The sequence below is a fragment of the Psittacula echo genome (genome assembly GCF_963264785.1).
Source record: "Psittacula echo genome assembly, chromosome: 23".
Classification (NCBI taxonomy): Eukaryota; Metazoa; Chordata; class Aves; order Psittaciformes; family Psittacidae; genus Psittacula; species Psittacula echo.
In genome coordinates this window covers 6,222,668-6,284,497 of record NC_137748.1, presented here as the reverse complement: position 1 = coordinate 6,284,497, position 61,830 = coordinate 6,222,668, and the positions used below count along the sequence as shown (strand labels likewise).

The 61,830-nt window shown below is 50.5% G+C and overlaps 4 protein-coding genes across 4 annotated transcripts; 2 read left to right on the top strand and 2 right to left on the bottom strand.

Annotated features, from left to right (window-relative positions):
• Positions 1-9,144: 9,144 nt before the first annotated feature.
• On the bottom strand, positions 9,145-10,477 carry GJC1 (gap junction protein gamma 1; the record flags this gene model as incomplete). Its single annotated transcript, XM_080633346.1, has 1 exon — positions 9,145-10,477. The coding sequence occupies one exon, from the start codon at positions 10,475-10,477 to the stop codon at positions 9,296-9,298; it is 1,182 nt and encodes a 393-aa protein (XP_080489472.1). The 3' UTR covers positions 9,145-9,295.
• A 21,214-nt stretch (positions 10,478-31,691) lies between these two features.
• EFTUD2 (elongation factor Tu GTP binding domain containing 2) lies at positions 31,692-54,349 on the bottom strand. The gene is made up of 28 exons (XM_080633588.1): positions 54,148-54,349; positions 53,847-53,952; positions 53,028-53,193; positions 52,453-52,531; positions 50,259-50,334; positions 49,461-49,526; positions 49,179-49,214; positions 48,259-48,349; positions 47,112-47,194; positions 46,454-46,620; positions 45,239-45,363; positions 43,554-43,617; positions 43,114-43,204; positions 42,629-42,764; positions 41,937-42,064; positions 40,790-40,983; positions 40,133-40,244; positions 39,779-39,919; positions 39,258-39,359; positions 38,624-38,706; positions 37,373-37,459; positions 36,973-37,099; positions 36,434-36,521; positions 35,827-35,945; positions 35,280-35,374; positions 34,293-34,446; positions 33,349-33,456; positions 31,692-32,323 (listed from the first exon to the last, which is right to left on the bottom strand). The coding sequence occupies exons 2-28, from the start codon at positions 53,949-53,951 to the stop codon at positions 32,228-32,230; spliced, it is 2,919 nt and encodes a 972-aa protein (XP_080489714.1). The 5' UTR covers position 53,952; positions 54,148-54,349; the 3' UTR covers positions 31,692-32,227.
• A 142-nt stretch (positions 54,350-54,491) lies between these two features.
• On the top strand, positions 54,492-58,024 carry DNAAF19 (dynein axonemal assembly factor 19). The gene is made up of 3 exons (XM_080633576.1): positions 54,492-54,917; positions 55,448-55,580; positions 57,541-58,024. Exons 1-3 carry the CDS (start codon positions 54,775-54,777, stop codon positions 58,012-58,014), a joined length of 750 nt encoding a protein of 249 aa, XP_080489702.1. The 5' UTR covers positions 54,492-54,774; the 3' UTR covers positions 58,015-58,024.
• An 861-nt stretch (positions 58,025-58,885) lies between these two features.
• On the top strand, positions 58,886-60,124 carry FAM187A (family with sequence similarity 187 member A; the record flags this gene model as incomplete). Its single annotated transcript, XM_080633495.1, has 1 exon — positions 58,886-60,124. One exon carries the CDS (start codon positions 58,886-58,888, stop codon positions 60,122-60,124), a length of 1,239 nt encoding a protein of 412 aa, XP_080489621.1.
• Positions 60,125-61,830: the final 1,706 nt, after the last annotated feature.

The following is a 61,830-nucleotide window of genomic DNA, read 5'->3' as shown; positions in this document are numbered from 1 at the left end:
TCCCCCTAGTCCCAGTGGGATACATTCCCATATAACACAGCAGACCTGAAAGGAACTGCAGGAGCAACAGCTTGGGCAGGCCTGCAGGGTGCATCTGTCCATCACTTAACAAAGATCAGTTCCAAGACCCTTATTTACCCCTCTTTTTGCTGCAGACGGAGTGGATCCTGCCAACCTCAACCGCCAGCAATGAAAATCAATCCCTCATTATTAGCAAAACCAAAGAAAGAAGAAAGCAGTTCTCGCATAGCCGCCTCGCTGTGTGTGCGCTGCACAGCGGGAAGCCCTTGAACCTGAAATATCTCCACTCCTTTGGCTGTCGAAGCTGATGATGGACCATCTGGCTGTGATTTTCCAACTGGAATCAAAGGAGGCTCTTTGCTTGGGGCAGGGGGGGCACAAGAAGAAGATCCTCAAGGCCCCCCCCGGGGAACATGGTGGCAGCAGAGGCCGCAGCATGGGGGCTGCCACATGAGGGGCAGCCTGGGTAAGCGGAGGGAGGCTCTGAGGTTCCATCTTGCCCATAAGCACTGCACAACAGGAAGCTCGCTTGGGAGAGAAGCCCACAGGATGGAGGTGCCTGAAGAAGCTTTCTGGGGAGAGAGGGATTTTTGCTAGCCCAGAAGGCAGCCACCAGCCTGAAAACGTGACTCAAGGCTTTGGGGGGCCTTAACCTCAGCCTTGCCACCACCAGCTCCAGCAGGAAGAGTGCAAATGTCCTGGGGAAAAGGAAGGAAACCCAATCCTTTGAGTCTGTTATGACTAAGACTGGACAAATCAATTCCCAAATGCCCTTTCAGAAGCAACCTCCTGCCGCCAGGACACTGCCTGCGTTCCCTGGTAGGTCTTTTCCAACCCAAAGCCTGTGTCATCCCTTGTTGCTGCTTTTTATGAGCAGTCCCTGAACGCCTGAGTTCCCATTCCTGCCGCCAGCAGCTTTAACCCCCAAGCAGCTGAGGCAGAGGCAAACCCAACGCCTGCTCACCCCTGGGACTGCCCGTGCAGGATTGGTGCAGGCTGTGTCACAGCTCAGCAGTTCAAATCCAGGGCAGCAGAGCTGAACTGAGAAGCCCCAGTGGGCCCATTTCACCTTGTCAGTGCAGTCAGAGCCGAGGCAGCCGCGGAGGCTCCCGTTCCATCACTGCAGCACAGGGGACCCGCTGCCCCTGCTGGGACCGCAAGCATGACGTGAAGCCCTCCTGAGCTTCTGCTAAACTACAGGAGCTGGCGATCAGAGCCTGCAGAGTGAACCCGGCATCTGACAAAGAAAAGGTGCTGTTTTCCTGGTTTTCCTAAGTTTTTCTTCCTAGTTCTTCTGAAGAATTTAGATTCAAAGCTACGAAACAGCAATTTATCAAATTAGCTTTGAAGTCTCTCAAGATCTCAGCTCTCCTCTCCGGGAGATCTGCAATACCATGGCACTCCAGGTCAGAACACTTTATGTAACTATCTCCTTACCCCTACACCAGCTACTATTGGTTTTATCTCCTTTCTTAACAGCTCTCTTCTCTTTCCTTACTGCACATCACAATGCGCATGCAAACAGGAAATGCATAAAGGCCTAACATTGCAGGGAATCAGAACTGACTTTGTCATTATCTAACAGCGCTGCTGCAACCAGCCAGTCAGCAAGACAAGGCAATAGGTGATAAAGAACCAGATTTTGGAGCCACCAGTTACACCAGTTTCACTTCACAGCCTGGTGGCATCTTCCTGAGCTCATTCCCTTTAGCCCAGTAATGAACTGCCCTTCTCCCAGTACACAGGGGAGAAATCCTGAGGGACAGAGCGATCTAATAGATGTGCTGACAAAGGAAACTTCAGGGCAGCTTGAGTCTTCGTGGAAACAGTGTTCTGGGTGACCCAGGTGTAAAGCTTTCCCACTTCCCTCTGTCTCCCTAGCTAATTCTAACACTAAGCTGTTTTTTTACCCACAGAGCGCTGTGGTTGCCAGCCTGCCCTGAAGCATCTCAGGGCTTTCATAACGCATGCAGCAGCAAAGACTTCCCTCAGATGGGACTGCCAGAGGGCCACAAAGGTGCTGCGAGGGCTGGAGCAGCTCTGCTCTGGAGCCAGGCTGAGAGAGCTGGGCTGGGGCAGCCTGGACAAGAGAAGGCTCCTGAAGGGGAGACCTTAGAGCAGCTCCAGTGCCTAAAGGGGCTACAGGAAACCTGGAGAGGGGCTTTGGACAAGGGCCTGTAGGGACAGGCCAAGGGGAATGGCTTTAACCTGCCAGAGGGGAGACTGAGATGAGCTCTTAGGCAGAAGCTCTTCCCTGTGAGGGTGCTGAGGCACTGGCACAGGGTGCCCAGAGAAGCTGTGGCTGCCCCACTCCTGGCAGTGTTCAAGGCCAGGTTGGACACAGGGGATTGGAGCAAGCTGCTCTAGTGGAAGGTGAACTGGAAAGCAGTTCTGCTCTTGGAGGGGGAATACTGCATACCAGGTCATGCCAGGCCCTTAGCATTGAGAACAGCCGTTCCTATCTCCAGTCCTTCACAGAACACCTCCCACTTCCAGGCTCCTGCACATTCCATTGGAGCATTCGGTATTTGAGGGGGGAAAAAAAAGAGATAAAACCATAAAAATGTCAAAAATTTAAACCAAGTTATTCTGATCTCTTGGTCTGCAGATCAGGTTCACCCTGGCAATGCCCTATGAGAATGCCCTATGAGTCCAGGTTCACACTGGCAATGCCCTATTCTGCCTCCTGCGTTCCTACCATCCCATCACCTACAGCACTGCTCTTGTGTAACTCACCTGGCCTGTGAGAATAACCCATCTTACCTGGCCAAGTTCGCTACACGGCACCGTAACAAGGCAGTGACTGACGTCCACAACATTTACACTCAACAACTCTGAATCATGCACCTCATCACAAAACGGACCAGATGGATCCAGCCCTGATTTGCAGAGACCCTCACTGCACATTTCCACAGTGGCATGTGTTGGTGTGAACAAAGTTAGCTCTTTTCTCACGGACAGTATGGAAAATACACTCCCAGGGGCATCTCCATGTTAATCTCTCATACCAGGGGCACTCCAGCAACAAGCCCTTAAGTGCAGCATGCAGCTGATGCGATCAAAGTGACTTCTCAAAGACCTTTTCAAACGTTCACAACTTCCTTACCAACTGTGGTTGACAAATCAGCCACATTCTGTGCTTCATGCTTTGCATGTCACATAAACGGCTCTGGCTGGGCTGGAGGGTCAGTCACCCTCAGCTCATTTCAGAGGGCTGCACCTCTTATGGAGGCTACAAAACTTATAGAACATCCAACGTACCCACAAATAGGCACCAGCCTCCAAACAAGGCACGAACTTCTCTTTGTAACTTCCTATTTTCACAGTGTTTTTCACCACAGTGGGTTCTGGTGTAATTTCAGTTAATACAAACACTCCCAAGGATCTCTACGCTGCATTAAGTCTCTTTTTCTGTATATGACATGAGAATACACACTCACTATTGTAACACCATCCACTCAATACCGTAATACCAGCTTCAGAGGAATGGACAAGAAATATTGCTATCAGCAGTATGAAGTGAGAGAGAAATTCTGATTCAGAGCTTAGAGCCATCATCACACTTCAATTCAGGTATTGTGGAACGTGAAGATGAAAAAATCCCCTTCCCTGCGCAAGAAGTCAGGGGCCATAAGAGCCAGGTAGCTCCAGAACTACGGATAAACACCTGCATCCCGACATCTGTTAATATCAATGTGTTACCAAAACCATTTTCCACATGGAACAGGCTTTTCAACAGGTTTTCTGAGAGTGGATTTTGAGGTGATTTCAGGTTTATGGAAAAAAAGATAAAAAATTCCTGGCAAACAACTCATAAATGGGAATATTGATTTCCTAAGGATAAAAAGCACCCAGGTGAAAAAGGAAAAGTAACTCCCTCAAGTCACAGCATGTCCTTGAGTAAGGGCAAGATGAAAGCAGAGAAGTTGGCACAATGCTTTCCAATCCTCACAGCAAAGCTGACATACACCACTGCTTTCTTCCCAACAGCAGAAATTCCATTCAACACCAGACTGGGATCCCACCATCCAACTGATCACCAAGACTAACCTGGCAGGTCTGCTCACTCCAGGCTGCAGCCATTCCTGAAGGAAAGTGGCTTTGCAGCTCCTGCTGCTCAGCCAGGCTTTGTGTCCACACAGAGGAAACCCAGGCCAAGAGGCAGCAGAAGTCACAAACTCTGTCCCAGACACCTCTGTTCTGCTCGTGGGGAAGCAGCAGGCTCAGGTCCACAATCTGGCAACAGGTCCCTTGCCAAAGAGTAACCAGAACATCCTGTTCCATAGAAAAAGAAAAGCGAGGACAGCAAAATCTGAACTGTATAGAAACCTCCCCACACCACCAATGAGCATGGCTCAGATGTTTGAAATCCCCCTTGTAAGGCATTTTTCCTCAGCCATCAACATGGAATTTACACAATAATGTCACGCTGCACAAAACAAAATGTCATTTTCCAAGCAATGATGAAGTGATATTTGAAGTCTCCTCTGATACAGAGAAAATGAATGGCAAGGCCTGAAGGGGCAGAAAGAAGCCCCTGAGCTCCTTTCCACGCTGCTGTTGAAAGGTGGATTACACCATTAACAGCAAACCCTGATGTACATCATGCAATCACGCAATTAGATCCATCTTTCAGGAACTGTTTCATGGTAAGTGCACAAGGTGCAGAGCAGAGTACATCCCATTCACAGGAATTAGGCACGCCACAAACACCCCAAGAGCAACCAGGCAATAAACAGATCCTTTGGAAAGTGACCTTGGAGCTGGGAAGTTATGTGCCCAGTATCAAGAAATCATCAGGAAGAGTGTAGTTGAGAGAAGATTGTAGCTAACTACAGGAAGGAAAATGGAATGCTGACAGTATGAAACACCTAATCTATGCTTCCAACAGAAAAATGACTGCAGAGAGGATCCAATTTATACTTTCAACTCCAGGTTGCATTATCCTCGCTTTATAGCTGAGGAAAAGGTGGATCTATCAGCTGGCCTGCCCAGCGACACAGAGGATTAATTGGGATCACATCAAGGCTCATGGTGCTGTTGGAAAGGGCCTCAAGCACCCAGTGCAGCCACATGGGGCTGGCAGATGTGGCACGGGACCCCTGGGAGATGGGCAGCAGCTGGAGGCCACACACAAGACCCAGGGGGTTCTCAGATACATCTGCACGGAGCAAGTGAAGCAGGCCTGGGGTGACTGCACACAATCCTAGCTTTGACCTCTGGGTGCCTGTCTCTGAGCACAAGCTCAAATCCAGCCATCACATGATGGTTTCTATTAGATGATTCCCCAAGAAACATACCACAAGAAAAGAGCTGCAACAGCACCCTTTCTTTTTTAGTTATAGCTAAATGCCTGAAGCGTTTCAGAATTTCTTGCTGCAAATTCACTGTTAAATGAAGGCTTCTGCACTTTAAAACACTTAAGCACATGCTTAGCTGGATGCCTGTAGCTGGCTGCATTGACTCATGCAGAGATAATCACATGCTTAAAGATAAGGTGAGGTTAAGTGTCCTTCTGGAGCAGCAGAGGCACACAGAGCACGCCCCCAGGTCCCACTGCACCTCCTCCGTTATCCATGCACTTGAAGCCGTGCTGGATGGCTCATGCTGGCATTACCCTGCCTGAGCAGGGAGCTGGCAACTGTGTCTGGGCTGCTCCCTGCTCCATGAGTGTTTCCCAGGAAGCTGCAGGATGCTCAAGTAACCTGACAGTGACAAAACACAGAGTTATTAGTGCTGGATCCCCCCTTGGTTGCCACAACTGGTTTCTTACCCTTACAGCCCCAGACACAAGGAGCTCTGTGACACAGGCAGCGCAGTCCTCCTCTATATGGCTGCTTTTAACTCTGAACAAAGCGCTTTTCATCTCAAGCCTCCCACCCCACCAAATCCATCTCACTTCAGCCTTCTCGCAGCTGAAACCATGCAGTGCCTCCCTCAGACACACTCCCACTTTCGAGGGCAATGTGCAGCCAGGGCAAGGCATGGGACACTGACAAAAGCCCTTTTCTGTGCCGGCAACACAGCCGGGCATTCAGCTGGCAGTTAGGATCGGAGCAGGGCAGCCAGCTCCGTATGTTCTTTCGCAAACTGCAGCTAAATTAGGGCAGCTAATGCTGCACAGTTCACTGGACAGGATCAGCATGCTCAGTCATATGCACAAGCCCAGATTTCCATGTTTTCTAAGACCTTTTCAAGGTCTGACTTCCAAAGTTTACAGATTTGTCGTCTTCTGCGTGCGAGTGCTGTTGTCACTGAAGCGCCGTTCACATGCAGCGTGGCTCAGTTATGTTCTGACTGACTCCATTATGCTAAACAAGGTCAAATACAGAAAAACTCCAAGTCGTGGCTCTAAGACAAACCATTAAAAGAACCCTCGCTCTCCTTCACATATCCAGACCATATTCTAGGGCTGGAAAAAAGAAGCCATCTCACTCAGACTGGAGGAATCCACTGGATTTAATAGATCAGTTTTTCCAAACTGCATCCAAAACCAGAGAATGACAACACAAACCCAAGTTAAGTTCAGGATTTCTTCTCCCAAAGTGTCTTCCGAATGTTTCTTTCGGAATGGCCTACATTAAGCCAAAGCAAAAGAGCATTTTAAAGTAATGCAGGTATCGTTTCTTCAAAAGGAAAAATGAAGCCTGATACTTTGAAACTGAATACAGTCATGGACATGAACAGTTAGAGCTGGAACAGACATCCTCTACTAAGAACAAACACTCAGTTTCAAAGAAAATGTGCACTTTATACACAATTCAAATGAAAACAAAACCCCAGTAACAGAAACAGCTCCATTACTTTGCATTTTCAGAACGAATTCAGTGCTGGGGTTGGAATATTCTACCCACTTTGCTCATTAAGGGGAGTATTTACTGGTGGCGACAGAAGCTCACAGGACTGACCCAAGGCGGCAGCTTGAAGCAGGGAATAGTCTGGATCATGAATTGGGGAAGAAGCTGTCACAAACCTGTTTTATTGGAAGCCATTGATAAGAAACAGCTGCAGTTTGTGTAAAGAGCAGCAAGCGGAAAGGATTTTCACTTCTTGCCACTGAACTGGTGAAAGGCTGCTCTGAAACCACCACAAGCAACAGCCTGCTCTTGGGAAGCTGAAAAGAACCACCCCAGTGTCTGGGATAATGAGCGGATTGTAGCCACCATCCCTGTTTATCTCCAGGCTCCAAACGTCTTTCCCAAGTGCTTTCAGACAACATGTTTTCCAGCCAGCTTCTCCATCACACTCAGAGCTTTCTGCTGGCAAAGCCTCTCCGCCCATCTTCAGGCTGTGTGCTTCTCTTCAGACTCATTAACTAGAGGAGCACTATTAACAAACCCCACACTGCCGGTTCCTGCTCACAAGCCCACTTCTGCTGTTCCAAACTGCTGTGTACTTCCTGTGTTACCTACTTCTGCTTCCAGACATCACCTTGAAACTTCACTGCATAAAACTTGGAGGTTTCTCCTTTCCTGGAGCAGTGGCCAGCAGTTAAAGCCAAACGAAAAGGCAGAAAGGACGCTCACTTCCCAACATCTCTGCCGGAGATGAACTGGGGAGGCTCCCACTGACCCACGCTCAGAGCTGGGTTCTTCGCCTGGGCTGCCTGGTGTCCCAGAGTGAAAACAGCAAAATCAAGTCAGCAAAACACCTATTGTCAGCAAGTGCTTGGGTAGAGGACAACTGCAAGCATGTGCTCATATCCCCTTAGCTTAAATTGACCATGAAGCCTATGCTTAGATGTTTTATGGGACAGGAATGGAGTGTGGGTTCACCTGTGTCCACAGAGCCTTCCTTGTCAATCCTGTCCCTGGCCCGGCTGTAACGAGGGCACTAAGGACTGAGGGAGCCTCGAAACAGAACAGTCCTGCTTCAGACAGCCCCCAAAATATATTCAAATGCATGAAAACCTAACAAAAGCCCAGCGTGGAGCGAGGTCCTGAATACATTATAAATAGTAGCAAAAAGCATACACATTTATCAGCATCTCCCAACCATTAATGCATGTCCTTGCCAAAAAGACAGCCCCAAAGGCAGTACATTCCGCATTCTCCTTTTCTAATTCTAAATTCAAGATTAATGCCAAAACCTCCAAATGCCAAATCTGACTGGTCTCTCAAGCAGAAATCTGAATTCTACGGGTTGCTCTGTCTGAACTGAATTCCTTGGACACAATGGAAGGCAGAGGGGTCTGGGATAAGGCAGTATCATTGATATTCGGAAAAGGCTTTGTAAAAACTCTTCCAGACAGCTCATGTGGCCTGGCTGGGGCAGAGGAAGGTTTTTTCTCCAGGGAATGCACAGAGAAACAAACTCACCCTGACTCCATCTTAGCAGATTACTTTGGAAAAGACAGAAATCTTATCCAAAAGGTATGGTAACAACTCCATGCCCTTGGGGAGCAGTTGTCTGTAACAACAGACCTCAAACCTGCCTCTATCCATAGATATCACAGAACTACATGGAATCACTGAATCCAGTCATTTCTATGTACTTTTTGGGGAGATGTTTTGCAGGAGTTGGAAGTCTCTCTTCCCTCCTGGTGCAGGAAGCTCGCAGGGAGGTTTGAGCCCTCTCTGCGTGAGGGTTGGCACTGGTACTTGAATGCAAGGACTCACACACACATCTATTCCTGGGAAACCAGCCCTGGAGCACACAGTAGCTGTAAGTATGACATTTCCATTTCCTAAGTAGCACATCATTTGGGTAAAAGACAAGAGTCAAGAGCACCATTAAGAGATGTTTTCCCAATCTCCCTGCTGCACCCATGGGCTGCCTGGGTAAGTGGAGACTCTGCTGGGCTGTCTGCATGTTCAAGGCACTTCTGGAACGCAGCATAGTTAAAGTTTTAGGTTTAAAACAAGGAAGAACAATGACGAAAACTGTGGACCACAGTAATAAAACTAGCAAAATGCTACCAGCTACCCATTGCTTGCTCCTTGGCTATATAAAAAAGTGTAACATCAGAGATCCAGTGTACAAGTACAAAAAATTGTGCATAATAAATGTACTATAATACTGTACGTACAGCATAAACCGTTCACTGAGAATTATTTAAATATAAGTATTTGCCTCCTGACTTGGAAGACAGAAGAATAAAGTTCTATAATCCTAGAATATGCATTTAACCCCTTTGTGAGAGGTTGAATCACGAGCCAACGGCATCCCTGAAATTAAACACAGTCAAATAGTTACTTAATGGAAGCCATTATTCAAGGAGTTGCTGGTTATGATAAACAAGGAGAAAAACCACAGTATCTAAACTCAGCCAGCATTAAATCCAGACAGAGCTCTTCCCATCTCCTGACTTGCTACTGGCACTGCTTTTGTTTGAGCCCGCTTTGGATTTCTTTTCTCTGGAACTGCTGGGGTTGTTTTGGTTGTTGTAAGCCTGGATCGCGAGGTCCAGGCGCTCCTGAGCCACTTTGATTTCCCTCTGCAGGTTTTCCAGGTCAGCAGGGATGTTTTCTTCATTGCTTCCATACTGCTGTTCCTGAGCTATGTTGGCTTTGTTCTGTTTGTAGGCCATTTTGGCATTGGTCAGTTCAGTGTATTGCATTTGCTCTGGCTTGACTGCAATGTTATAGCCAGGAGGAGCAGACGGCGTATTCCAAGTAAAAGGGTAGTTATAGGTACCAGAGTCTTCCAGCTCTTTCCTCTTGTTGTTCAATGTGTCCCGTATTGTGCCAAATCCCAAATGGAGCATCTCCCAGACATTCAAAAGTAAACACATGCAGCTCACCCCGTACATTATTAGCAGGAAAATGGTCTTTTCGGTTGGCCTGGAAATGAAGCAATCAATCTTGTGTGGGCATGGCGTCCTGCTGCACACAAACACAGGGCTCACCTCGAAGCCATACAGGAAATACTGACCCACCAGGAAGCCAATTTCAAACGTGGTCCTCGCCAGCAGTTGCAGGACATAAATTCTCATGAGCCCATCCTCCCGGATGCGCCGCCTGCCATCGTGCTTGGCTTTGCCCGGCACCTGCTGCTCTTTATTCTCCCGTTCACTTTCCAGCTCCATTTCTGGGTACATCATGGGGTCCTCCTCGTGGTCCTCCTCAGTTTCCTCTAAGCCACGGTGTTGTTTCCAGCGCATAGAAAAGCTTTTGCTTCTGACTCTTCTGTCAGCTTCGCTGTGTTCCACCATCCGGGCGATCTTATGAATTGCATAGCCCAAGTACATGACAGATGGAGTGGCAACAAGGATGATCTGGAAGACCCAAAACCTCACGTGTGAAAGAGGAGCAAAAGCATCATAACAAACGTTCTCGCAGCCAGGCTGCTCCGTGTTGCACACAAACTTGCTCTGCTCATCGTAATAAATGGATTCTCCTCCCACAGCAGTCAGGACAATCCGAAATACAATCAGCACTGACAGCCAGATTTTGCCAACAAAGGTTGAGTGATTGTGGATCTCCTCTAACAGACGGGTCAGAAAACTCCAACTCATGGTGGTCAAGTAATTTTATCTAAAAAACAAATACCCCCCCCCAAATATTTAGAAGTTTACCAGCTTGAGCCTAAAGAGTGCAAACATTCAACCAAGAGAGGCAGAACCCCCTAGAGCTGTGCAACCACCGCGTCTGGAGCATCACCTGTTATCGGGAACCTCCAGCTGCCAGAATCTGCTTGAAGATCCTACGCCTCCTCCACAGGCTTTTGAGAAGTCTGCTATCAAAAAAAAAGGAGCAGTTAACTGCCATTTCACAAAGCAAATGGGCTCCCAAAGCTAATCCCCAGCTGAAGAAAAGTCAAATGCTAATAAAAACATTTACACTTAAGGCTGAAGTCTCCAAAACACAGCGAATGGGAAGTTAAGCTCTGAAACTCTCTGGGTCCTGTTGGCTCTGTCTCACTGCTAACAGAAGGATTTATTCTAATTGCAGGAAGTGGCCAAGCCTTGTCAGAGCCTGGGCTAATGATCTCAGCCTCAAGCACAGCCCACGGAGAGAAACTGTCCTCTCCACGGGGCAATGTCAAGCTGTCTTGAGACAGAAATGGATGGCCCAGCCCAAACCTGAGACATGCAACTGCTGTTATCTTTGCTTTAAGCCAAGACAACCTGAGTGATCCAAGCAGTGCTACCCTGCAGGCCTTGCCTAGACAAGGGCCTAACCTAAGGAACATCACATGCTGTAGTGGAAGGTGTCCCTGCCCATGGCAAGGGGTTGGAACTGGATGAGCTTTAAAGTCCCTTTTAACCCAAGGCACTTCATGATTCTATGATCTAACTTCTAACCTGCTGCTGGAACTGTTCTATGGATTTGGGTTAAGTCCCTTAGGAAGGCTAAAAATCACCCTCCCAGGGCCAGAAAAGACTTTTGTATGTATTTTCTTATGGCTTTTGGGAGAGTAGAAGGAAAACCCAGTTAAAAACATTATCTGTCAAAACTTTCTGAACAGATGCTAGACAGAAATCAATAGAAATCTGCAATCCTGACACTAAAAAAACGATCAGTGGAAACTCAGGGCTGGCAACACCACCATGTAACAATGAACAAAACCTAGTAATGTTACAGGCCCAACTGGAGCTTTAAAGAGTGAAACTGGTGAAATACTGAGTCCAGGAAGAACTGTTTGACCTTGCAGCACAGGATATAAGACATCTTTCAGTCACAGACTGGTTTGGGCTGGAAAGGACCTTAAAGCTCATCCAGCTCCAACCCCTGCCACGGGCAGGGATCCCTTCCACTACAGCAGCTTGCTCCAAGCCCCTGTGTCCAACCTGGCCTTGAGCACTGCCAGGGATGGGGCAGCCACAGCTTCTCTGGGCACCCTGTGCCAGTGCCCAGAAAAGAGTATTTGCAACTCTTCAACTTCTTCCATATAACTACAGAGTTGTTCAGAGGCACAATAATGCAATCAATCCAGAATTGAAGGATCTAAATGTGATCGCCCTGCTGGTGAAATTCAATGTTTTGCTGAAAAGGCAACAGCACAAACATCACGCGGATGGGCTGTGAGGGACATCTGATTTATTACTCCATGACAGCGCGAGAAAAAATAGCACATGAGAGTATTAAAAAAGACCGTATTAAGTGTATCAAGCGTAACAAAGGTCTTGACAAATGATTCCCACATCAGAATCAAGATCAACTGCCCATAACTTCAGCAAGTTCTTGCAAAGGCCAAGAACAGGCCTGGCAAATCAGCTGCAGCTTCCCCAGCCTGCAGCAGGACATGGCTGCTGCCAGAAGCTGCAGATGGCATGTTTGCAGGCTGACAGACAGAGGTGGGAGTTACCAGTGATGCAGGAAAACACAGGTAGCTCAAAAGGCTGAATCCACTGAAACAGAACTACGGCTTTAAGCAAGCTCAATGCAGACATGCAGCTAAGGGAAAGAACAGCAGTCTTTTCTTTACAGGCCAGAGCAGTTCCTCGCGCCACTAGTTAATAGGGAAGGGAGTGAGGGTCCCCATGGATGAGCATCTCAACGAGAGCTGGTGATGCAGCAGAGATGATGGATGCAACCCTTGGCTGTGTCACATGCAAACAAGAGCAAGGAGGGTGATCTTACCTCCTGGTTAGCAAGACAGCGCTCAATGCCTGCGTCTGCATCCTTCAGAAGTTGCTTAAACATCAGAGAGTGAGTATTCCAGCCTCAAAACCAGCTGAAGAACAGGGAAGATGCCTGGAAGTGAGAGATTTAGTTTAATTTATTTAGCTGGGAAACATGGGAAGAAAATGATGACCAGTGAATCAATTTATCTGGTGGCTGTCAGTTGGGCATGCATCAATCCAGGTTTACAGCCATAGCTCTTCTCTCTACACAACCATTATGCCATAGACAGAACTGGATGAAATAACACTTTTCTAACAGGAAAAAAGACCAGAGGGTTCCATCCCTGCACAGCACCTTACTGCAAGTGGCTTCACGCTCTGAACCCCGTTTCAGAAAGACCCCAAGTGCAGCTCTGCAGCCCTGAGTTCTGCACTAGTGGGATGAAAGACTGTGCTTCACTCACACATTTCCCAGCACACACTCAGATTAGGAGTCAAAACGGGTGGTAGAGTCAGGGGTACTCTGTGTGGCCAAAGAGTGTTCAAATCACTGAACAGAAAATGCAAGAGAGCCCCACATCTGCAACAGAGGTAAGAGCCACAACACTCCCATTCACACCAACCTGCAGTGCCACAGTTCCAATACCAGAAAGGACACTGAATCTTTACTTTTAGATGAGCGTCTACCTCAGTATCTCATAAATTCTCTTGAGGTCTTTATCAGCTCTTCACAGTGTGTTTTCTACCTGCAGAGCACATCTGTGGCTGGCTCATATTGTTCACCAGCTATGAAGAGGGAGACTGTGGTCACAGCTCGGCTCCCTCGGCTGTGGCACCCACTGGAGGGCCCTGCTTCGAGAGAAAGACTGGGATCCATGTCCTGGATTCCACCCGTTATATAAATGAGCAGCATCACAAACCTGCACATGACACTGACCCCACACACTTGTACATTTGGGTTAACCACAGCCTTCAGATGCAGACGGCGGCGTTATCAGATGCGTGTTTAATAACCAAGACATCTGCTTATTCCAGAGCGGTGGCTGCGGAGATGGGAAGTGGAAGAGCTCAGATTCTCTTCAACAAGAAAGTGTCACTTGTTCTAAATATAGCTTTAGACCGGAGCAGAGCTGCTGCCACAAATATGGGAGAAGCCACCAGCAGCAAAGAACCTCCTTGTCTTTAAGGAAACAGTTTAGCTCAAGCAAAATGACCTGTCATTAAAGCCTTCTCTTACTGGAAACGTTTAAGCCATCTAAACTGAATGGAATACGAAAGCAAGAATTTTCTTAGGGCATTTGAAATGCTGGTATCCTTCACTCATGAGATCAGCCAGCATTGGAGGCTGCATGCTTCTGCCTTCACAACACAAGAACTGCAGGACCCAGCTATATTGCAGTAACCTTCACCTAACATACACTTGATGCCTCCTGGATTCGCTGTTCTGGCAACATTTAACTCAATAATTTTCCATTGTTTGAAATCAGTCTATGGACACTGACACATACGTGAAAAAGGCAAAATGTCAGCAATTTCAGCTCATTTAAGCCATGCCAGAAAGCGCATTTGAGAGAGACTTTCATTCCTTGTCTTTGTCAGAAGCTCATTCCTGCCCTTCCAGCGGCGGAGGCTCCATGGAGCCGGCAGGACATACCACGCCAAGAACATGACACTCCTCTGACAGCAAGCTGGCTCCTGCGAGGGAGAAAGTTCTGCACACTGAGATCTAGACAGAATAAAGAGGAATCTGGAGCAGGTACATGTTAAAAAAGAAAGAAAAACCCATCAGGTTTACTAAGATTCACTGCAGGAAATTGCTGGAGTTATTTTAACACAGCTATGGCTCACACACAGACAGCGATCGGCCTCTTGCGTTTGCAGCTTTCCCTCTCCAGCCCATGGGTGGCTTTCAAAATCGATTTAAACATGGGATTAATTTCATCTCCTTTCAGCTTTCTCACCTGAGATATTCTCATCCGTGATGGCCTCCCACCAGTCAGGGAGGACAGCAGGGAGCGTGCTGATGTTTGCATTAGCATAAGGCAGTCCTGCAAGGAGCAGGGAGTCGGTCTCAGTGATTCATATGGGTCCCTTCCAACTCAAGATCTTCCATGGTGCTATGATGTTTCTGTGATATGAGGTCTCATTTCATGTCATTCCATCATGAACAGCCAGTGGGACTGAGTGCACCCTCAGCAAGTCTGTGGATGACACCAAGCTGAGGGGCTACCGATAAACTGAAGGTAATAGGTGTTGTCCAGAGGGATCTTGACAGGTTCAAGGAGAGGGCCCATGTGAAACTCCTGAAGTTCAGTAAGTCCAAGGGCAAGGGTCTGCACCAGGGCTGGCCAATTCCAAACACCAACACAGATTGAGGGGTGGGGGGGTGGGGGGCTGGGTGGATGGGTGAGTGGATGGATGGGTGGAGAGCAGCCCGGCAGAGGAAGACTGGGGCGTACTGGAGGCTGAAGAACCGGCAGTGTGCACTCCCAGTGCAGAGAGCCACTTGTGTCCCGGGCTGCATCAAACGCTGCGTGGTCCTCGGCACAAGGCAGACCTGGCACCGTTGGAGTGGGTCCAGAGGAGGCCATGGAGATGCTGCGAGGGCTGGAGCCAGGCTCTGGAGCCAGGCTGAGAGAGCTGGGCTGGGTCAGCCTGGAGAAGAGAAGGCTCCTGAAGGGGAGACCTTACAGCGGTCTTTCAATTCATATACAAGTGGCTTATAAGTAAAATGGGGCCTTTTTATCAGGGCTTCTAGCGACAGGACAAGAGGCAGCAGATTTTAACTGACAGCGGGCAGGTTTAGACAGGACATCAGGAAGAAACATTTTACCATGCAGGTGCTGAGGCGCTGGCACAGGATGCCCAGAGAAGCTGTGGCTGCCCCATCCCTGGCAGTGCTCAAGGCCAGGTTGGACACAGGGGCTTGGAGCAAGCTGCTCCAGTGGAAGGTGTCCCTGCCCATGGCAGGGGTTGGAGCTGGATGAGCTTTGAGGTCCCTTTCAACCCAAACCATCCTGACCCTGGCTGAAGGACTCTGCACCTGACCTCTCCACCATGGCTGACAGTGCTGCCCTAGCCCAGCTCACCATCCCCTCTTAGCTGGAGACACCCACCCTGGCTGAGTCCACACCAGGGTATGGGCTTCAGCTCACAAGCACGTGTTCCCTGGGATGGAGGCAAGGTGCAGCGCAGGAACATGAAGCACGGCTCCTGGGGAATCAGGGAGCTGCAGCTCCAGGGTCTCTCTTTCACCAGCCCCTCCTCAGGCAAGGTTTGTCTTAAACAGCTTATTTTGTAGCCAAAGGCAGTTGTTGAGGGGAATATATTTACAAGAAGACATTTTTCCCTTAAAAAGATGCTCTCCCATGTCATGCTAATGAAATTTGATTAATTTGTTAATATTTGCTTTGTTCCGAAGCCATTCAAAAAGACATGAAAAACTGCAAGAATAAATGCATGGCAATTCTGTTGCTAGTCAAAAGAGGTTTCATGATCCATGAAAGTAAAATTGGTCCCACAGGCTAATTACAATAGGAGTTGCATGAGGATGAATGAATAACTTGCATTACTCACATCTCATTTAAACTGAAATCTAAGAAAGGGCAGGATTTACCAGTTTTCTGAGGAAACATGGGAATTACACATGTGAGAGGTGCCAATGCCAACCTCAGGGAGCTCAACATAGCCAAGTGCAAGGTCCTGCCCCTGAGTCGGGGCAACCCCAGACACAGCCACAGGTTGGGCAGAGAAGAGATTCAGAGCAGCCTGAGGAGAAGGACTTGGGGGTGTTGGTCGATGAGAAACTGAACATGAGCTGCTTCAGTGTGTGCTTGAGGCCAGAACCCCACACGTGCTGGGCTGCATCAAAAGGAGCATAACCAGCAGGTTGAAGGAGATGATCCTGCCCCTGTGCTCTCATGAGACCCCACTTCCAGCACTGGGTGCAGTTCTGGTGTCCTCAACATCAGGACATGGAGCTGTTGGAGCAAGTCCAGAGGAGGCCACAAGGATGAGCAGGGGCTAGAACACCTCCCATATGGAGACAGGCTGAGAACACTGGGGCTGTTCAGCCTGGAGAAGAGAAGCTGTGTGGAGACCTCACAGCAGCTTCCAGTGTCTGAAGGGGGCCTACAAATATGCTGGAGAGGGACTCTTCATTAGGGACTGTAGTGATAGGACAAGGGGTGATGGGGTCAAACTGAAAACAGGGGAAGTTCAAGCTGGAGATAAGGAAGAAGCTCTTCCCTGTGAGGGTGCTGAGGCGCTGGCGCAGGGTGCCCAGAGAAGCTGTGGCTGCCCCATCCCTGGCAGTGTTCAAGGCCAGGTTGGACACAGGGGCTTGGCGCAAGCTGCTCTAGTGGAAGGTGTCCCTGCCTGTGGCAGGGGTTGGAACTGAATGAACTTTGAGGTCCCTTCAACCCAAACCAGTCTGGGATTCTATGATTACACGACTTCCTTTCTTTATTAACCTGTAAAACAAGTAAGACTTTGCTGTTCAAGAAAGCAGAAAGTCATGGCCAGACCCAGTACTAGCAAGGTAGCAGCACACCACAAATCCCACTGAATGTTGTGCCAATGCCACCTGCCTTCCCAACTGGACCAGCAGTTCCAGCACCCATTCTCCTAAGGGACATGAGGGGAAGGATGTGGGGATCTTCCTGGGATAAGATAATTCATTGCTATACCCTTCCATCTTTAGTGAGGGAAGTGGGTTCAATCACCACCAACTTTATTCACAGAATCATAGAATCACAGAATCATAGAACAGTTTGGGTTGAAAGAACCTTAAGATCATCTAGTTCCAACGCCCCTGCCGTGGACAGGGACACCTCACACTAAACCAGGTCACCCAAGACCCCGTCCAACCTTACCTTGAACACTGACAGGGATGGAGCATTCACAACTTCCTTGGGCAACCTCGGCCAGTGCCTCAGCACCCTCACAGTAAAGAACTTCTTCCTTATATCCAGCCTGAACTTCCCCTGTTTCAGTGTGAACCCATCACCCCTTGTCCTATCACTATAGTCCCTAATGTGTTTATAGCACTATACAGATGAAAAAGAATAAGAAAACTGTATTCAATTTCAGTTTTAATCTATATTATAGAATATTTGGGAATGAAGAGGCTGTTTTTTCAAGTAAACACTCTCATCTGGCAAGCCTCTCATGGCAATGAGCAGAGAATGGCTTTGAAAAAGCCACAAAGCATCAATGTCAATTTAGAATGTCAATTTAGAAACCATTTCTGAACAGTGCCTTCAAATCCTAGGCATCCTGACAAGGTTCTGCTGATCACACACCAATCCCCCCGAGTCTAAAACACCCCTTTCTGAATGATGAGACCACAGATCCCATGCAGGATATAAACAGAACACTAAAATATGGGTAAGAGGTAGAGATATAATAAGATTCTTGTGCTGTCAAAAAAATAAAGATGTCAACTACATCTCCATTGGAAAATCAACATCCATCCACCCACCCAAGCATTCAGCTTAGAGAGAAACTGGAACGTGCAGATAAGACATGAACCTCCAGTAGCCCCGGCATGCCCTCTAGGTAATGCCAACATGAAGCCAAGCGACACTTTTAGCAACGCTCCCCCGCAGTGACACAATTCAAACAGAATCACAGCGTGGTTTGTGCTTCCCAAACCCAGCTTTTACTTCACCTACAGCAACCACACTCCTCCAGGAAGCATCATCTCCAGGGCACACACCCCAGAGCATGTGAGATCCTGGCTCTGGAGAAGCAGTGTCCATTGGGCAGCCTGTGCTGCAGCACAAGGACATGATGAGCTGCAAGCTTGACTCGAGCCCATGTGAGAGCAGAACCTGTGCTGTCACCAGGCTTCAGCATAACAGAGGCTTGGCTGTAGAGTCTCTGCTAGCCATTTTGGAGACCCATTTTGGGGTCTGTGTCAGCCTGAATCCCTTTATCCATGCTCAGCATTCAGTATCCCTTCTGAACGATGAGACTGAGGTGTACCAGCTCAGCAATTGGTATGGTGAGCTCTCAAATTTGGCATTTCTGTAGTGATTCAGGCTGGAGTTGTCAGATGCCCAGCAAACCTGAGCAGGCTGCTCTTCAGATCTGTCCTACAGGCTTGAGGTATCAAGAAGCTGAAGAAGCCTCAGATGATGCTTGCGTTCTGGTGATGTGAAATGTAATAATGGTGAAAAGAAAGCGGTGAGCAGATCACAGGGTGAACCACAGTGCGTGACAATCCTTGCCACAAAACACTCCATCCTCAGGGCAACAAGCTACAGCCAGACTGACACGGCATTCTGCCGAACCTTGCTCATACCAGCACAGTGCTGGGACTGAACCTTGTAGTGCAGGCAACCCCTCTCCCTTCACAACACAGCTGCAGGGTTAGGAATAACCCAACAAGTGAAGAGCTGCCACACTGGAGCTCAAAACCAACCCTGCTGGAACTCTCCAGCGCATACCCATTTTCCTCTCACTCAGCTCTTAAGCTGGAATGCTTCTGAGCAGCTCCTATATGAATCGGCCTCTTGCAGCACTGGCAACCCAGGCCCTGCCCTGCTCCTGACCTCAGTGTTGCTGCACTTGTTCCTCACTAAGTAGAAGCCAGTCACATACAGCAAAGCTTTCACCTGTGTTCTCAGTTGTTTTAACAAATATGGGCAATGGAAGGATAAAGATGATAAAAATGCAGTGGGGATGATGACAAAAGGCCTGTGCAAAGTGCCCAACAGCAATGGATGTGTGACGGACAGCGAGGCTGGGGCTACTGCACACACCTGCCAATGAATCCCACACATCCACCAATGAATCCCACACATCCAGCTCGTGTCAGGCGCTCTCACCAGCGTGTGGAGGGAAAGGAACTGCAGGACAGGGTCCTGCTTCAGCCGGAGACCTGCCGGGGAAGAGCAGAGCCCAGGCAGAGCAACAGGGCTTGTGCACTCAGAGGAAAGGGAGCATGATGCCCTGCCTGAGAGTTCAGCCCTAGGAATGGGCACTTCCAGCCCGAGACCCAGAGCACGTCGCAAGGAAGGAAGGAAAAAATCATGGTTTTCAGAGCCAAAAGGTGTCTGGTGCAAACCGAAGAACACGCAAATACTGTTGTGTGTTCCATCCACAGGGAAGCCACTGAAGGACACATGCTGATGGAGATAACAGCCTTTGCATGGGGCTTAGAGGATCCGAGCCCTTACCTGGGTGCCCACCTCCCTCTTGCAGCAAGCTCTGTGTATCTTCACTCACATACTGTTTAAGTCAGGCATCAGAGACATCTCCCTGTCTTGATGTGATTAGTGATTCAAACAACCACAACACCCCTGTAACTACTCCTGATTCCAGTGCAGCCAACAGCACCACAGCAGCTCCCCATCGGGCTCCTCCTATCTGCTCAGAGGGATGAGTGTCAAAAGAAAATGACACACTGGAGGCAAGTGACCCAAATATCACTCTGCAGCCATTTCGGGAAGGAGAGAGAAGCCAGAAAAGAGCAATTCTGTCGGCTCCTGTACGTCAAAAGACTCTCAGCTGAGTTCTCAACTGAATGGGATGAACACCTAATTCACTCACCACCATCTTACAACAGCCAAAATAAACTAAGACAGTGTTTGCTTCAGAGGTAAGCCTCACAAACTAGCAGCTTGTAAATAAAACAGACAGCATGATGCAATGGCCCCCGTTACCCCTTCTGCAACATGGCAGTTGTTTCACTGTGACTCAAATTCAAAACCAGACTATTAATTCCCAGCTCTCTCACCTGGTCTGGTAGAAGACACCACCTCACCCTGCAATTATACCAAATTCATTCAACATTTTCCTCAACAGCAGCTTTCTAGAGAAGGATTTTCAGAAGACAGATGAGGGCATTGCAAACCCTCACCACCAGCTACATTAGAATTACAGAATTCCAGACTGGTTTATGTTGGAAGGGACCTTAAAGCTCATCCAGTTCCAATCCCTGTCACGGGCAGGGACACCTTCCACTGGAGCAGCTTGCTCCAAGCCCCATCCAACCTGGCCTTGAGCACTGCCAGGGATGGGGCAGCCACAGCTTCTCTGGGCAACCTGTGCCAGCGCCTCACCACCCTCCTAGTAAATCTCTCCTTTGTCAGCTTAAAGCCATTCCCCCTTATCCTGTCACTACATGCCCTTGTAAAAAGTCCCTCTTCCAGCACTTGGAATAGTTCTGCTAAACCTGCTCAGGACTTTCTGCTTGCTGAGATATGAAGGACAAGGACCAGAAAGGTCTGCAGACCTCTGTGACTTTCCACAACCGTGTATCTCCTTAGGTGGAGAGCACTAAGCTCACCAGGACGGCAGGCAGCCACCAGAAGGCCATCTTCTCACTGTCAGGTTACCTGTATGCCTCAACAATCTATGAGGATGGTGCTGGGAACATCTACAGCCAAGGATAGAATGACACATCTTACCAGATCACCAAAACCATTCCACAGCACAGATTCATCTTCCAGAACACCATGCAGAGAGCAAGAGGCCCACGACAACAAGAGAGCAGCAATCACACAAGCTGGCCAGGCAAGCTCACTAGCCAGCCAAATGCTGTCCTGCTGCTTCCATGGCTCCCAACTGCTCTTAAACTGCAGGAATAACTGAAGAGTTTCATTCCAGGAAGCTGGGTTTAAGTACAGTTTGTTTTGAGAAAAGGAGCGTAGTAAATCACCAGACTGCAGTACTGGCATTCAACTGTTCCTCCAGCTCGAGTGCAACAGGAGTCTCAACAGCTTTATCTTGCCAACAATAAAATTCAGAATATAACTACACACATAAATCCACTCAGTGAATTATTTGTTGAAAAAAAATTATTTCCCATCATGAAATAAGAAGCCCAAAATTGTCATTTTCCGGAAGACTTTAATACTCCTTTAGACTCTTTTGGGAAGAGACCTGAGGCAGTCGCTGACTGAAGTCCCTACGCTCCATCATACCAGCTGGGAGAACACACATACCAACTGCTTCTGTTCCATCTGAGAATAGCCACAAATAACTTGTATTCTATGAGAGGAAGCCAGAAGCCCTTTTCCCACATTGCCCCAAGCACAGAGGGGTCATTTCTGGCCACCTGACTGCTTTCCACAGCCACAGATTTGATCAGATTTAGTATTATCAAAAGCTTACGAAAATTAGCAGCAAATTTAAGGCAGCTTAAACCATGACACTGAGCTTCCCAAATGCATGGCAACTGCTTAAGCAAATGGCTCCCCAGGGGCCTGTGGGAAGAGCACTTCTACGAGTCAGCTAAGAGAGGTACCAGAGGAAGCCAAAAAGCAAACCCACTGGTACCTCAGGTTATTGATCGTGGATAAGTTGCAGCTGACTGGGATTCAGGGTGTGCTCGTCAGGCACATCTCACGCAATGGGCACACCTGCAGGGCAGCAGTGATTTATTTCTATCAATACCTTCCCAGCACAATCCTCCAGGGAACTGGATTCTGCAGACACCCGGATCGATGAGGATCTGCCACAGACTGCAAAGAGAGCAAGAGCAGGCTGAGGAATACAGATCGAGCTGGGCAACGCCACAGAGGTGGATGCTTCAAGTAAACGCCAGAAGGAGCAAAGACTTTACTTGCACCAAGGAATAAAGATCATTTCCATATGGCTGGATGGAAGATCACTGTGTAATTCCTCCCAAACATTTCCATTTTATTTTTTGAATATCCCAGGAATCACAGTTTCCATTATGAAAATTCTTCTCCTTCTAAAAACTACCTATTTGAATGTCAGCCAAGTAACTCTTGTGAATCAGTGCCTGCTGCAATTAAAATCCAGTCGCTTCTCAACTATTTCAGTGTGTTTTCTATGAAAATCAGGAGGGTTTTAAGAGGAGCTGCTACATGAAAGGCACCCACCCTTCCAGACACACATTACAAGCCTTACTGATTTTATTCTTATGCCATTTAAAAGCATATTAACACCAGGGCCAGCCCCATGTGCACAATCTACACCAGCCCCATGCCTGCCTGCAGATGTTTCTCTAACCTCAGGCCCCTGGATTATGCAGCATTACTTGTCAGCTGTGTCCCTGAATCCATAACACAGCAAGACTTCCATGAGTTAACTCGGAGTCAGAAACTCACCCTCAAGGTGGCATGGAAACACACAAGAAATCCAATCTCCCTTCCAGGCTCTCTACTATTTTAGGCACAAGAGAGATATAGAACTTTACAGAGGATGACTTGTTATAGCAGAGTCTGGCACAGCCGCAGCACTCACAAGGGGCTGATGCTGCGATGTCACCAGGAGCAGGAGTCAATATCTCAATGCCAGTAGCATCAGCACTCATCCTGAGGACATGCACTCCCGAGGCACCACAGCCAGAGCCATGTTTAGACCCAGACGTCATTTTTCTACATTCCTTCATCAGTTTAGCCCAGTCTGGAAAGCAAAGTAGAAACAAGCAGCTCCAACACGCTGCATTTGGCTTTGGGGAGTTTTAGAAGAGAGGAAGCCTACAAGGCGAATCCAACAACTCTGGGAAAGGGGATTAAGGGCAATACCACAATGAGGCTTTAAAGGGAAATATTAAACTACAACTGTCAGCCACCTCTCCAGCACCACCGAATGCAACATCAGTACTCAAAAGAACTGTAGGCACAGTCTGCTGCTCATCTATATGTATGTCTTCTCTTTGTACTCCCACAGTATCTTAATCGAGGTCAAGCACTGCACTCGGAATTGTTTTCTGACAAATCCATAACTAAAAAGGTGGAACTAATGTCTCTGAGAGCCCAGAGCTGGGATCATGGACTTATTTAGGCAAGAGAGCTGCTTGACTCCAAGGGTTTTCATCTAAGCAAGGTAATAGGGAGAGATTTTTCACTCCTGTGTAAAAATGCAAATCCCAGGTCAGCGAGTGATTTAAGCATGTGCCTGGTGGAAAGCTGGGAAGAAACACTGCTACTAAGCAGGCTGCTTGCTTACAGCCAGGCATAAGTACCTGGATGATCTGGAAATATCCCATAGCCCCTGGAAAAGAGACTAAACCAGGCTGGTCTGTGAATTAATCACAGTGCTATGCACACAACTGCTAATATTAAACTAGGGAGGATTGTACATGTGTGTATGTGTGTGTGCGTCGAAGCATCTGTTCAAGTTTAGGCATAGAAAACATTTTTCAGCCCAATGACTCCATAGGGAAATGCCTCATACATCAGCTCATCTGACTCAATTTTTCCATCACATTTCCTTTAATACAGTTTTGCCCATAAATACACTACTCCTTTTCTTCCAAATATAGCTTTTTATTTATGCAGTTTATTGTAACTCGTGTTATTACTTAAAGCCATAGGTTCTTCTTTTGAGATTTACTCCTTACAGAATTATTAACCAATACTGAGGGATGAAACTCAGTTATCTGGGTTTGCTGAAGGAAAAGGGATTTCTTTCTGCTACAACATTAACCATTTTCAGCATTTCCTTTACCACAAAATACCTAGGAACATCCTAACTGCCCAGCCATAAGCTGCCTGGAGCACAGCCAGGAATTGCACCTGAAATCTTTTGTTTTACAGGAAAAGAAGCCAAGATCTCACAGACAAGTAATGTCCTCAGTTACTCAATGTTCTCCAGTTTGGGGAGAACTGTGAGTCACCACAAAAGCACTGATAACAGCTCATATTTATGGTATGAGAAGGTCAAAAAAGGAAAGCCACCGTCGCCTTTTTCCCCTCCAAGGGGCATTGCGAAGATCAATTCTTTTTGTGTGTGGCTTTGAGAGGAAAGCAAACAGCCCACCAGAACCACGATGGACAATGGCCAGTGAGCAGGTAGTTCAGACAGTTAAAAGTACAGAGGCAGCATTTAGACACTGAGCAATACTGAACCCAGCAAGTGAGATGGGATTTAATAGAAGTTGACCATTATTAACCACAACTTCGTGTTACTACACAGCACAAGCACAGGATGGTGGAACTCCCCTCTTGCTGCTGCTCACAGGAAGGGAGAAGACCAGCTGGAAACACTGATAATGGTGTGGGGTCCTGCAAGAAAACCTTCCTTCCAAGGCAATCGAGATCCCATTCCCACACAGAGGCTGGTGTAGTCCAGGGACCAGTTTTCAGAGGTGCATTTGTAATTCAGGGAGCCTTCCTAAGTGGATGGGAGGAAGGAATGTGCTTCCCTATACAGGTCAGCAGTGTTATCGTAAGGCAAGCATAAGAAGTAGGGAATATTAATGCATCTTTTTCTCACAGGAAATAATTTACTTCCTATTAACCAGATTAAAAATACATAAATCTGGAGCACAACCTCCATAAAGCACTTTGTTGAGTCACAGCACCAAAAACAAAAGCTGGAACTAGGGTGGGAAAGAAGGATCACCTTCCCCTAATGAGCCAGCAGCCCCATGAAGAGCAGCCAGACCACAAAGGAGCCCATTATCTGCCAGGTTTTTACTCCAACTGCTCAGCAATCATGACCACAGTCTGAGTTGGTGCAGCGATTCAGAGAATCCCATCCGAGCAACAGGGCTAAGGTGGAAACTGTCACAACTCACTTGGCATTCCCAGTAAAAGAGACAATGAAAACCTGAAGTGGCATTAGGAAAGAGCCAGGTCCAAATGACTGTGAGGGAAATACTGGCAGGTCACCAAGGCTGGAACAAGCCCTCACTCGCCAGCATCACAGCTTGGTCAGAAAACCAGCATCAGCCACGCTGCGAGTGCCTGCCCGACACAGGAGTCTGAGTAACCCCATCCGGAATGGACCCGTGTGGGTGTTTTCAGATTAAGTTACTCCCAGCAGCATGTTTCTAAGTTGCTTTGTTGGTCCTAAGTGACTGAGTTACATCCACTCACAATTGCAGGCACTGCAAGAAGTGCACCGGACCTCACCTTTTGCTTAGCAAAATGGGATGTTTTAGGAGAGTTTGGTTGTTTGGACCCACAGAAGTTGCTGGCAGTCAGGAGATCACCAAGTCAATAAACCAGTCAGTAGGTCGAGAGAGGTCTTCCTTCCCCTCTACTCTGCCCTGGTGAGACCACATCTGGAATATTGTGTCCAGTTCTGGGCCCCTCAGTTCAAGAAGGATAGGGACCTGCTGGAGAGAGTCCAGCGCAGGGCAACTAAGATGATTAAGGGAGTGGAGCATCTCCCTTATGAGGAAAGGCTGAGAGAGCTGGGTCTCTATAGTTTGGAGAAGAGGAGACTGCGGGGGGACCTTATTAGTGTATATAAATATATAAAGGGGGAGTGTCATGAGGATGGAGCCAGGCTCTTCTCAGTGGCAAACAATGATAGGACAAGGGGTAATGGGTATAAACTGGAACACAAGAGGTTCCACTTAAACTTGAGAAGAAACTTCTTCTCAGTGAGGGTGACAGAACACTGGAACAGGCTGCCCAGGGGGGTTGTGGAGTCTCCTTCTCTGGAGACATTCAAAACCCGCCTGGACACATTCCTGTGTGACCTTATTTAGGTGTTCCTGCTCTGGCAGGGGGATTGGACTAGATGATCTTTTGAGGTCCCTTCCAATCTCTAACATACTGTGATACTGTGATACTGTGTGATACTGTGAACCTCTGTATTAAAATTCAGTACAAATTCTCCATCATAGGCTGTAAGAACTGCTCTTGAATCTCAGCCATTAGCTATAAAACCACACAAAGCCAAGAAAAGACCTTTTAAGATAGTTCCAGCTAAGCAACCCAATTCAGTATTGCCCTTGGAATATCAGAAAACTCCTCAGAAAACCTGTGTCTACAATTAAAACTCTTCAGTAAGTACTAAAACCTTTGCAGAACTCTTGCAATGGGTCTGAACTTGTCCAGCAACTGACCACTGCCCTGCTACAGCCCCGTCCTTACAAACACACTCATGGAGTGGTAAGGAGCTGTAAGGCGCTCTCTGCTTAGAGGCAGATGGACTGCTGGAAGTCCTCACTGTCAGCACACTTCTCAAGCCTTCTGGACTCTTCCCTAACTCATTCCAAGCCATCCGCCGTCCTCTCAGTCTGTGACCCCAATTTGTTCAGTTCTTTACTGATATTTGCATCACTTGCAAGTCATCTGGGATGCGTTAGACATTTGCTTTGAAGCAACAGGCAAAAATGATCACTAATGAAGGGCTAAGAACAGGCAGCAGTGAAACCCAGCTGGAAAACAGACGCTTCATGTCAGTTCCTCATTTACAATCACACATTCAGACCTGTAAGTTGCTTTGCTTTAAAAACCCCCAAACTTCATGCTGTTGCAGCAATACAGAAAACACTTAGTTTAAGTTCAAATGTCCACTGCACCAGTGATAACGCAAACTTGCAATTCCAGTCTTAGCACTAAAAGTAAGTTTGGAAACATTAGAGCCAGTCTTCAGTTTTTAATAGCTTTTCACAGTTTAAACTGATCTAAAACTTAACAAAGCCCATTTCAAAAGCCACTGCAAGGAGAGAAGCTGGGTGATGAATCCAAACAGCACCACAAAGAGCAGCTGAACATGTATTCCACACAGTTAAAAACCCATCACGGTAAAAAGTTTCACATGATCCAAAACACAAACTTTCCAACATAGAAATGTCAGTCAAGTTACTGTTTTCCCAAGAAATATGCTACAAAGGGATCATTTTCTTACAAGGAGCCACAGGAGCACTGCCAGGGCAGATACTCGCTGCCACCACAGACCAGAGCACACAACTCTCCACACATCACCAGCCCCGGCGTACCTGGGCTTTCACTCCAAGCCCTGCACCTCTTACCTCACCATCACCATGGTCTGAAGCCCCTGGCCATAAATGATTCCAGCTGCACCATCACACGGGAAACCCTCATGCTCAGACTACTTCAGCTTTAACCTTCAGGACCATCAATCCGCTGGGAGGTTTTGCTGCTGCCGAGAGAGGACGAGCAGCAAGCAGCCTGTGCACTCGGCAGGCACAGAAAGTATGGAACTGCTGAGCCCACCCACCACCAAGCCCTCGGGATCCTCCAGCCACCAGCATGAGAGTGGAAACAAACATCGTCCCCTCCTGCCTCTTAGACCAGCGGGAACGCTGCAGTTAATGTTGGGATTGCTAGAAATCTAGGACTTCCAGCTGCTTGCAATCCTATGGGGAGAATGAGGAACAGCACAATAAGGCTCAAATGACCTGTGGGGCTGTGTATTCGTTTTCTTTTTCAAACTCTTCCATATCCCGCTTCACAGAGCAGATCTCACTTGTTCCCCCAGGAAAGCACAAGGATAACTTTGGAATATACTTGGAAAAGTCATAAATACAGAGAAGGGCACTTTCCACTTTCCTAACCACAAGCCTTAACATGCACAACAGCTTTCCCTTTTTAAATGGCCTGAAGAAAGGTGGGGTTTGGTACTTATTGCTTTCCTAATCACAGGTCTTGACATACACAACAGCTTTCCCGTTTTACATGACCTGAAGAGAGACGGGGTTTGGTCACTGCACTGACAGCTGCTTTGCTGAACATCACCAGGACAAAGACTGCTAACAGAAAGGGTCAGATTATTTCTTTCTACTACTTCTCTTTAACTTCCCCTGGGCAGAAGCCATGGAGGCAATGACAGGAATAATCAATGATCTGACAAATGCAAGGTTTTTGTTTCCCCTCTTATTTCTAAATCCGAACTAAACACCCAGTGAAAAGGCTGAGCCCTGTGCTACCAACTGTTGCTCAAGAATCCATACTGCACATCCATGCCCTAATTAAATCTCTGTGCACTATCTCCTATTTGTAATCAATTTGAGGATGGAACAAAATTAGCACTTCCCTGGGAAGCAAGGTCGCAATGACCACAGCCACCACTAACCCCTGCCAGCAGAAAAGAGAACTGGCTAAAAAACCCACTAAAAATAACCGTACAAACATGGCTTTTGTGACAATTCATGGTGATGGGTGAAAAACCAGAGGCCGAAACTTCCCTGACCTGATACAAGGGCTGGGTTCTTGTCCTCGTGCTCTGCGTTCAGATCAAGCCCAGAGAAAGGTCAAGGCGCACAAGCCCCAGCTGGCTTCAGACAGGGGTAATTCAGAGCCGTTCATCTGGGCAAGGAGCGCGAGGAGCTGCTCAGTTCTTAGCTTGTGGAGTGGGCACCGAGGATCTGCCGCGCACTGTCCCGCCAGGCCGAGGCGCTGGGACGGCTCTGCAGGAGCTCCCAACCGAGGGGACAGATACCTGTTACTTGGCACTGCTCCGCACCGCGGCACAAAGCGGGCTTTGCCAGGTGCGGACACCTGGAAGGTCCGGACTGCCAGCTCCGTGCCCGAAAGCAGGGACGGGGCTTTGCGTTTCTTCCCTCTGGGATAAACGCGTTAGAAACGCCCGGCCCCGAACGCTGCCTCCGGGCAGCCCTGAGGGAGGCGCGGGCCCCGCCGGGGTCTGGGGGCGCGGCGGAGGAAGCGGCGGCTCCTCTCTGCCCCCAGCACCGCTCAGAGCCCGCGGTTCGCTCCCCTCAGGCTCCCGCCTCCCGCAGAGCACGAGGCTCGGCTCCGAGCGCCCCGCGCCCCTCACAGCGCCCGGGTCGGGCCCCTCAGGCTCCGCTCTCCCCTCAGCCACCACAGCTCCGTCTCTCTCAGAGCCAGCGGGTTCCGCTCCCCTCCGCCCGCCTGGGCTCGGCCCCCTCCAGCCTCCGCCTCCCCTCAGCACCCCGAGGCTCGGTGCCCCCCGAAGCTCAGTGTCCCCCATGGCTCGGTGCCCCCCGAGGCTCGGTGCCAGTCCCTGCCCCACTCACGCCGCCCCTCTCTCGCTCTCCCGGTCTCGGTCTCCGCCGCGCCGGGGCCGCCGTAGCCCGGGCGGGGGGCGCTCAGCGCATGCGCGAAACCCCTCACTCACACACACACACACACACACCACAGCCACCGCCGCCGCGAGCCCACCCGCCACGTGCCGCCCGGCGCGCGCGCCTCCAGCCGGTGGCGGGGGGGGAGGTGTTTGTGCGCGAGAGGTCCCGCGCGCGGGAAACCGAGGGGAGGAGGGGGGGGCATGGGGATGGAGGGACCGGGATCGGGACAGGGACACGGAGAGAAGGGCAAATACAGCGGGAGGGGGACAGGGGCAGAGTGGGAGGACAGGGATAGGGACACCGGGAGCGGGGCTGCAGGCAGGTCACCAGGAGCAGGATGGGGACAGGAACAGCGAGCAGGGCAGTGAACAGGGACACCGGGAGCAAGACTGGGACAGGGACACCGGGAGCTGGCTGCTCAGAGAAGTACATCAAGTCTCTGGGAGTGGTGGGCAAACGGGACTGACTGAGGGGCCCGTGCAGTGCCGCTCGCTGCAGAGGGGTCATTCAGCCCCTTGCTGTGTCCCAGTGCTGAGGCCTGATGAACTCGTGCCAAGGATGGAGCCCCCAGCACCCGCAGCTCCAGGGAGCAGCTCTGCCTGCCGCCGTGCCTCAGTTTACCTGCTCCACAGCCCCATTGCCTGGGGCACCCTGCATAGCTCCCTTTGGGGGGGGTGGAGGGAGGAGGGTAGGGAGTGGTGTTCCAGCTGGAGAGAGGGTAAGGGTCAGGGTCGGGCCATGCACAGCCCCTATTCCCAGGGAAGAACCATTTCCATGGAAAATTCCCATCTCGTGCACATGGGGCCAGGTTTTCAGCCACAAGAGCTCATGCGGCCACTCGGGCCCCACTGCAGGTCAGTGTTTTCCAGAGGCTGGGAACAGCCGGCGTGAGAACCAGCTCCTTCCCACGCCAGCCCAGGCCATATCCTGCCACCCTTCCTGGAATGATGCTCAAATCCATAGGGATCCATCGGACATCTCAGCCCCATGGTTCTGTTCATCAGAGAGCAGGGATGACCAGCACCAATGCCCATCAGCGTACAGGTGCCTCCATGGGAACTTCCAGCCCTATTATCCAGCTCTAGAGAGTGCAGGGTTGGGATCAGAGCCATCCCAGGGAGGAATGATGGATGTCTCCTTCCTGGGACAACCCCTCGCTCCAATGGGACAGAGCAGCCCAGTGCGTGGCTCCGGAGCCAGGGTCACATCCCTGGAGCCCTGGGACATGCTGTGCAGCACTGAGCGAGCTGCCGATGCCACGGGCACCCATCCTGCTGCAGCCTGGGGCTGGTGCAGCACCAGGACCTGCCTGGCCTGCTCTCCAGGGACCCAGTTTATAGCCCAGCACCACTATGAGGTGAAAAGCATCCCCAGTGAGGCCTGGGGGGGGTGGTGCAAGGTTGCATGGCAGGTCTGGGCTGCACAAAGCAGGGCTTGAATCCTGTTTTCCCCCAGGACAGAGGGGGAATGTGTCAGCGGCCAGGCCATGGTGCTGGTGTGGATGCAGGAGGTGATGGGGATACTCCCGGCAGGAAAGGCTGAGCCCAGAGATAGAGCTGGAGCCTCCGGCAGCACTCACCCTCCTGCCGGGCAGATGGGATGGAGCAGCTCACATGGGCGATGCTGTTATCCACTGGCAGCAGCAGGAAGTCCTTTCCCATCCTGGTTTCCAGGCTCTGCTGGAAGCATCTACCTCCCCCCAGCATCCAGTTTCCGCAGAGACCCAGCACAAGGCGGGACACGCATTCCCAGGGCTGCTTCCTTCCCCTGTGCCTATATCAGCCCAGTGCCTCCCAGTTTCCACCAGCAATTGGGAGGTTTGGGGTGGCAGGGGGCTGTCCTTGGCTTTATCTTCTGCTCCCAGGGTGCTGCATACCCCAATGAGCCACCTCAAGCCCCTCTGAGCACAGGGATGCTCTGGGGCAGGTTTCTGGAGGTGAGGCCTGAGCTGGACCAGGCTGCCCATGGGCAAATCCAGCACAAATGCCAGCAAGTGGGGGCCAACCTGGGAGGGGCAGCGGCTCCAGCAGAGCCAGGGCAGAGAGAGCCCATAAATCCCTCCAGGAGATGGAAACCAGCCCTGGGTTCCCAGCATGTGGTCTGGAGCAGACCCAGGGCAGAGCCTGGAGCTGGGGCAGGACAGAGGGAGCACTAAAACCTCTTTGGAGCACGGGCAGCTGCTGAGATCACCTGAAAGCACAGCAGGAGCAAGCAGACCCAGCAAGAAAGGAAGAAAACCTTAGTGTGGGACAGGACTATGCAGGGCTGGTCAGTCAGCTACACGCAGGAGTGGGATGGCTGGGGGACAGGGGACCTCAAGGACAGCATGAGCTCTAAGCACCAGTGAAGGCAGAGCTTCTCCCAGTGCTCTTGGCACAATCAGACTAAGCCCCACCTGGAAACTTGTATTAAATGTTTACAAGGGTTCAAAACAGGTACAAAAAGGTAAAAGCCACATTTGCTGCTTCTCCCGGACAGGCTGGTAAAGCCCTCCCACCACCAGCATCTCCCACCTCCCTTAGCTGCCCGAAGACATGCTTTGCACAAGGCAAAACTCACCCCCTGGCAGTCAGGAGAGGGTTAAGAGAAAGTTCAATTGCTTGACTCATGTTTACACTCCTTAGGAATCCTGACATCACATTCTCGCTGCTTTGCTGCAGCCAGGGATAACCCTTGTGCCTGGAGGGAGCCCAGCCAAAGGAAAAATCTCACTGGAAGCCACAAGGGCTGAAGACTAACACCACTAAAACCAGCAGTGCTCTGGGCTGCTCCCTGTATGGAGCAGGCCCCAAGTGCACAGTCCAGGAATGCCCAGGGAGACTTCTACAGCCATGAAAGAGTGACCTGAGGAGAGGTTCTCTGTGTGCCCAGAGCATCCAGGAGCCAGGGCTGGATGAGCAGGGATGGGGAAGGACAGACAGACGCCTGCCAGGACTCAGGTCAGCCCTCGTGCCACAGTGGAACGTTCACATGGGGTAGTTGAGAACGACATCCTGCTTGGCCAGCTCCAGCAACATGGGGTCGTCGAAGAACTTGCTGATGCTCACATCCTCACTCAAGCCCTGCAAGGGAACCACAAAACCAGAGGTGAGACCCCCCCTGCAGTCCTGATCCAGCCCTGGAGCAGCAGCACAAGAGGGACGTGGAGCTGCTGGAGTGAGTCCAGAGGAGGCCATGGGGACACTACGAGGGCTGGAGCAGCTCTGCTCTGGAGCCAGGCTGAGAGAGCTGGGCTGGGGCAGCCTGGACATGAGAAGGCTCCTGAAGGGGAGACCTTAGAGCAGCTTCAGTGCCTAAAGGGGCTGCAGGAAACCTGGAGAGGGGCTTTGGACAAGGGCCTGTAGGGACAGGCCAAGGGGAATGGCTTTAACCTGCCAGAGGGGAGACTGAGATGAGCTCAATGAAAGTGAAAGGTGTCCCTGCCCATGGCAGGCAGCTGGAATTGGATGAGCTTTAAGGTCCCTTCCAACCCAAACCATTCTATGATTCTTCTGGCAGCTGCACTCATCCAGACACCATGGCAGATTCCACCAATAGCCCTGTTGTCCCACAGCAAGATAAATGTTCAGGCTCCAGAGAAGGCAGGAGAATGTGCAAGGCACAAGGCACTCCTCAGCAGCTTGAAGACATCCCATAGCCTCTCAGGAAGCTGCAAACGTGTGGTTGCTGCTGAGCATATCCACCAGTTCACTGCTCTCCCAAAGGGGATCTTGATTCCCTTCACCCTGCGGTCCCAGGAGCTCCTTCAGCTCCCCCACTCCAGTTCACTAAATCAGCACAGAAACTGGTTGCTGCTTTTCCTGCAGCATAAATGGGCTAAATGAGGCCATGGAGGGATCAGAGGAGGGAGCAGGGCTCAGGGATGCTGCAGGACCCCACTTCAACTGGAGCTGCTGCCAGATGAGTGGTTTATGGGACCACCACAGGCACCAACAGGCAGCACTGGGGATCAAGAGTGAGGGAAGAGACACAAATGACATCAGTCCACTACGGGAACACAGAGGAGGCCCCAGGGACAACACTGCAACAGTTCAGCTGCTGGGGCAGATGGAGAGAGGGACACCACAGGGATTCCTCCCAGACCTACCTTCCTGCGCCTGGTCTTGATCATGAACTCTCTGGCCAGATGTGGGGCTGGCTGGGGCTCCAGGGGCCGGATGACGATGCTCTTGTCCAAGGGGTCACCAGGCACAATCTGTAACAGGGCCAGGACATGAGAGTGATGCCAGGGGCTGGTTCAACCTCCTGCAGAACCTGAACTGCAACAGGAAACAGCCAAGGGCTCTGCGGACACCCCAAGCCTTGGCACACCAGCCCCATCTGTTCTCCTGGCACAGAAAAGCTGTCACATCACTCGTGGTGAGCAGTCCCTGACCAGTGTTGACAGACCTCTGAGATCCTGCTAACCAGAATCCCCGCGGGTCCCAGTCAGCACATCCCTCTCTACAAAGCACGTTTATTCTCCTCAGAGCTAAGCCTCAGGCTTTTATATCTTGACCTTTAAGCCAGCTCTTGGGGCTCAGATGGCTGCTGCTGCTGCTCTCACCTGTAGCTGTGCACCCCACAGTGGTAGCTCCCATACGACCTCATTTGCCCCAAACACAGAGTGGTCAGAGGACAATATTTTGTCCCAAACCCTGTTTCGCATAGCTTTAAAAAGCTTTCTCTGAGAGGCAAAGTCAAGTGTGGCAACCCATGGCTTGCAGAGCACTGAATGCACCCACACAGCTTCCCTTCTCCCAGATGAAGACGTCCTCTCTCCAGGCACTAAAGGACTCTCAAACCCAGCAAGCAGCAGCATTCAGCACCTCCATACTAGGGCAAAGGGTGATGTGACATGGAACAAAGCCATTGGTTTCTGGTAGGCAGTTAACAGCTGGTGTACAAAGCCTCCTGAGCTTGAAACCATTTGAGGATGTTTTCCAGAGTTCTGCCTGCATAAGCTGTGGTACTGAGCTCTACTGAGAGCACCTACCTGGTTCCTGGTTCTACCATGCCCCACTTCCCCATCTCAGCAGGATATGGACTCACCTGCCAGTGGTGGAAGACAGAGAGTGAGAAGGCTTGTCCCTGCGTGTGGGTCCTCAAGTCTGTCTCAAACCCAAATGAATCAATGGCTGGGATGAAAGCTTTGATGGTGTAGAGAGGAGAGCCTGGGATGGGAGCATCTTGTGTCACGTGGCCTCTGCCAAGACATCACAAAGATTAGTCTTCCTGTATGTCATAGAATCCCACTTGGTTTGAGTTGGAAGGGACGTTAAAGCTCATCCAGCTCCACCCCCTGCCACGGGCAGGGACACCTTCCACTGGAGCAGCTTGCTCCAAGCCCCTGTGTCCAACCTGGCCTTGAACACTGCCAGGAATGGGGCAGCCGCAGCTTCTCTGGGCACCCTGTGCCAGTGTCTCAGCACCCTCACAGGGAAGAGCTTCTGCCTAAGAGCTCATCTCAGTCTCCCCTCTGGCAGGTTAAAGCCATTCCCCTTGGCCTGTCCCTACAGGCCCTTGTCCAAAGCCCCTCTCCAGGTTTCCTGCAGCCCCTTTAGGCACTGGAGCTGCTCTAAGGTCTCCCCTTCAGGAGCCTTCTCTTCTCCAGGCTGCCCCAGCCCAGCTCTCTCAGCCTGGCTCCGGAGCAGAGCTGCTCCAGCCCTCGCAGCATCCCCATGGCCTCCTCTGGACCCGCTCAAGCATGTCCACATTCTTCTTATGCTGGGGGCTCCAGAGCTTAACACAGGACCCCAGGCAGGGTCTCATGCCCCTTTATACATTCTCTTCTCTGACACTCAGGAAGAACGAGGCACAAACTAAAGGCTGGATGTGATCCTGGACATTCCCTCGTCACACAGCACAGGGGCTGGGATCAGCCAAGGAAGTTTCAGCTGTCACGCCATACAGATTTCACCCTTTCCCCTTGCTTTACAAGCAGCGCTAGGACTGTGATCATCTCTAGCAACCCAAATCCCAAGCGAGCAGTTGCTGCTGTGCAACACAATGTGATGGCAGGTGGTCAGAGCAGCTCACCTCCGCCGGGCCAGGACCGTGTACACTGCAGACACGCAGTCAGCAGGAGCCTGCACCTCCACAAAGTAGTAGGGCTCCATCAAGCGAGGGGTGGCCTGTGAGGAGAAAGAGACACAAGCCACTGAGCCTCCAGCAGCACCAACACAACTTGGTTCAAAGAGTCAGGGACTGGCACGCTTTGGTGAAATGCAGCGCCTGACTGTGATGGAAGGGTTCCCGCTGCCCCATGGCTACCCACTGAAAGGAGCTTTTCTCCTGGCCATGAGTCATATGCTTCCCTCTCCCTCACGCCCACCCTTCCCAGCAAGCCACACTGTAGCAAAAAGGGGAAACAGAGCAGATGCACACAAGTTTCCAGCCAGACTGGAACGTGATCACTTGTAAAACCCGTCTGGCAGCCCACAGGGGAGCTGGAAACGTTAATGGATGAATGAGTCAGCCTACACTGACATCCTTGGGGCAGACTGTGCAGCACACATGCAGCCCACTCTCCTTGGTGCTGGCACAGAGCAAGGGTCAGTCTGTGTCCTCTCAGAGCAGTGCTCACCATCAGGAAAGCAGAATACACCACTCTGCGGGCCGTGGGGATGATCTGTCCTCCGCCACGGTGCAGCGGCTCCTGAGCAATCACCGCATCCAGGATCTTGAACTTCACATTGCGGATCACTGAGGAAGGGCAGAAAAGACAGCAAGTGACCCCAGGGGAATGTTCCCTGCACAGAACACACATCCCCAGGGAGCCTGAGCACACAGCGAACACCCAAACACCTACAGCCACTGGAGGAAGTTCTCCTACATTGAATTCCAGCAGGGAAAGCATGACCATGCCCTAACCCTGCATATGAAACAAACAGTTCAGCAGCAGACCTTGCAGGGCGCTCAGTGGTCTGCTCCTCAGCTACATGAGTAGAGCCAAGGTCTGGGGGAGCCAGCTTGTCAGCTGGTTGTAGGCAGGCAGCAAGATGCCTGGGGGGCATCTGCAGCCAGGATGAAGGGAGAAGTTCTCTTATCTCCCTTCTCAACCACCTCCAGCTGTGGCGTGAGAAGGGAACTGGCCACTGAGGGACTGCACCAGCAAACTCACTCGAATGCTCAGATATGGAAGCATTTCATCAATCTTATTAGCTCCACTTCTCCACAGAAGTCTCACTTACATTCATCACAGAGAGGTCCTTCCCTCGTCCCCCATTGAAACCCCTGCACAATGCTGTCCTTCACAGAGCCCAGCAGCGACTTATCCACCTACAGAGACAGACAGACTGCTTCAGAGACCAAGCCTGCATCACAACACAGTAACATACACACTGCAGTGTTTAAAAGCCAGTTCCTAGAAGAGCAGCAATGTCTCCATATACCCCCAATGTCCATCTCTCCCTCTCACAGCTCAGGAGCATAATCTTCAGAGTGGCATCTAGAGCTATAAATTAAGAATCCCTGTTTTGGTAATGCTGGAACACAGACCTATTAATTGCCAATTTTGAGGACATTGACCCAAATAGTAACATCAAAATAGTAACAAGTGATTTCCTAGCCAGGGTAGGAGTATGGTGGAGAAAGTACAGCAGATCTGAGATCTGACAAAGCAATGAGCATTCCAGCTGCACTAGGACCTTGCTCTGGAAGAAGCAGTCACCTCTTGGCATCACAGAACAAACGTCTCACTGAAATTTACCCCCTGGCCTGCATTTCTCACCTCTGAAGGCAGTGTATCATCTACTAGGATGTTTGGGCCAGTTGCATCTGGCCCAAAGGCCCAGATGGAACGGGCAGCCAGCAGATCCCAGTCATATTTGGTCTGGAAGAATTCACCCAGTTTCTTTCTGATGGAAGAAGAAAGGAGGAACCTTTAGGAAGCAGGTATCTGACCTGCACTCACCACCCTGCTCCCCTCAGGCATAAAACAGTCTCAGCTTTCCACCTGGAGCAACTCATTTGCTGGGGCAGGGATGCTCACCACTAGCTGGCAGCACTATTGAACACACGACCCCTGCCTATAGGCTGTGGACTGACACTGTGCACCTTGCAGATCCCAGCATTCCCCTTCCCCTTCGCCCCAGTGATTTGGATTCCTGCTCTCCCTGGATCAGTCATACCTGTTCCATGTTATCTGGACCACTTCATTTTCAATGTCCTCTGCGAGTCCCTTCTCCAGAGGCTCAGCAATCATCGTGATCTTGTTCCTGAGGACACAGTTGCAATTAGTCTGCAGACTGACGGAAATGGGACTAACCGGCAGGACCTCAGGAACTGTGCACTGCCCTGAACACAGCTAGGGAGATGAAGCCACCCATGTCCTTCTGCCTTGCTTGTAAAGACAGCCCATGTGCTTAACAACTCTTTGAAGTCTGTTCAACCCCAGAAGCAGATTGCTAAGGGATAGCATGGCTCCATCCCCCCTGCCAGATGTCCAGGCTGCAGAGGGAAGCCCATGGGACAGGTAATAAGCCTCTAGGAAAGCCAGCATTCACTGTTTGACACATGGGATGTTGCCTTGGAGAACCCCACTAATGTGTGGAACCTGCTCCCAGAGCAGGTCATTTCACATGCCCAACAGTTCAAAGACTGACCAAAGGCTGGAACTTTTCCATTCCTAGAAATAAGGTTGCCAACTATGGAGCAAGTGTATAGGAATAAAAGACGGCAAGAAGAACCAGGAGCCACAGGGGAACACAGGAAAGCCATCTTCAGCACAGGACAGATCATGACTTCCCTGAGAATTCAGGTATTAAAGTGTCCTGTGCTCCCAGATCTCCACCTGCTTACTCAGCCTGTGTGTTCCCTCCTAAGGCCTCCCTCCTTCAGTCATGTGAATCTCATCATGCATTGGTGGAGGAGGAGAATGAGACCAGGCTGTAAAGCTCCAGTGCATCACCAGAAAGGAACATATCCATTTCAAGGTTAAGTGTGAGAGAAGACAAATCTTTTGTCATGGAAGGTTTGGGGAGCTCCTGAAGGCTGCACTGGGCTCTTTGGCTCCTTCTCTAGGAATCTCCTAATTTCCAAAACACCACAAAAGTGCTGAGAAGGTGTGAAATGTAGGTAAAAGAAAGGAGGGTGTGGATCTGTCTCTATTAGCTCCATTATGAGAGTTCCTACAAAGGATGTGTGGACCTGTCTCTGTTACCTCCATTACGAGAGTTCCTACTAAGCACAGAAACATCCCTAGGACACAAGTGTGTTACTGAGCTCAGCAGAGCTGCTGCAACAGAATGCTGCCAACTCAGGCACACACCACTTGTCTGGACAACAACCATCAAGAACAGACCCCTTGGAGGGGACGAAGCCTGTCTCCAGTAAACCCCTCCTGCCTTTCTCCCATGACCAGCTCACCCACAGGCTCTTACTTCTTGTTGGGTGTCTCAGCAAAGCACTTGAGGGAGGACGTTTCCACCACTGTCTCACAGAATGTCACAACCGGATCAGCAACCTGGGATAACAGCAACAGGTCTGTAAGGTGTTCAAGTACTTCTTTGTTTTGAAAGAGACTGTTGGAAACCTTTGAACACCTACAAGAGAAACCTGGTTCCTCTGCCAAGTGTTTTACCCAGTGTTGAGTATGAACCACTGAGGCCTGCACAGGCAGCTTTAGTAATTCCTTCATTCAAACAAGACAGAAACACTTAAGCCTAGTTCTAGGTATAAAATCATGGAATGGTTTGTGTTGGAAGGGACCTTAAAGCTCATTCAGCTCCAACCCCTGCCATGGGCAGGGACCCCTTCCACTGGAGCAGCTTGCTCCAAGCCCTGTCCAACCTGGCCTTGAACACTGCCAGGGATGGGGCAGCCACAGCTTCCCTGGGCACCCTGTGCCAGCGCCTCAGCACCCTCACAGGGAAGAGCTTCTGCCTAAGAGCTCATCTCAGTCTCCCCTCTGGCAGGTTAAAGCCTTTCCCCTTGTCCTGTTCCTGCAGGCCCTTGCCCAAAGCCTCTCCCCAGGTTTCTTGTAGGCCCCCTCAAGGTATTAAGGTATTTGCTCACCTTGATGTCAATCTCTGAATACATCTTCCGTAGATCGTGCATCACACAATCCAGGTAGAGCTCCCCTGTCCCCAGGATCACATGCTCCCCAGACTCTTCCACCTGAAAGACAAGACAAGTGTTCAACTGACAGCTCTGCTGCTCCCAGGCCCTTCCCTTCCCGGCTCCGACACAAGCCTGAGGAAGCATCAGCCTTAAATAAATTGGTTAGGATCAGAGCATGCCAAGGAAAGCTCCCCCAGCCTTTTCTAACTCCATGTGCTGATGTGCTCTGCAGGAGGATGCTTCCTGGCACAGCAAGGTATGTGTTTTTCCTGCTGGATTTACAGTTTTCTGCTATTTCCATCTGATTTATGAAATCAACTGCAACAGCATGAACAAAACCACACTCCAAACAAAACACCCAACAGTAGAAAATGAGTTACGTAATGAGTAATAAGTAATGAGTTAAGTAATAAGTTAATGTCCACGAGGTAGCCCACAGCATGAGCTGGAAACAGGCACATATGCACCAGGTATACCTTCGTAGTAAGCGAGGGGTAGCTCTTGTTGACTTTGCGGAGACCATCTAACATTTTGGGCAGCTCCGAGGGGTTGACTGGCTCTACAGCTATTTTGATAACAGACGTGGTGTTGAACTTCAAAGGGCGGAAGATCTGAGCCTGAAATCAGATAAAGACAAAGAGCTGAAGCCGCACTGTTAGATGGTCACTGCAGTTAGAGACAGCCTTTGAAGGTGTTGCCTTTCCCTTAATGGTTCTTGAACCTTGGCACCTCAGCAGATGTTTCTCTAACCTCACCCCTTGAGCTTTTGGGATGCATTTCATCCCCTTGACTCCCTGTAAGGCTGAGTGATACCAGCTATGCACAGTTACCTCCTCATTGCCCCGAGGCTCCGTGACAGTTGCAGTCTTCACTATGGGCTGATCCACTCCTTCTATCAGCACCCAGTTGCCAGCAGGAACCCGGTTTACCTCAATGTGATACCTAAAAGGCAGGAGAACGTAACAGAATGGTTTGGTTTGGAAGGAACCTTAAAGCTCATCCAGCTCCAACCCCTGCCATGGGCAGGGACACCTTCCACTAGAGCAGCTTGCTCCAAGCCCCTGTGTCCAACCTGGCCTTGAACACTGCCAGGGATGGGGCAGCCACAGCTTCTCTGGGCACCCTGTGCCAGCGCCTCAGCACCCTCACAGGGAAGAGCTTCTGCCTAAGAGCTCATCTCAGTCTCCCCTCTGGCAGGTTAAAGCCATTCCCCTTGGCCTGTCCCTACAGGCCCTTGTCCAAAGCCTCTCTCCAGGTTTCCTGTAGCCCGTTCAGGCACTGGAGCTGCTCTAAGGTCTCCCTTTAAGGAGCCTTCTCTGATCCAGCCTGAACCAGCCCGGCTCTTTGAGCCTGGCTCTAGAGCAGAGCTGCTTCAGCACCACTCCAGCTTCAGGCCCCTTCCAGCACTGTCTCCTTCCTTGTCCCTGGCAGCAACCACTCCAGGTGACTTCTCTCCCAAGCAAGCACACTGCCATAGCTTTCCGTACCTTGCCACTGAGATCCAGAGGCGTCCGACGGTGCAGATCTGGGAATCCTCCTCGTCTTCCAGGGTATAGTTTTCCCCAAGGACCTTCACAGGCTGCCCAGCATGGATGGTACCACTGAGCACTCTGCCAAAAGCGTGGAACTGAACGCCATCGTCTGTGCTGTACATTTTCGTTGTGTGACACATCAGTGGACCCTTCCCATGAGAAAGACAGAAATAAGCCTCTTTCAAAGCACAGTCAAGAACCAGACACAGACCCAGCAGGACTCATGGATACAAACGGATTAATGGGCTGGAATTTAGAAACATTGCTTTTGACTTGCCAAGTCCTTCATTTCCTTCCACTGGAAGTCCTACATCTCCTTGCCCTGTGTGAAGACCCCTGAAACAACTTCAGTGGCTTTTTCTGGAGCTTTCCCTCCTCTTGTGAAACAGTGAATAGTGGTCAGGACAAGGCCATGAGGAGAAACGGCATATCCTGGCCTGCAAGCCAGCTCAGGGCAGAGCACCTGAGCCTCCACAGGCCACAGCTTTCAGTCCCTCCATCCCTGGTGATCTGGTTGGCAGTCACCACAGTATAATTTTATCACAACTCATTATAACAAGAGATTTGTTTTCTCTCCAAACACCAGAGCAAAAGTCCTGGGCAAACTCCTCCCTAAGCTGCTGCCTGGCGTTGGTGGCTCTAGACAACTCTGCATGACAGCTCAGTACAAGCTGTTTGAGGAGGAAGGTTTCTGCAAGGCTCTGATAGCAAAGGTGCTGACTAACTAATTCAGGGTTATTTTTATCAGTGTCATTCAGATCTGTTTCCTCAGTTTGGAGACAGACTCAAACTTCATGGAAAAGGGACAAAAAGGACACAAAATCACCCTGCAGCTCCCACGGGCTCTGACGTCCTGACCTGGCCCTGCTCTCCTCTGAGCACTGGCAAACAATTCTCCCTCTCCAGGCCTGCCCTGGCAGGCGACTGAAGTTTCTCAGAGTGAAGAGATTTGCTTCAGTATCGGATGAGAGGTTTCAGAGTGCTGCCAGTCAAATGTGTGCAGATGGCTGTCTAGCAGGGCAGGGGCCCCGTTGAGGCAGTGAGAGCACACTTGCCACATTTGCTTTTGGATCCTCTAAGCAAAGCAGAAGAGTTTCCTTACGTCAGGGTCGCATTCACTCATGGCCTCCCCTAGGTCCGAGTCGATGCCACCGGTGTAGGTGTGCTCGATTTTGGTCTTGGCTCCCACCTTTGGGGAGGGGATGTGCTGCACACACATGTCCACGAAGCCTGGAAAAGTAATACTTCATGAGGACAGGATTAAGCAGTGGAGAGAGAAAAAACAGCCTCCAGTCTACACAAGGCAAAGCCATTCTGCCTGCAGTGCGCCCGCAGCCACGGGGAAGATGTGAGCAGTGTCTCAAGCTGTCCTTCGGGTAAAGGGTTTACTATGTTACATCTGGACAGCCAAGAAGGGATCTGTGCAGGTGAGCACTCCATGGCTGTATTCATAGAATCATAGAATAGTTAGGGTTGGAAAGGATCTTAAGATCATCCAGTTCCAACTCCCCTGCCATGGGCAGGGACACCTCACACTAAACCCAAGGCTCTGTCCAACCTGGCCTTGAACACTGCCAAGGATGGAGCATTCACAACTTCCCTGGACAACCCATTCCAGTGCCTCAGCACCCTCACAGTAAAGAACTTCCTCCTTATATCCAATCTGTACTTCCCCTCTTTAAGTTTGTACCCGTTACCCCTTGTCCTATCACTACAGTCCCTAATGAATTACAGCCCTTAAACTGCAGCGCTGTGAGACTGGAGTGCTGGGAGAGGAAATCAAAGAGCATTTACCTGTGAACTCCCCAAAGAACTTCTTGCAGACGAGCCGCAGGAGGGGCCGAATGTTCAGTTTCAATTCCTCTTTGGTCAGGTGGATGCCAAGTTCATCCAGAGTCCTGGGCAGGGTGGTGTCCACATCCCCCACCACCTGCAAGACACCAAGCACCACTTTCAGCTTTGCTGCAGGGGTCCAAGCCAGTGGCTCGCAGGTGCAGCTTCACACACCAGCAATCACCCTCAGGGCTCTTGACCTGCTCTGGTTTAGAGCACACAGAACTCACCAGCTGATATTACAGTGTGCTAGAGAGAGCAAAGGCAGTTTGATTAACTGTGCAAATATAGGGCTATCTTTGCAAGGAGCAACTGTTAAGGAGGTGCTCACCATTGCGCTGCACCCCCAAACTGAATCTGTGAAGAACCTACTGCAGGCACACCAGCACCCAGCCCTCAGCTGCTCCCATCTGAGACTGCGGGAGGCAGAATGAGCCATCACATACCTGAGCCAGGATCTTGTACAGGGGCTCCAGGATGAACTCCACAAAACTGCGCTGGGAACTGCTCGTTGGGGCCTTTTTAGTGAACTTGCGGCTGTTGGGAGACCGAAGGAGAGAGCTGAGGAGCCTGCAAGCACCCCTACTGCAAGCACAACCTCTGCTCTTCCCACATTATCTTCCCCCTCCCAGTCCTGCTGGGAAGCTGTTTTGGCACAGGAGTCACACTTACTCCAAACGAAGGCCAGAGGAAGCTCTCTCCTCCTGCTTATGGGACTCACCAGGACCACATGGACCCACACTAAGGAGGCCTGACTCAACCTTTCCCAGACACTTCTCTAGCATAGGTTGGAAAGGAGCTTGGGTGGTCACCCAGTCCACATTTGACATGGCAAGGAGGGGAAAACCCAGCCATAAACTAACAGATGTTTAAACGGGCTTCTTACGTCTTCGGGTTGAAGTAGATGTCACCCCAAAGCCGCTTTGCAAACTCCTGATAGTTGATATCTCCTAAAGGAAAAAAGACAGAAGTCTCTCAGATGTCACTGCATTTCCCTCACCTTCAAAATCTGTGTTTCTTGGCTTTCAGAAAAACCCTGTGGATTCCATTTAATGGACCAGTGCTGATGAGTGACCATTTGGTCCCAGCTCTGAATATATGATTACCCCCTGACCTGGGGAGACCAAGCAGAGAGCAGTCCCCTGCGGATGGCACCAGCAGCCCAGATACACTGTGGCTTCACAGACTTGCCTCTCAGGAAGATTTCCACCCTCTCAGTTACACACAAGGTGTGTGTGCAGGAGCCCAAGGACATCTGCTTCTTTTCCCAACCATTAACACTGCACCCTAATGCTAGAGTGCCAAGGTGCTGGGGTGGCTTACAGCCCATCTGCCCCACAGGCTTATCACAAGCACTTTCTGCCTTGCTGAGTATCTCCAGGTTCTTTTCTCTTGTTCAGCTGATGCACTGAGCACATAGGCAAGTGCTGAAGGACCACTGCAGTGCTTGGCTGTCACAGTGAATTTACAAATAATAAGACAGTGGTGACAATTTACAGCACTTCCCAAACAAGCTTTTGCTGTGGGCAGATGTGCAGCATAAGAAATTTCATGGTGGCTGCAGATTTGACAGTTAAACTGCTTTAACTCACGTTAGTTGAAGTGTGGTGGCTGCACATAAAATCCCTGGTCGCCGCAACTGAATACTACTGACTTCAAGTACCCATTCAGCGTGTGTCTGCCCCACATGGATGATACCTCCTAGTGACTGTGCCTGCACCCTGCATCTTTATCAGTTCCCTAAAGGGGTACTGTCCTAGCAGGCACTGGGTTAATACTGTGATGCCCAGGGAGCTCATTTACTTCTCCAGGCTCATGAGGACACGTGATAATCCTGACACATCAATTCCTGACCCCTACAACTCCATCCTCCCTCAGGCTAACTTCTTAGCAAGAGCTGGGCCAGCTGCTTTACAACATCCTTCTTCCCTTGCTCATGGGGATCCTACAGATCACCCCAAACTCCCCAGTGTCAGACTTCAAAAACCTCAGCTGTACAGCTGGCTAATGCAAGCAAAAGGCCTGCTTTTACAAGTGGCAGATTGCCTTGAGCGGGCACCTGGGGAACAGCAAATTAAATCAAAGCCAGAAGAAGACAACTTCTTAAAAAAGAAAAAGGGCAAGAGAGCAAAACCTTGTGGGCCAAGCATGTGCCCGGCTGCAGCTGAGTCCCACACTCCGGAGACTTGTGTGAAAAGCCAGGCAGAACTTAACCGCTTCTCTTCTGAGCTGTTGCGAGAAGGAGGCAAAAGCACAATACATCCACTTGCCTCCAACTGCCATAGCAGGGCTTGGGTTTTCTGCTTAAGATTATGTAAAAAATAGAGGCTTCTGAGTCAAGAAACACTTCCCAGGAGAAACTATTTGCTAAAACCACCCTGGAACTGTAGTTTTGCTGTTTACCACCCAGGCTTCAGATCTGCAGTAGTTCTCAACTCCTACAAATTTCAGAACACATATCCTGGCCTTACACGTGCAGTGAAAGCTGAAGCCAAATAGCTCAGAAAGCCTCAACAGAAAAGGTCAAGCAATGAGATGTTCAAGTGTGCAAGGTTTCTGGATAATGCTCACCATATGTGTCTGCATAAATCTTTGCAAAAGATCCCAGCGTGAAGCAGATGCTGTACTGCGAACTGGAGAAACACACGTTCCCCAGAAGGGGAGACAGAACGAGGTTCTCATCCGTGGAATACATGCTGAGAGGAGACAGTTTTTAGAGACAAGGGGGGGGAAAAAGAAACAAATCAATGTTATGAACCAAAGAAGACACCTAAATCCACTTCCCACACCAAACAGCCATATGCGACAGGCAAGGAAGGGTCCTACATTGCCAAATAGCATCTTAAAAGAGGCTGCGGCATGCTTGCCATCGGAATGTCAGGGTCAGTATCATGTTATAACTCTAAACTTCAAAAGATTCATGTGCACAAAAGAAACATTAGTGTGCAAAGAAACAGTTAAAGACCCAGAACTCCAAAGTCAGCAGCACAAGTGCTTTGTACTTTTTGTCAGGCAGAGTTTTTCTTCCCCTAAAAGGCAGCAGCAAAGTTGGTCAACCAAGCAAGGGAAATGATAATGCAAGGCAATTAATGTAGGGACAGAATTGATTCGTAACAGTTTGAATGAGTTCACAGGAGCGCTAGACAGGATAAATCACCCTGCTCTGAGCTGCTTGATGCCAGCAGTAACTTAACAGAGAGACATGCAAGTGAGCTCATGTGGAAATTCACACACTTGAAGGGGAGAATGCTGTTAAGGAAATCACCTGGATGCAGAAGAATCACAGGAATGATGCATTGCTGCTGTGAAAGGCAGAGATGTGCCTCCCTCCTCTGAGCAGGGCCTTGCAAGGTTTGACCATAGCAATATCATAGTCTCTGTTTAGGGGCTGGGACAGCAAGTTCCTACTAGTTTTGTCACAAATGTGTAGGAGTTTTAAAACATCTCAACCTACAGTGTAGGATACAGCCTGGACAATTTCAGTGTATTTGAGACATTTGGGAGCACAGAAGATCCCTGCTCTGGTCATATGTCTGCTTTCCCTACTTTTTAATGAGGGAAAAAAAGAGCCGATCCCAAGAAGTTTGTCATGAAGAGCCAATCCTAATTCAATATATTGGTTGAGATGGATTTCCAATACTCCCTCCTGCCCCGTTTTCCACAATTCAATGTATCGAGAGACAAACTCATTAGTTTTTAGGCACACAAAGGGCTCACAGAGCAAAGCACCTGCAACAGAACAGGGACAGCAAGCACCAACAATGCATCATCTCAAACACCCCCTACCTGATCAGACCATTAACCTCATCTACAATATGTCTGAGTTTGTAATAAGCATCTGTAGGGGGCAATTTCAGCTCCAGGATCAGTCGGTCTATCTTGTTGATGCACACAGTCACTGCCAGCCTTTCCTGCACCGCATGCTTGATCAGCCTCTCTGTGTTCAGCATTACCTGCAGGGAATAAGAGCACAAACACCCCTGGTGAAAGCCCTCCACAAAATGCTATCTAGGGCGTGAGAGACAAAGCAGCGACCCTTACACACAGGGCTGTGAGTCTAGAGAAGTCTAAGCTCAGCCACCAGCAATCAGCTCATCACCCTAAAATTTAAAAGTGGGTGCTAACCCAACCAAATTCCTTGAATCCTACCCCTTGGACTTCCCTGATATAAATAAACGGCTCAATTTTAGGTATCATAGGGATATAGATGAAACAAGTTAGATAATCAGCCTCCAGGTCACACACATCACGTCAGCCCTTGACACCAAAGCCAGAGGCTTGACTGCCTGTTTCGGCTGGAAAACACTCTTGCTTCCCAAACTGTCCTCCAAAACGCCTTCAGCCCAGAAAGCTGAACCCATCCCAGGCCTTCATCCTGAGGCAGGAACAAAGAGTGCAGAGGAATTGATTCTGAAGTTCACCCCTAGGAAAACCTGGCACTCACCCCCTCAGCCGCATCAATGAAAAGCACAACGCCATCCGAAATACGAAGGCCAGCGGTCACCTCATCAGAGAAGTTGACATGACCTTCGAGAACACAAGAGAGTGGTAAGAAGCAGAGCAAGCCCTGCCACTGGCAGCACAGAGGGTGGAAAGCCATCTTTCTGCTCTGCAGCTTGCTTTGGTCACTGGTACCCAGCAAGGCAGGAGACAGACGGCTTCCTCCTCAGACAGGGACCTGAGAGCGGCTGCCAAAGCTCTGGGTAGGGATCTGCTTCAGCTCTAATGCTATTTTTTGAGAGTAACCACAACAACTTGTTTTAACAGGCACTTTTCCTCACATTTGCTCCTGTTTTTCTCACAACTCCGTGCAAGTACTTCAGGAAAAGGAGGAAGATTGCTTCTCACCAAAGAACAACAGATGCCTCTCCCTCCAGTCTCCTCCTGCGCTCTAACCTCCATCGTCTTGAGCTGTAACTCAACAGATGTGTCCCAAGACCCTCTTTCCTAAAGTTTGGCCTTGGTTTCTTACCACAAATTGATCTGCAATTATGTCCCCCCAACAAGAACTTGTTAAAGGCCTGAAGGAACTTGCCAAGAGTCTCACTGTGGGGCAACAGCATCTGAGAAAAGCACAGCCTCCACTGTGCCTGGTGATACCTGTAAAATCCAATTCTACATGTGCTTCTTGTATACTTGAGTGAAACACATTTTCAGCCCCATTAGCCCTCAGTTAGGCCAGCTACTCAGAAACACAAGGCAGACTAAACATCGGGTGCACAGTCCTTACTGCTGGATGCGATTTCAGAATGAACTTAACTAAAGGCTCAGGACTAGGCTGGAATCATCTATAAAAAACACAAACCAAAACATGGGTTTCCATGGGATTCCATGAATCAGTGAGGTTTCAGGGTATAGATTCTTTTCCTTGCTTTTCTGGAAGCCAATGCTATACAATCCAACACAAAAGCTCTTTGAAGACCTTCATTAACCATCACTGTACACGTTTTTACTGCTCTGCTCCTGTGAACAGCCCTACCCAGAGGACCAGAGAAGATTATTAATGACAAATCTGGATTCACATGGTCATGTATCTGCTGCCTCCAGCTAAGTGCATCCCAAACCCAGCATTTTCAGGACTACCCAATCACCTGGGGTGTCAATGATGTTGAAGAGAAAAGACTTTCCTTTGGTGTCTGGCAGAACAATCGTCACTGGTGTGCTCTTGATCCCTACTCCCCTCTGAAAGACAGGAAACCAGGATTATCCATTAAAGAAAACAAAATGACCATGTAAAGACATAAAAGATGACCAAGGGAAAATCAGAAACATGGAAAGAAGTAAACATCCATCCAGGACATCCTGAGCACTGCAACTCACTCATCCATACTGGCTCAGACTGGTGAGCTACCACTGCCCAGTCCACCCCTGGTTCCAGCTGAAGAAGTACAATATGCAACACCAGAGACAGAACATGCATGCTTTTCTATGCTTTCACCCTTCTGCTGCTGCCAAGTTACTCCTCATGGAGTAAGATCTGATCACACAGGATATGAAGAAGAACATTAAGATGAAGAGAAAACAAATGCTTCATAGGGTTGTTATGGTCACAGCAATATTTAGCAAGCAGGACTAAATAAGATTCCCATTGACGCCCCACCACATGGAGTCAGAGCACCCAGCTAAGGGTTCTCGTCAAAGGAAACCAAGGAGAAACGTGTATTTTGAAATCATCCTTTTTGTCCTCATCCAGCACTGCTGTGACCCCCTTTCACCTCTTCCTCTGGAAGAAAAGAAGAGTTACCCAAACGGGATAATTCTCCTATAGATTTTCAACACTACACAGGTTATGATCTCAGATAAATAAAATCATGTGTGATGAGGGTTGCAGGAAATGGAAGAAAGTTGAACCAGGGAATCTTACTGAGGCAAACATCAATGAAGAAAATAATCAGAATGTGGAATGCGCAAAAAGATGTTAAAATGGAAGATGAAAGTGCCTTCAGCAAGTAACTGTGAGTTCAGCATGAGACAACTGGATAAAAATCACTGCCTGCTCTACAAGACTCACCTCTTGCTCTGTGAACAATATATCAGTGTAGCAAAGCTGCAAAGACAAAACGAAAGTCAGACTATCACAAAGTGGTACCAAATATTAAGTTTGAAGCAGGACATAACTCTTTACACAGAGTTAAGATGGAAGATGACAGACAGAATCAGGACTGAGCTCTGCCTGCCCAATCCTACGTTCTAATTACTAAACCACATGCTACCCACATACAGTCATGCTCCCACTGAATGTAAAAGCCAACCCACGTTCCTCAGGGCAGGAATACACCAAAAGCACACTTACATCTTGGTCGTAGCGCTTCCGGATTTCGGGGTGTGTCTGCTCTATCAGGCAGTCAACAAAACAAGTCTGGAAAGCATCAGACAGCAAGAGAAAGGAGGTGACTATGTTCGGACACAGAAACACAAACACAATCCCATCCCTGCAGTAGCAGGACACAGAAAGCTGAGCATGTGGTTAGTTCCACATGGTTTTCTTTCATGAAGACGTTTATGAAGGGCCACGGAGATGCTGTGAGGGGCCTGAAGCTGGAGTGGTGCTGGAGCAGCTCTGCTCTAGAGCCAGGCTCAAAGAGCTGGGCTGGTTCAGCCTGGATCAGAGAAGGCTCCTGAAGAGGAGACCTCAGAGCAGCTCCAGTGCCTAAAGAGGCTCCAGGAAACCTGGAGAGGGGCTTTGGACAAGGGCCTGTAGGGACAGGCCAAGGGGAATGGCTTTAACCTGCCCGAGGGGAGATGGAGATGAGCTCTTAGGCAGAAGAGGGTGCTGAGGTGATGCCCAGAGAAGCTGTGGCTGCCCCATCCCTGGCAGTGTTCAAGGCCAGGTTGGACACAGGGGCTTGGAGCAAGCTGCTCTAGTGGAAGGCGTCCCTGTCCATGGCAAGGGGTTGGAACTGGATGAGCTTTAAGGTCCCTTCCAACACAAACCATTCCATGATTCTATTAAAACCTAGAAATAACTGCATTAGCAAGAGGAGCAGACAGAGTCTGCTGCTGCACGGAGCGAGGGGTCTAGAGCAATAGCTGAAGTAAGCAACACAGGGATCATTGCTATCACCCGACCCAGGCTGGATGTCCACACTACCTTGCCGTGGTGAAGGTGCCCACACAGAGTCACATTCCGAATTAGCTCCGAGTTGTCCATCAGATCTGCCAGGAAACTGGAGGAACGAAAACACAAAAGACTGTTAGAAGCTTCTGCTGCGTCTAAGAAAAGCAGGTGCCATTTCAGCTACACTTTCTATCCAAGGTTCCCCCTGCATCCTCTCCAAACTTTCCTTCTGCCAGTGCCCTGCGGAGGAAGAATCCCACTTTCCAGATGGGGAGGACAAGAAAGTTGGAGTCCTAGACAGATGGCAGTGGGTGGGAGGATATAGAGCTGGTAAAACTGCCAGCAATGGAATATTATTGAGTATTTTTCTCCTCTTCTCGTCAGTATGGGAGCAAAAGTCACATCCATGTATTCAGATGATGAAATCCTTCCACTCAAGTAGTGGCAGGCCGTCAAATAAATCACAGAGCTGGGTAACAAGCACCCCAGGGAGTTTTAAAAGGTAACCACGGGGCTCCATAGACTATTAGTTCTGACTTTCAGGTCTTAAAACAGTGATGTTCTCAGGGACTCTACCGACCAGTAATGGCATTTAAATCTCTTTAGAATCAGTAACAATGGGCCGGTCGCTTGTTTGGATCCTGTCCAACATATAATTGAGATCCCAAATTCCCAACTCCCCTAAGAGATAACTGGAAGCTACAAAACATGGATCCAGTGCTATGGGTCTGCAGGAAAAAAAGTGCCGTCAAGTAATCTTATTTTACAAAGATTTAATTTTCCCTGATGTGGTTGACTTTTTAACATGCAAAATTTGGATTAAGAGCTAAAAAACGCAAAAATCAATACTACACACTAAAATCTTGCTTATTGGTCTGAAAATAAGGCTAAAGGGGAAATCAATACCAAGCTTGGAGGTTTCTGGCTACGTCCCCCAAGGAATTTCTCTTGGCACCATCCTAAGCATTTATATCAACAACCAGGAGGAAGAGGAATTCACTACGGATGGAATGAGCAGAAGACACAGGGATCAGGAAAAGGGTGGCTGATGAAGAGTACAGGACATTGACCAAGAGCAAAATGAATTGCTTAAGGAAATAAGACCCAGCAGGCTTTCCAGTTCCTGTCTGGCTATATCAAAGACCTCTTGGATAAATGAGCACAGCCATACTGACAGTATCAGGGAACAGCCCCAAGAAGCTGCCGTTCCATAAAGATCCCAGACATCCAAGTACCCAACTGAGTGAATACAAACTCCAGTGAAATTCTGTTGCTGGAAAATAAAGGATCCTCACTGGGAAGCAGAGGGACAGCTCCCGCTGGGGCCTGGCACACAGGGAGCTGCCGCTCACCCTGCATCCAGCTCTGGGATCTCCGCTTGAATATGACAATTGAAAGCTGGAACAGGCTCTGACTAGCCACAAAGGGGCATGTGGAAAGAGGAGCCTATGAGACACTCACGCAGCTCAATCTGTTCATCCTCAAATAGACAACAACATATAGAAACACTATGTGAGGATACAGAGCCCCTCCACCCAGCAACAACAGACGTCGATGCTGAGCTTATATTTTTAATACAGGAAGTAAACAACAGGTTTTATTCCTTAACAAAGTTGGGTGAGATATTATATCCAGCAGCATAGAAATTCATAGAATCCCAGACTGGTTTGGGCTGGAAGGGACCTTAAAGCTCATCCAGTTCCAACCCCCTGCCACGGGCAGGGACAGCTTCCACTAGAGCAGCTTGCTCCAGGATCCATAGGAATTAATTTGAGACAGCAGGAGGCCAATGGTCACAGGGATCAACCTAAAATGCCCCAATTTGAGGTGTGCCACATACTGACCATGTAAGTATTTCTTGAGTCAGTGAAGGAAACCTTCCTTCAGCAAAATGGCCCCACAAAGGTTTCCCATTACCAAGCTTTAGATCAGCTGCCAAGGTTAAGCTACATTCTACTTCAGAAAACCCTGCACTGTGCTGCATACTGTGGAGGGAAAATAACTGTCAAACGGTTAATCTGCTACTGCCTTCCACTTGGTTTTGGGTCAAAACCTTGCAAATGGCTGCCCTCAGCTTCTTCAGTAAGAAACAAAACCAATGTCCCTCGCAATGTGCCTTGTCCACACAGCACACACCACTCTGCCTGCCTCTGCCTTTGCCTGCAAGCAACAAAGAGTGAGGGAATCACAGCCACTGGCCACCCTTAAACCCCTCTCCGTTACTTACTCCATCTCATAGACAGTGACCGGTAATGTCTGCTCCATCAGAGAGAACTTTTTGGTTTTCACAGGTTTAATAATAGGCTCTGGAAACAAGAAGAAGAACAATGAATGCAGTTACCAGAACCCCCGAACCCAGCTGGCTCAGAAACAGTGGAGGGAACAGGGACCTTTCCAGACACAGACACAGTTTTCAAGCTGACAGATGCTCTTAGCTTTCCTAAATAAAAGCAGTTGTACCAGATGATTATTGCAGGATCCTGCCAACTGAACCGGTCTATTACAGAAGGAACAAATGAGATGACTTAAACACATTTTCATTTCTTCTTAAAGATCTTCCCAGTATCTGCTGAGTATCTGCTCTTCAAAACATTGTTTGGCATTTGTAATAATCCCAAGTGCCAAATAGTGCACGTCGCTGGACAAGCAAGAGTCTACGTGCTCCTGGGGCTAAAGGGAATTTGAAAGGGGCATTAAAACCAATAGGGAGAAGGGAAGGGAATATTATTTCCTCTTTTCCAAGGATCCATCGAGAGTCTTCTCCTCCCTCCATACCCAACTTGCTGCTTCCTCACCACTTACCAGTGAGAGGCTGCGTGTCCTCCTCTTGTACAATTGTCTCTACTTCGGGCCCGTAGACCTCTTCGGCGGTGGGATAGTACTTCTTATCCTCATGCAGCACCACGTCCATGCCAGGGTGGTCCTCATCATGGTCCCCCATATCATCATCATCGTCATCGTCCTCGAGCTGCAACAATGCTCACATTGAGCTGCTGCCAGCACCAAAGTGCTTTACAAACACCCATCAGCCCAGAAGGCACAGGCTTGGTGTCGTACAGTGAAAGAGAGCCACAACCCAGCCAGGGAACCTCTGCTGCCCTCCCTGCCCTTGTCACTCTCCTCTGCTGCCTGTGGAGTCTGCTCTGCCTTCCGCACTGTGAAACTGAGCTCCTCACCATGCTGCTGGCACATGTTACTAAAGGCCTGAAGATCTCACTGAAGGGATGCAGAACCTCCAAAAGCTAGAGCTTTTGCAGCTGGAGCTGCAGAAGCTTCCTGTTCTGCAACTCAACAAAAACTTTGTCTCTCCCGTTATCACAGGAACAGGAGGGCAGCTTTTCCTGAATCCTTTAAAAACCAAAACCACTCTCAGAACCACAGAATAGTCTGGGTTGGAATACACCTTCAAAGCTTACCTAGTCCAGCCCCCCTGCGATCAGCAGGGATATATTTAACTAGATCCCACTGGATCCTTAGGAGTCCAACTCCACCACTGAGCAAAGCCCCACTGCAGGACCCGGGCCCAGCATGCAGAAGGAATCACTATCAGCTTAGGAAACCCGTGGTGCTCGCCCCCTGCTCCCGTGGGCCGCTGCCCCTCGCCCCATGCCCATCGCTCACCTCATCCAGGTCCTTGGACTCTCGGCCCATCTCATCGTCGTCATCGTCCGAGTCCAGCTCGGGCCCGATGTAGTTCCCAAACTCGTCGTACAGGTCCGTGTCCATGCTGCGGGCGGGAGGGGGTCAGTCAGGGCGCGGGCTCCGCCCCACGCACCCAGCGCTCCCTGCCCGGGCCACCCGCGGCACCAGCGCTGCCCGCCCCGGGCCTGCACTGCCCCGAGGGCCCCGGCCCGCCCGCCGAGCGCCCTCCGCCTGCCCCGCGGCCCCCCCGGGCCTGCTCCGGGCCCGGCCCCGCGCTCACCCGCCGCGCTGCCCTCGCCTCCGGCGCCGCCGACACCGCTGCGGAAGGCCCCAGGGCTGCCCGCGCCGCCGGTCACCAAAGAGCACTCCGTGTCGTCCGTCAGAGACGCGCTCGCGGGGGACGGAACGAAGCCGGGACCGGTCTCGGCGGGGTCCCGGTGGCCGCGGGCCGGTGCGGCGAGGCCGGTTCTGTCAGGCGCGATCGGGACAGCCCCGCGGGGGCCTCGTGTGCGCTGCCCTGTCGCTATGGCGACGGAGGGGGAGCCCGCTCGCGCTGCAGGAGCTCGGCTGGGGGCGGAGGGGCTGTCGCTATAGAGCGAAGGTTCCAAGTGCCGACAGCCTGCCAGTACTATCGCGATAGAGCGAAGGTTCCCTGTGCCGGTGGTGCACGTGGTTTGGCAGGGCTGTCGCGATAGAGCGAAGGTTCTAAGAGCCGGGGGTGCGCGTGTCCTGGTGGGACTATTGCGATAGAGCCTCTGGAACTGGAGGTGCATCAGGGCCTTGCAGGGCTATCGCAATAGGAGTGGCGTCCCCAAGGCAGGACTATCGCAATAGGAGTGGGGTTGTCACGACAGGAGTGCGCGCAGGGGTGTCCCCGTCCCCCTCAGGTCGCTGAGCTCCATCCGGGATGGATGCGGATGGGGCGGTGGACCCGCGGGCGCTGGAGCGGGAGCTGCGGGCAGCGGTGGCGGAGGACGAGCTTCGGGACAGGGAGAACGCGGCCAAGCTGCGCGCTCTGCGCCAGCGCGTCCCCTCCTACGAGCAGTTCAGGTCCGACGGGGGCACCCGGGCAGGGAGGGGTGTGCAGGGGGTTCCCACCCCAACGGGCTCCGTCAGCACCAGGAGCTCCTGCCATGGTGCCGAGCCAGCCGCAGGGGTGAGTTCTGGAGCTCCAAGGCCTCCAGAGAGAGCAGGTCACTGCGCTTGGGTTGGTTCTGTGGAGGGCCCCAACCCCAGTGCAGGGCTGTATGGAATCACAGAATCATGGAATCAACCAGGTTGGAAAAGTCCTTCAAGCTCATCCAGTTCAGCCCTTACCCCAGCACTGCCCAGGCCACCACTAACCCATGGCACTGAGGCCTCGTCTCCACGGGGTGTGGACACTTGCAGGGACGGTGACTGCAGCCCTGCCCTGGGCAGCCTGTTCCAATGCCTGAGCACCTTTCTTCCAGTCTATGTTCACTCCTCCAGCCAGTCCAGGTTGCTATGGTCCAAACTGAGAAATTGCCTGAGAGAAGAAGCTTGAAGCCTCAGAGTGTTTGTTCTTGCTAAGCATCCCTTGCCCTTCTTGTTGCCTGCAGGAACATAGTGCTGGCATCACACCTCAAGCCCCTAGAGAAAAAGGACAAGATGGGCCAGAGGAAGAATGTGCTGTGGAATCCCTGTGCCGCTCATGCCAAGGCCCCGCAAGCCAGTGATGTGGAAATACCTCAGGTGAGAGAGATGCTCTCCAGGCCTTTATCCACATCTAAACTTTACTCCAAAATATTTTTGGGTAGTCTCTTAATATGCAAGTTATTCAGCAATATCTCTACCCATGAGCAAGCCCTCAAAGTCCCCGGGAGCATTGGTGCTTGGATAACCACAGGGTTCAGCCTTGGCCCCTACTTTGTGTCTGAGAAGAGCTTGCACTAGCTGCCTCAAGCTTCCACCCTGTGGGAATCCAAGGCCAGCTGCAGAGCTCCCAGTGCCCTGCCTCTGGTGGTGGCCAGGAACAGATTCTTGGGGAAGAGTGCCCTCCCTTGACTGCACTTCTCCAGCTGGCTGCGGTTTAGAGACCAGGAGCCCGGGTTGTGCATCTGGAGCATCAAGTTTAATAGCTACAGACTGTGAGCGTAGCCAGCGCTTCCTCATCCCGTGGTTTAATGATGGGAAAAGTGTTCTTTTGTTCCAAACCTGCTGCCTGAGGAGTTCACTGGATGTTCCTTAGTTCTCCAGTTGTGTGAAATGGTGTCTAAACATCTTCTGGGTCAATTGTGATTGGAGCGGCATCCATCCTGCCCTCACTGTTGGACTCTGCCCACACTGGAATGTCCTGGTCACTGGATGTGTAGACAAGGATGATTCCTATGGATGTTTCACATGGAGACAGGCTAAGAAAGTTGGGGCTGTTCAGCCTGGAAGAAAAGGCTGTGTGGTGACCTCAGAGCAGCCTTCCAGTATCTGATGGGGGCCTACAAGGATGCTGGCGGGGGACTCTTCATTAGGGGCTGCAGTGATAGGACAAGGGGTAACGGGTTCAAACTGAAACAGGGGAAGTCAGGTTAGATAGAAGGAAGAAGTTCTTCCCTGTGAGGGTGCTGAGGCACTGGCACAGGGTGCCCAGAGAAGCTGAGGCTGCCCCATCCCTGGCAGTGTTCAAGGCCAGGCTGGACACAGGGGCTTGGAGCAAGCTGCTCTAGTGGAAGGTGTCCCTGCCTGTGGCAGGGGGTTGAAACTGGATGAGCTTTAAGGTCCTTTCCAACCCAAACCATTCCATTATTTTATGATTCTATGATTTTTTTGACACTGAAACTAATTTGCCTGTTTATTATGAGATGTTTTTGCAACTCCTCTAGGCAGCTTTGTGTTTTCTTAGATTGAGCAATGATCTCTCCAGAGCAAATCCTGTTCCTAATCCCGTTAGCGCCTGGGCTCTGATCTCCAGGGCTTCTCCGGGTTGTGTTTCGACACAGCCTGACGTTGCTGGGCCTTGTTCTTGCTCTCTGGATGAAAGCCTAAACATTTTAATCCTCCTTCAGTCTGTGTGTTAGTTACAGAAGTCGGCGGTGATGAGTTCAGCAGTTCAATTGCATGTTGTATAAAACAGGATTTCCTTTTATCTGGGAACGCCACATTGAGCTTGGCTGTCTTGTAGCGCAAGCTCTCTGCCAGAGACCCCTATGAATGCAGTCTGTTACAAGGTGGTGGGTGAGAGCCATCTGCATATTTTCTGGGGTTTACATCTCATCTCTTCCATCTCTTTACTCTTCTGATTTGCCTCACAGTGCTCAAGGTGGAGCAGAGGTTTCTACTGAGCTACGCTGATCTCTAGGAGCTCCCTTCCCGAGCAGCAGTGGTGGATCCACAGTGGCCAGCATGCCTGGTTCCAGTTAGGATTGGGGTTACTCCACTCTTGGTCTATTCATCCACACCACATTTCATGTCTCATCTATTCTTTTATTTTCTCTGAAGTCCTTTGGTTTCTATGTGGCTCAAGGAACCCCATAGAAACCAGAAATGGTAGTTCCTTGTCTTTATGTTCTGCCACCCCACAAGCTTTATGCAGCCCTTTGTGCTATAAGCATGTATTAAAAACATCTCAGCCACCCGCGGGTTGATCGGGGCTGGGTGGGGGGGGAAGGATGCAAATCATCAGTGGGAACAAAACAGAAGGAACTATTTTTCCTTTCAGGAACTGGATGGACTGCCTGGAACCTCTGCTGAATTTCACAGAGATTGGCGCAGATGCTTAAAAAGCAGAAAACTCAAATACCAGTTTTTGCTGGAGCTGGGAGGGGAGGCCTTGGGCAGAATCTTTCAGGCTGACTTGGGCTATGGCCTCCTGGGTGAATTCCTTACGGTGCTGGCAGAGAATGTCTGTCCTGAAGACAGAGATGCCATCCTTCAGATCTTACAGAGCCTTTCGGGCACCAAGCGCTTCGGGTTAAACCTGGATCTTCTGAGCGAGCTGGAGAAGGAGAGCAGCAGGGATTTGTTTAGGAAGCTGTGGAGCATGAGCAGGGGGTATTGGACCGCCGGCCATCCCAGCAGCACAGCCGGCTGCGAAGCAGAGCGGGAAGCCCACCTCCTGGATGTCAGCTTGCAAAAGGAAACCGAGGAGGAAAGGAGAGTGCTGGAGTTGATGAAATGTTACCAGACCAACTGAAGGAGCAGAAGCACCAGAATCATGCAGAAATAGAGCACAGAGGCTCAAAGCTTGACTTTGGCATTGCTGTATGAGGGGGATAAATGGGATACTTCTGGAGCACTGCTGTACCTTTCTCTGTACCTGGGAGCCACCCAGAGCAATAGTTCTGCACAAATAAAGGTTGGTTACTGAGAGGATTGCGTTGTGATCTTTGGGGGAGGGTGTCCTCACAGAACAGCTCTGTGAGAGTCTCTTAGATGCAGGGGGGAGTCTCAAACATTACTTGTGTGGAGGGGCTTCAGCACACAAACCCTTGGAAAGCCATCAGGGAAGATGTAAAAGTCTAAATACCATGTTTGAGACCTCTTCCTCTGGGCTGTGGAGGTCATCTGCCATCAGAGGAGGGTCTTCTCTGGGTCCATTGTGCTTAGAGGGGTCACAGCAATGACTAACATTCACTGCAACTGAGACTTTCAAGAAGATGGTGGCAATTCCCTTGTTGCCACCACGCTTCCCATCGCTGGATCTCTCCTCCACAGCTGTGCTGCACAAAGGAGCTGCCAGCTCATAGTCACAACACTCCAGAGCACCTAGGAAACGGGAAAGGTTCTAGAGCCCGTGTCCCGGGGAACAGCCTGCCGCAGGGTTGCTCAGAGGGCTTCCCAGCAAGTACTTGTCTGGTATGGGATATTTCAGCCGCTGTTTGATCCCTGCTATCAGCCATGTGCACTGAGGTAGGGGGTCATTTGCAAACCACAACTTGGGCCAGCGAGCTGGTGTGTGCATCGTCCCTGCCTGGCGCTGACACTGCTGACCCTGTGGCTTCCTGCCGTCCCTGCTGAGGACGTGGTGGCTGCGTCACTTGTGACTGCAGAGGCTGTGTGGTGCGATGGGGACAAGGCTTCTGGGAGCTGCTGTTCTCCTCTGCCTGGCAGATGTTCTCCATGCTTTTGCCATTGAAGAGAAGGGAGATGTGTTCAAGAGAACAGCTTGTCCTGCTTTCCTGATGTTCGACAACGCCGCTTACCTGGCTGACATGACCTTCGAGCTCCCTTGCAATTGCAAGCCTGAAGAAGTCTCTTCTGTCACCTGGTATTTCCAGAAGAGCATGGGCAGCCATAAAACCACGGTCCTGACGGACTTTGCTGGCAACATGATCGTTGACTCAGGCCACATCCGCGCCGGCAGTGACATGCTAAAGCGTTTCAGCATCCGCATGTTCAGTCTCATCGTCTTCCGAGCCCAGGTGACAGACTCAGGGCACTACCTGTGTGGCACTAAGGAAGGGGACTTCTTTTATGGCTATGACGTGGACGTGCAGCCCACCAAGTCCATCACGGTGGCTTTTGAGGACAAAGGCCAGCACGTCCAGGATGACCGCACAGGGCAGCTCATCAGCCTCTTCACCACCTTCTGGGACTGGACTCGATGTGACCGCTGCGGGGTGAGAGGTGAACAGCGGCGGATCGGGCTCTGCTACGTGCAGACAGCCCGGCTGCACCCCCGGTACCGTGCTGCTGTGCCTAACGTCACGTCCTGTGGCTCCAAGGCTGTCCCTGCTCATTTCCAGAGCCTGAGCCACCTGCGAAGCCCCGAGGTGGCCATCCGAAGCTGCGTGACCCCTTGCCAGACGGACGAGGTCCCTGAGGAAGGTGTGCAGGCCATCTCCAATATCATTTCCAAGCTGGGCAAGAAGCCCTGGCTGCCCCGTGTCCCCACCCAGTTCCACAAGCAGCCCATTGGAACTGACCTGATCATCGCGTGCCCAGGAGCCCGGCCTGAGGATGCCGTGGCCTGGGACAAGGACTCTGTGCGGCTCTACCGCTCCCGCTACCTCGTCCATGTCAACAAGACCATGAGGGTCTTCATTGACCACGGCAACCACCTGCACATCCGGCGGGTTCGGAGCAGGGATAGAGGCACCTATTTCTGCTGGCGGGAGGGTGAGATGGTGGCTGGCTTCCGGCTCAGTGTGTTCCACCAGGCCCGGCTCCGGCGCTCGCTCCAAGACCCCGAGACCATCTACGCTGTGCACATCATCGGCATCAGCTACATCGTCATCAGCATCTTCTTCGTCATCATCCACGTGTGCCAGTGCTGCTGGCGGGAGCTCAGGGGCCCTGCCTGAACCTAGCACCTCCAGCAGAGCCCCAACGGGACACTCTTACACCTCAGACCATTCTCCCATTGGAAATTCCTGGTGTTCTGAGCAGGAATTCTGGCAGCTGTGCAGCCTCCCTGCTGGGTCCAGAGCGTGATGGAGAGGCCCAATGTGGAAAACTCCTTGTGCTGCAGATTGGCTTAGCAGGGACAGGAGGGGATTTCACACCAGCACCATTTGTTCCTGGCTCTGCTGCTGGCTTCTGGTGGGGTTTTCAGCTCAATAGAGTCCCTTCCAAAAGAATTCGTGGAGTTGGTGCAGGATCTTCTGGCCAAGCTCTACAGAGTTCCCAAAACACATCAGTGATTTATTAGAGCTGGTTTGCTAAAAGGCTGCTAAACCCAACCATCAACCTATTTAAATCCAATTAATCCTTGCTTTTCTTACCCTTTTTGTTTACGCACTTCAAACTGTTCAATGCTCCTTTGAGCTGCCCAGCTGGAGCGATGCCCCTTTCTGCAGATCCAGGTTTAATCATTTTTCAGTTCCATTTTTGAAAAGTCTTCTTTTTAAATTTATTTCATCTTTTTTTTTAATTTTTCAAATCAATCTGGTGATTCTCTGCAGAAATTTCTCTGGGTTTTGGTTGCTTTGAACTCCCCTGACTCACCACCAGCGTGGGAGTCAATAGTTATGCCTTGACACAACTATCACGCATGGCCTCCAAAGAGGATGGCATCTCTACAGGGTTTAGGTGGCCACTTGCTTGCTCTGAGGCACAGAGCAGGACTTGTCACAGGGCTCATCGCCTGTGTTTGAGGATGTGGCTGGGGGATTTCAGCTTTCCCAAGAGAAATCCCTCTGCCCAGGAGGGCAGCATCAAGGTTCCCTTACAGGTGATGGCCCCTGAAGCATTGGCCATACCTTGGGGTACAGCACTGAGCTGGTGTCCCCCAATGGCTTTGAGCTCTGTTTGAGCTCCCAAAGGGCCTTTCCACCCCGACTAATCCCATCTAACGCGCAGCTCTGGCTGTGGAGAGGTGGTTGCAGGCAGAACATGGAAGCAGAACACTTGGTTTAGCTTTATTTCTCATCTCAAGCTGCTGCGGGCGTTAGTGCATTAATTCAGCAGCAACGTGGGCTGCAAAGCTCCAGCCGGAGGCTGCTCGCAGGGGACTAAGCCCCCCGGGCCACCACCATCCCACTCCAGATGCCAAACCCGGGCAGCCCCCATCTCCTGAGGCATCTGCCCTTGGGAATGGCCTTTCTGGTGTCGGCAGTGGCAAAGTATGCTCAGCACCTGAGCCAGGGGATGATGGGGACAGAACAGATGAAGGGGATGGCATCCGAGTGGCATCCCATGTGCTCATCCCAAAGGGCTTGCAGGTTGTTGCTCCTGTGTTAGGTGGCACCAAGGGCAGGTTTTGCTTGTGGTCAGCAGCTAAGGTGCAGGTGGGTATAGGGGCTGCAGGTGAGCACCAGGCTGGGCGATGGCCCCGCGTGGCACGTGCTGGTCTGGGGGGAGAATGGGAGTACAGATGTGGGGATGGAGCCATGCGGAGCCCGAGGACAAGGGATTCCTCCCATTCCATCCATTCCTTGGATGCCCACTCTGAGGGTAGGCTCAGGCTCCATGCACATCAGGGATTGACTGGGGCAGCCCCAGCCCCAGTCCGCCTGGCTCCCAGTGGGACAGGCAGGATGGGGATGGCTCCATGTGTCCTTCTCCTGTC

What these genes read in the sequence shown, in the direction of transcription:
- DNAAF19 (XM_080633576.1), top strand. Translation starts at nt 54,775, where the DNA reads ATGGATGCGGATGGGGCGGTGGACCCGCGGGCGCTGGAGCGGGAGCTG. An exon ending in CCCTCCTACGAGCAGTTCAG is followed by an intron (nt 54,918 to 55,447) that starts GTCCGACGGGGG and finishes TGTTGCCTGCAG; the next exon opens with GAACATAGTGCTGGCATCAC. An exon ending in GTGATGTGGAAATACCTCAG is followed by an intron (nt 55,581 to 57,540) that starts GTGAGAGAGATG and finishes TTTTCCTTTCAG; the next exon opens with GAACTGGATGGACTGCCTGG.
- EFTUD2 (XM_080633588.1), bottom strand. Translation starts at nt 53,951, where the DNA reads ATGGACACGGACCTGTACGACGAGTTTGGGAACTACATCGGGCCCGAG. An exon ending in TGTACAAGATCCTGGCTCAG is followed by an intron (nt 42,765 to 43,113) that starts GTATGTGATGGC and finishes GGTGTCTTGCAG; the next exon opens with GTGGTGGGGGATGTGGACAC. An exon ending in TGAGTGAATGCGACCCTGAC is followed by an intron (nt 40,984 to 41,936) that starts GTAAGGAAACTC and finishes TCTCATGGGAAG; the next exon opens with GGTCCACTGATGTGTCACAC.